This window comes from Diabrotica virgifera, chromosome 7, assembly GCF_917563875.1.
Source record: "Diabrotica virgifera virgifera chromosome 7, PGI_DIABVI_V3a".
Classification (NCBI taxonomy): Eukaryota; Metazoa; Arthropoda; class Insecta; order Coleoptera; family Chrysomelidae; genus Diabrotica; species Diabrotica virgifera.
Window position 1 is genome coordinate 14,068,711 of NC_065449.1, and position 72,089 is coordinate 14,140,799.

Consider the following 72,089-nt stretch of genomic DNA (forward strand, 5'->3'; position numbering starts at 1 on the left):
GGCTCATGTAGGATATTCTGAGCATTTTACGGTAGCACCAAAGTTCGAATGCATGGATTATTTCTTGTGTGGTTCTGTCATTGTCCAGGCTTCTACACTTGGAACTTTTTGCATTTTGTTAAACACTATATTTGCTATTGCACCCACCTGATAGGCCAGATATGGCTCCCAGCGACCACTACCTTTTTTTCGATCTAAAAAAATGCTCCGTGCGAAGAGATATCACTGCAATGAGGAAGTAATTGCCGAAACTGAAGTCTATTTTGGAGCCAAAGTCAAATCGTTTTACAGGGGTGGTATAAATAAAATTAGAAAATTGTTGGAATAATTGAATCGCCGCTAGAGATTATTTTGACGAATAAAGAATAATTTTTGCAAAAAAATGTTGTTTAACCTGTTAATACCAGAACTTATTGACAGACGTAAAATATGTGAGTCTTTGTCCAGTGTTACTGGGCCCTTTTCCGATTGTTTGAGAATCCCTGACTGAAAGCAATCACTGTTATATCGCAGCTACTTGATCTCCGTATGCCTACACTCTTCCCAGATATGCTGATATAACGTAGCCCTTATTTTTACGTATCGTTGCTTCAACAATGGGGTGGATACCTTACCCAAAATGATCTTTGTAATGGTAGGACTCCACGGCTAATTTTCATATCTTAGAGCAACTTATTGTTGTAAGATAGTTGTGTTGTTAAATTTTTTATTATATTATTTGATATGTTCATTGATTAAAAACATAGCAAATAAAATTATAACTTAAATATCTTTTGTAGGTCTAACATTACCTAGGAGTAAAGATTACTAGTGACAGGAATATAAGAACAGAGACCGCAACAAAAGCAGCAAGAGTAAGTGGTTGCTTTCGAGAAACCATATGGAGAAACAAATATCTGACCAAGAAAAGCAAAATAAAAGTATTCAAGACAACAGTAAGACTAACATATGCAGCGGAGACAAGGACCGATACAAGAAAGACGAAACAACAAATCAACAATATCGAAATGAAATATAGTGAAATATATGAATAGCGGGCATATAGCCAAAGTAACAAGAAGTATACGAGAACGATGCAAAATTCAAAATATTAACAGGTGGATAAAAACAAGAAAGGAAAACTGGAACGAACATGTAAACCGAATGGAACCAGACAGATTAGCGAACATCTGTAAAAACAACAAGCCGTATAGCAAAAGACCCGTTGGAAGGCCGCCGAAAAGGTGAAAATAATGTAAAGTCAACAACAACTGAAACAGAATAAGAAGCAGACAAACAGGAGTAATCTTAGTCGCACGAAAAAAAAAAAAGAAGAAGAAGAAGACATTAACCTGGTATTAGTTATCAAGCTTTGCAGGGCTATATCTGGAGGGCCAGACGGATAAATCGCATTCACTTCACTGTAAATGATCTAGTGGTCGATGGTTCAGACCCTGGTCAGAAAATAGAAAGCCTAATGCAGTGGTTTAAAAATCTAACTGTAGTTATCTGCTACTTACGTCTTCGACGTCAACCAAACCCCCGTAGAAAGAGTGAACCACTACAACTACCTCGGCACCATAATAAATGATGAATGGACCAACAACCAAGAGATAAGAGCGCGCATCTAAAAAGCTAGATCAACCTTCAATCGTATGGGAGCCCTCTTCAAACTACACAACTCCTCTCTTCGTATAAAAGTAAGAATGCTGCGATGCTATGTATTCTCTGTCTTTTTTTATGATATTGACATAGACGCAGAAAATTGGAAGAATTTGAGATGTGGCTATATCGGAGAATATTTAAAATCCCGTAGCCTGACTGAGTCATGAATGAGGAGATCCTCAGAACTAAGGTCCTAAGAACCGAGAGGTACTGACCACCATCAAATCTCGAAAGTTACAATACTTCTGACACATTATGAGAAATGAATCCAGATCTCTCTCTCTCTCTCTCTCTCTCTCTCTCTCTCTCTCTCTCTCTCTCTCTCTCTCTCTCTCTTGTCGTTTCCCCATTACTGAGGATCTTGATTTCTTCCAATATTCTTAACAATGTTTCTCCATTGGTCTCTATCTTCAGCTGGTCTATGAGCTTCGCAGAATGAGTTTCCAGCTGAATTCTTTATGTGGTCGGACCATCTAGTTGGTGATCGTCCTCTTGATTTTCTCCCCGGAACGTTTCCAGAAACAATTAATCTCTCCAAACTGTCGTCACCTCTGCGAACCACGTGACCAAAGAATTGTAGTATTCGTTGCAGACATATTGTGGACAGCACTTTTTTAATCTCGAGTTGGTTTAGAATGGAAACGTTTGTCCCATGAGCTGTCCAAGGTATGCGCAGCATTCTTCTCCAGCACCACACCTCAAAGGCATCAATTTTTTGGCGCTAGCATGCGCGAATAGCAAGTCTCTGCTCCGTATAGAAATATTGAGAATACAAGAGCACTCTCCAGTCTCATCTTGATATTTTGAGAGATAGATCTGTCTTTCCAAACTTTAGTAACTAAAGTTAAACTAAAAGTAACTAAAGTCGCCTAACTGTTAGGCGACTCATTGCATTTTTTGCCACACCAATACGTCTCCGAACTTCTGCTTCACAGTTACCATCGTTAGTTATACTAGACCCGAGATAGACAATTATTGATTTTCAGACCAACTTTATTGCTTTCGTACTTAACTCTTCGCAGGAGATCAAACATTTCTTGCTCATTTGTTGCGATAAGTGTAGTGTCATCAGCAAATCTTAAATTGGAGATTTTCCTACCGGCCCATCCTTCTAAAACCATCCTCATGACATGTTCACCATAAATGTTAAATAAGTCAGGTGACAACACGCATCCTTGTCTAACACCTCTCTCGGTCTTAAATTGGTTTGAAAACTTATGATCTAGTCGTACTGTCGCTATATTGGATTGGTACAGATTTTTAATAAGTGTCACCAGGTGCATTGGTGCTCCCATTTCTATTAAAATTGACCAAAGATTTATCCAGCTTACACAATCAAATGTCTTTTGGTAGTCAACGAAGCATATAATCATAGGTACGTGAAATTCTCTAGACTTTTCAATGAGTTGTCTCAGGTTCAGGATTTGTTCCCTTGTACCTTTAAAATTTATAAATATGGGTTGTTGCTGAGGTATTTGGTAATGTAGATAAGTTTTTAATCTGTTTTTGATGATGTGTAACAAGATTTTACTAGCATGTATTATTAGTGACACTGGGCGGTAGTTTTCACATCTGGTAGTAGTTCCTTTTTTGTGTGGTGGGCTATAAATTGAGGTACACCAACAGATGGCCATTTTCCTGAATTCCAAACAGCGACACAGATAGAATGGATAATATGTAATCCTTTGTCACCTAGTAACTGTAGTATTTCACATGGTATTGAGTCAATGCCTGGGTATTTATTTCTCTTTAGTGATTTAAATGCCTCTTTGACTTCAGCGAGTAAGACAGTAGGTTCTCTAGGGTAGCCAGAGGGTCACTGATTTTCTGCTGATACCTGGTTATAATGAATCCGGATATGCCCTCCTAAAACCCATGCTGCAAGGAAAAATGTTTGGAAAGCGGGATCCTAGAAGAAGAAGAACATCCTGGTTAAAGAACCTCAGAACCTGGTTTAACACTACATCTGTACTGCTCTTCCGGGCTGCTCTCTCTCTCGGACCATCACTCCTAGTGGAGTATTGTACCCATCTGCGTTTCTTGGCCGATGGTGTAAGACGGCTGGTGGCAAGCTCAGCGCATCTTCTGGTGTATATTCTCTGGTTAATCTGCGAACCAGTTTCTTCCATTCTCCTCTGTTTCTTGCTTTGTTTTTCACTTACCCCCACCTTAAGCCGATTCTGTTGTGTTCTCCACTGTTATCTTCCAGGTATTATCTGGTCGTCACCTCTTCCTTGATATTCGAGTGCTTGTCTTGCGATGTTACTGAGATATTTCCTTAACGTATGGCCGATCCATTTCCATTTCTTCTGTCAAATTGTTGTTATTATACTGGCTTGTTTCGTTCGTTTCCATAGTTCTTCATTCGCTATTTTATTAGGCCAGTATTAGGATCTTTCTTAAGGGCCTGTTTACAAAAGTCTGTAGCATTTTTGTTGTACTTTCCGGTCTGCTACAGGTAAGATAAAGATTGCCATGATGATCGCCAACATTCATCACGGATAGGCACATCAAGAAGAAGAATCTGCTACTTAGACTAGAATACGCTGGTGTGTCCGATCAACCTTTAGATGAGCAGTGGGCACGATATGGAGGCTTGCGTCTCGGTGATACTCACACCATAGTTCCTTATCGAACGAGCGTCTTTTTAACTGATAAATAAACTAGCACTGTACAAGACATTATGTCCTTATGTTTATTTTATTTTTTTCTTTTTCATCTAAAAAGTACAAACAATTATAAAAGTACAGTCATATATTGCTAAATATAAATAAATCCACTAATATCCCTTGTATGGTCCTCTTTGCTTATTTCCTCCGTATGATCCACCTTGGGCATAGTTGGCAGGACCAGCATATGTAATGGATGCACTGTCTCCGCTCGCACATTGAGTTCCTGCTACTGCCTTGCTTATGGTGTTAGACCAGATTCTAAAGTTAATTTGGTCATAGTTCAGAGCTCCGTACAAAAACTCTGGCATGGCGTTAGTCAAGACATAGACTTTGTCGTTGCTTACTTTTACATCACAAGGATAGATCATCTTGGCGTCATCTTTTTGTACTACAGAAATCGTACTCAAGGGTTTTTTGGTGTTCCAACAACCTAGGGCGTTTTGGTTGACTAGACCTAGGAACATAATACCGCTGGGTTTATGGATGTCTGCGGAAGAGGTCTGAGATCCAGCTCCACGATCTCCAAGATTCTAAAAATAAAATGCTGTTAGTTTATATAAATACTTAAATATACAGGGTGTTTCATTGGAAAACGGAAATACTTTAATGGTGAATAGAGGTCACCGAGTCGGTTGTAGATATACTATATTTTTTTGTCCTACCGACTTTTATATCCAAGTTACAAGGTGTTTTATCGATTTTGCTCATTTCTTTCCAAAGCCATAACTTTAGAACCTTATTCAAAACCCAAACGACCGACATACTAATCACAAGAAAAATCCAGGTTCGGATTAACAAAAAATTATTAAGTAATTTTGACCTTAAAACAACACCCTGTATATTGAAATTTTGAAAATCTCTTTGCATATTTGAAAAGAGCCCAAAAAACTAAGTCTAATGGTTCGCTTCGATTTTTCGGCCAGATAATTTTTTGAGTTTAATTTTGAAGTTATATTGAATCTTAAGAAATCAACATTAAAAAGCAGCTTTTATTAACTTATAATTATAAATTATTAAAGTTATTGACTAAATACTTATTTTAGAAGGAATTTATTTATCAATGAACTTATTTACCACATTGAAAAGACCCAATTATTAATCACAAGAAAAATCCAGGTCCGGATTAACAAAAAAACATAAAGTAATTGTGACCTTGAAACAACACCCTGTATATTGACGTTTTTAAAATTTGTTTGCACATTTGAAAAGACCACAAAAATCTGAGTTTATCGGTTCACTTTGATTTTTTGTGCAAAAATTTATTAAGTTTAATTTTGAAATTAAATATATTCAAATTTTTAAGAACCCTGAAATTAATAAGCAGGTTTTTAAAGCACTTTTAATAATAAATCATTCAAGTTAATGAATAAATACTGATTTTAAAAATAAACAGTTATTATTTACTGCGTTAGAACGACTCACTTACTAATCACAAGAAAAATCCAGGTCCGTATTAACAACAAAATACAAAGTAATTTTGACCTTAAAAAAACACCCTGTATATTGAAATTTTTAAAATACGTTTACACACCTGGAGAGAGCACTAAAAACTAAGTTTAATGTCCCGCTCTAATTTTTTGTGTAGACAATTTAATGCCATTACTTTTGAAATTATATCGAAATTTTTATTATGAGTTCCCAGAGTTCTTAAAAATTTCGACATAGTTTCAAAATTAAATTCATTAAATTGTCTGGCCAAAAAATTGAAGCGAACGATTAAACTTAGTTTTTTGTGCTCTTTTCATACCTATGTGCAAACGGATTTTGAAAATTTCAATATACAGGGTGTTCTTTCAAGGTTACAATTATTTTATATTGTTTTGTTAATCCGGACCTGGATTTTCGTTGTGATTTGTAAGGGGGTCATTCTAATGTCGTAAATAAGTATTGATATTATTTTTAAAATGGGTATTTATTTAATAACTTTCATAATTTATTGTTAAAAGTGCTTTAAAAATCTGCTTTTTAATTGCAGTGTTCTTAAAAGTATCAATATATTTAATTTCAAAATTTAAGTCATTAAATTTCCTTCACAAAAAATTCAAGCAAACCGATAAACTCAGATTTTTGTGGTCTTTTTAAATGTGCAAACAAAGGGTACCCCCCGTTAAGATAGGCAAAATGCCCTCACTCTCAGAATTCAATTTTTTAAATTTTTTTACGTTCTGTGCAATCAAAAAATGAGATAACGCGGATTTTTCGCTCGCCACCCCCCCTTACCCCTCCCCCCACAGCTAAAAACGTAGATTTTTAGATATAATTTTTTTTAGTTGGGTTGCAATTGATTTAAAAATTTCAAAAAATTCACACGTGTAGCTGAGGCTTTGCAAAACATGTCTATTTTTTATAGATCCTTAGGTCGAGTGTACATAACCTCAAATTTTTTTTTAAACTTTTTAAAACCTATAACTTTTTTTTGGAGGGGGCTGCGGGTCCAATTTTTTTGCATTTTGTGTATTTTATCAAAAGCTATCTCTCTGATTTTTTTCAGATTTTTCCGTCAGGTGCGCCATCTTGAAAAATTCGGAAAACTGTTTTTAGGGGGTTTTGGGGATTTTCTCCATTTTATAGACTGCAACATAGATCAACTCAAGGTTTTGTTAATAGATTATGTATAATTTGAAATAAATGAGTATTTTAGGATTATCAAAAATTGGGCAAAATACCTTTAAACCCCCCAAAAACCATGCTTTTTTAAATTATGTAAGGGTTTTTGCGGGCTTAATGATATTATTTTTTGAGATCGATACAGCCTGAATATTTTTTTTCATTTTTTTACGTTATATGTGAATAAAAAATAAGACTAATCGCATTTTTAGCACACCACCCCCCCTGCCCCCACAAAACGTCAATTTTTCTATTTTTTTTTGTTTAAAGTTGCAATTAATTTAAAAATTTTATGAGGCGTCTACAAAACATATCTATTATTTATAGACCCGTGTAGTTCGAGTGTACAATACATATAACCTCAAAATTCCTTTTTTATTTTTTTTTAAACGTATTTTTGACTTCCAATCGAAATTTTTTTTAAAACGTCCAATGAATATTGTACATCTCTCTCTCTCTCTCTCTCTCTCTCTCTCTCTCTCTCTCTCTCTCTCTCTCTCTCTCTCGCGGACGGCCGCTTCAATACATGCTTAGCGCTCATTTTTAATTATTAAAAATAATAGTTAGTAATAAAATAATGACAAAAATTTCTTTAGGCTATTGCAGGGGGCTTTAAACTTTGAGTTGGTCACTTTATGACTTTCATAATAATAATTTTTAATCGAGTTATTAAGCCTTGAAAATGGCCATTTTCGCGTTTTTCAAATTTGAAATTGCATGTAACTCGACAACAGTCAATTTTATAGAAAAATCATAAGATACCTTTTTTACTCAGCTTGATCTAGAGAATCTAAAACAAATTTGTCCGAAGTGAAAAAATTGATTTTTTGAATTTGTTTAAAAAAATGTTTTAACAATTTTCCGACCGCGGTACTGCCTGGCATTGGCACCTTGTGGATTTGTTATAAGGACCTGTTTTGTAAGTTTGTGCAAAAAAATTAATCGGAATAATTTACCTAACGGGACAAGCATACAGCGTGGACTATTTGCATTAGGAGCCAAACGTAGATGGTTTGTAAAATACACAAGAGACAAAAAAAAAATTAGCAGCCATCGCCAAAAAAAGTTATACATACCTATTAAAAAACAAAAAAATTAGGTTATAATATGTACACTCGACCTTAGGGTCCTTAAAAATAGACGTTCTGTAAAAGCCTCAGCTCTGCGTGTGAATTTTTTGTAATTTATAATTTAATAATTAGGTACTAACTATTCTAAATGCGACATAAGCTACAATTTAACTAAAAAATGATTTTATTAACGTTTCGACGTCAACCACGGACGTCGTTGTCAAAACACAAAATATTAATAAATTAAACAAAAATGTTGCTTGGTAAAAAAATCTTCTAATAATTTAATTTAATGTGACTTATTTATATAGATCGTCCCAAACCATTTTTTCAGTGCGTCACAGATTATCGAATTCTCTCTATCGCATTACAGATGGAAAATAAAATCATTTTTTAGTTAAATTGTGGCTTATTTCCCATTTAGAATAATTAATTACAAAAATGCCACAAAGAAATAGCTTCAGAACAACATTTATAATCTAATTGCAAACCAACTTAAAAAAAAAATAAAATCGAAAAATTAACATTTTTGGCTGTGGGGGAGGGGGAATAGGGGAAGTGGGCTAAAATTGCGGTGAGTCCTAATTTTTTAAAATCATATAGAACGTAAAAAATAAAAAAAATATTCAGGCTGTATCGACCTCAAAAAATATAATTGGACCCGCAAAAATCCTTACAAAATTTTAAACAAACATGGTTTTTGGGGGGTTTAAAAGTGTTTCGCCCAATTTTTGAATATCCTAATATACTCAGTTATTTCAAATTATACATAATCTATTAACAGAACCTTGAGTTGATCTATGTTACAGTCTATAAAATGGAGAAAATCCCCAAAACCCCCTAAAAAAACAGTTTTCCGAATTTTTCAAGATGGCGCACCTGACGTAAAAATCTGAAAAAAATCAGAGAGATAGCTTTTGATAAAATACACAAAATGAAAAAAAAATTGGACCTACAGCCCCCTCCAAAAAAAAGTTATAGGATTTAAAAAAGTTAAAAAAAAATTTGAGGTTATGTACACTCGACCTAAGGGTCCATAAAAAATAGGCATGTTTTGCAAAAGCCTCAGCTACACGTGTAAATTTTTTGAAATTTTTAAATTAGTTGCAACCCAACTAAAAAAAATTAAATCTAAAAATCTACGTTTTTGGCTGTGGGGGGAGGGGTAAGGGGGTGGCGAGCTAAAAATCCGCGTTATCTCATTTTTTAATTGCACAGAACGCAAAAAAAATAAAAAGATTGAATTCTAAGAGTGAGGACATTTTGCCTATCTTAACGGGGGGTTTCCTTTTGAAAATTTCAATATACAGGTACAGGATGTTGTTTTAAGATCACAATTACTTTATGTTTTTTTGTTAATCCGGACCTGGATTTCTCTTGTGATTAATAATTGGGTCGTTCCAAAAAGTCGTGAGTTCTTAAAAAATTCAATATAATTTCCCCTGAGAAGGGACTACAAGAAGAAGAATGAAGAACTATAGCAGTATTTGAATCTGTTCAGGAACTTGAAAAAATCATCAAAGAAGAATTTTTAAATTTACCTGGAAATCCTCTCCATGGTATGACCTCGTAGCTAAAGTGTGGTTCTTTACAATGTTCGTAGGCACTCGATACATATGCGTTCCTGCCATGGAATGGAAATACAAGTCTCTATTTCCATCTGGTTTAACATTAGTTAGTTCAACACTGAATATACCGTCGTTCCATTGAAAACGGTGACCGGAGATATCGAACTCTCCAGCTAGAGGTTCCAAGTAGAAATAGTTGTGAGTTATTCTCCAGGATCTGTCTTCCCTTAGGCTGTACACTATAAGTCCATATCCGCCTAAAATTAAGTTAAAAGAACTATAAAGTAGATATCAAAATATAGGGTCAGGCAGATAAAGGGCCTATTAGAAATATCTCAAGAACTAAAGACAACTGAATTATGAAAATTGGAATAAGGGGGTTTTGAAGACTGATCTATTTAATGAAAATATTTTCATCTATTTGGTACTTCCGGTTATACCGGAAGTTGCTTATAACTTCGTTTTTTTAAATGGGACACCCTGTATATTTTTACATTTTTGGATTCTCCTCGATTTCTTCTTTCTTAAAATATAAGGTTTTGTAAGATTATACAGGGTCAGTTAAAAGATAATTACGTTTTCTTATTAACTTCGTAGCAATATTCACACCCTGTAGGATTGTAGTAGTTTGATATAATAAACTCTATTTATGTTCAAATGATTTTTTATATAGTTTACTATTGTTAACAATTATTAGTTTAGCTAAATTTTTAATTTTAGTATACAGGGTGGGTCGAAACTCAGAATGAGTATTTTCTGAGTTTTCTTAAATAGAACACCCTATATTTTAGTATTGTCATGAAATGATATTTCATGGTACTTTTTACTTTCTTAAGCATTCCCTATACCTAACTGCCTTAGTTTGTGCTTAATTGTTAATCGCACCAACAATCTTAACTTCGATGGTATTTTGAAACCTGAACCACTATTGGCAATTTTAAGTATCAGTATAGATTAATATGTATTTATTTCCAAAAAATTATTTGTGACTGAATATTTTCACGGCCAACCTAATACAATTCCACCTATTTTTGTTGCAATTAATGTTTGGCTTGAATCACCAATAACTCACAAATTAAAGAAGTTAGGTATAGGGAATGCTTAAGAAATTAAAAAGTACCATAAAATAGTATCTCATTACAATACTAAAATACAGGGTGTTCCATTTAAGAAAACTCAGAAAATACTCATTCCGAGTATCGACCAACCCTGTATACTAAAATGAAAAATTTAACTATACCAATAACTCTTAACAATAGTGGACTATATTAAAAATCATTTGAACATTAATAGAGTTTATTATGCCAATCTAATACAATCCTACAGGGTGTTAATATTGCTACGAAATTAATAAGAAAACGTAATTATCTTTTAACCTACCCTGTATAATATTACAAAACCTTATATTTTAAGAAAGAAGAAATCGAGGAGAATCCAAAAATGTAAAAATATACAGGTTGTCCCATTTAAAAAAACGAAGTTACAATCAACTTCCGGTATAACCGGAAGTAGCAAAGAGAAGAAAATATTTTCATTGAATAGTTCATACCTCAAAACCCCTGTATTCCAATTTACAAGATTCTCTTAGCTTTAGTTCTCAAGATATTTCTAATACGCCCTTTATCTGCCTCACCCTGTATATAAGAGAAATACATATATCATAGGTTTAAGAAAAGACAAGTCTACAAAGAATGGAGAATGGATATTATTTTTATTATAAAATAAGAGAATTTAAACTATATTTATATATTATAATGTAGACAATATGTTTATATTATATGTTATTTATATATACAATATGTCCCTGTAAGTTGTATCGATATGGAAAACTTTTTTATTAATAATTTTACGAAAAAAAGTTATTCTTCATAAAAAGCTCTGCACGGTCCAAAACCTAAGATTCAACCATCAAATATCCAATTTTATGAATATTATACGAGGTATGCCAAAAAGTTTGAATTTCACTCAAGAGTAAAACAGCTTTATTTTTCACAATATTGAAAATTGCTATTATGAAAAGTTGTTTGGAATTAAAAACTATATTGTAATATACAATTACATCCTTCTAATTGAATTTTTTTTTTGAAAAATTATGGATAACTAACATTTTTTCAGTTATTTCCATTCTGATAACTGTTTTATATTAATTTTACGATAAAAAGTTATTCTTAATAAAACTTTCTTCATGGTCTAAATCCTAAAATACAACCATCTTATGTCAAATTTTCTCAATTTTATACGAGGTATGTCAAAAAATATAAATTTCGCTCATGAGTAAAATACCTTTATTTTTCACAATATCGAAAATTGTTATTATGAAAAGTATTTAGAGTTAAAAACTATGTTTCAGTATGTAATTACATTCTTCTAATTGAAATATTCTGAACTATAAAGGTACTTTACTATTGATCTAAATTTATCTTTTTTGACATACCTCGTATAAAATTGATAAAATTTGATATAATATGGTTGTATTTTAGGTTTTAGACAATGCAGAACATTTTATTAAGAATCACTTTTTTTCGTAAAATTAATAATAAAAGAGTTATCAGAATTGAAATAACAGAAATTAATGTTATGTTATCCATAATTTTTCAAAAAAAATTTTTCAATTACAAGGACGTTATTGCATATTAGAATATAGTTTTTAATTCCAAACAACTTTTCATAATAGCAATTTTCAATATTGTGAAAAATAAAGCTACTTTACTCTTGAGTGACATTCAAACTTTTTGACATATCTCGTATAATATTCATAAAATTTAATATCTGATGATTGAATCTTAGGTTTTACACCATGCAGAGCTTTTTAAGAAGAATAACTTTTTTTCCTGGAATTAACAATAAAAAAGTTTTCCATATGGATACAACTTACAGTACAGGGACATACTGTATATGTTTATGTTATTTATATATTATAATGTAGACTAACAAAGAAACGAAAAGCGGTAGGACCAGATGATATTCATGGAGAAGTATGGAGAGCATTGGGAGAGACAGGAACAAGGTGGCTAGCAGGTCTATTTAATAGAATTATGGAAGTTGGACAAATGCCAGACGAAAGGAGAAGCAGTATACTGGTACCTGTTTACAAAAACAAGGGAGATATACAACAATGTACAAACTACAGGGCAATAAAACTGCTTAGCCACACCATGAAAATATGGGAAAGAGTAATTGATAGACGGATACGTGAAGAGACCGAAATATCCGAGAATCAATTTGGCTTTATTCAGGGCAGATCAACAACAGATGCAATTTTCATTATAAGGCAGTTGATGGAAACATACAGGAGTAAAGAAACAAACGCTAATATGGTATTCATTGATCTTGAGAAAGCATATGATAGAGTTCATCGAGAGATTCTGTGGTGGGCCTTCAATAAGAAAGGAGTCTCTGGTGAATATGTAAAGATTGTGAGGGATATGTATGAGGGAGTAACGAATAGTGTTAGGTGTTAGGACAGGTGTGGGAGAGACTGATAAATTTCAGTGAAAGTAGGATTGCACCAAGGCTCTGTGCTTAGTCCGTATTTATTCTCATTAGTTTTGGACTAGATAACAGCGAAACTACAGGGTAACATTCCATGGTGCTTAATGTATGCTGATGATGTCGTGTTAGTAGGAAATAGTGAAAGAGACTTAGAACAAAAACTGAAACAGTGGAGGCAAGCTCTGGAGGAAAAAGGTTTGTGGAGTGACAAAGAAGGATAAAATTAGAAATGAGTATATTAGGGGAAGTCTAGGTGTGGCATCAATTGATGCCAAAATAAGAGAGCATAGGTTAAGATGGTTTGGTCATATTCAACGTCGAGACGTTAATCATCCAATACGAAGAATAGCTAAAGTGCAGATTCCTGGAAGGAGTAGGAGAGGAAGACTAAAGAAGTCCTGGGGGGAGACGATAAGGCAGGACATGTTGGTAAAAGGGATTAACATTGATATGACCCAAGATAGAATTGTGTGGAGAAATGTAATTAGGGAAGCCGACCCCGCATAAGGATAAGGCAAAGAGAATGATAAATGTAGACAATATGTTATTATATCAACCAAATCATTGAGGATCCTTTCTTTCCGCAGAGTAACATATATAGTATCTACCAACTTCAAAATATAATCTCTTTTGAAAATAAAAATCAACGAATATTTCTGTCTACAGACAAGATGCAATGATTCCTGTATAAACAGACCAGTCGCATCACAGATAATTGCACAAACGCAACTTAATCCCTAAATTATAATGCTGAAAACACTAGTATACTCTCTTCATCTACTACTCTGTCAGCCTCCTCTTTATTTATTCTTAAAATTTCTTCTCCATTTCGAGTCTTTTCAGATCTGTAGCTATCCAGGTCTTCACTCTGAAGACTGTTCCTACATCTGAAGTGCAGTAGCGTACTGATAGATCCGCGGGCCCTGGTTCCAGTTGGGATGCGGGGCCCCCGCCCAATTAAACACATTGTGTATTAAAAGTTTTTAATAAACATTAAATATAACAAGCTAACTTAAAACAGTAAGTTAATATTAATCCTATCGTTTTTCATACTGACATAGTTGATCACTTTACTCCAGGCGTTTTTAAATAATGAAAATCACAAAGGGCCTAGCCGGGTAAGATGGTGAAAACTGCCCCAACTCGATTTAAATTCCATATATGCCACTTTTTAGCACATATAGAGGAACTCACTTTCTGAAATTTTTAGCCCCCTAGGTGGTCACGTGACCCCCTAGAGCCTAATTAGGCTTTTTATGTTTTTATTTTTTATCTCAGCCGTATCAAGAGTTAGCCAAAAACTTTATTTAAAAAAGTTGTAAGTTTTAAAAAGATCTATATGAGAAATTTTTTTTAAAATTTTTTGGCGAGAAATTCGAATTTTTAGAACAATTTTAAACTTTTAAATAACTCTGAAAAAAAAACTAAGGCACTCATTTTTACGAAAATCAATTATATAGTCGGTTCGCAAATGGTAAACTCAGACGCAAATGGCTAAAGATTTTAGTGCGTAACTTTTTTGTTTTTTGCCAATTTTGACAAAATTTGCAAAATTACTACATATTTATTAATTATTAACTATTTAGTAATTATTTTTTTGGCAATTTTATCAAATTGGCAAAATTACTAGCTTAAATCACTAGCCAGTTGAGTCTGAGTTTAGCGAACGGACTATAACGTGCATTTTTGCACAACCTTTCACCCTGAATTTTTTCACATGTTTAAAATTGGTGAAACGTACCTTTAAAAATTAAAAACCGCATTTTTTCGGTTTTTTTTTTTCGTTTTTTGATACAATTTTATACATATTTTTCAAAAAAGTTAACACCGTCACTAGAATAGGTAAAAAACTGAAAAATAATTGGAGTTTGTTTTATAAAATTTTTTTGTAACGCCATCCATTTTCAAGATACAGGGCGTTGAAGAAAACAAAATTTTACACATTTTTTACGATTTTGCTGAAACTACTGGCAACATTGTAATAAAACTTGGCGAGTTTTAAGAGGTAGTTATTCTGCATGTTTTGACATACAATTAAGGATTTGATATTCATCATTGGCGCGCATAGGGGTAATGGTCTGAACTTTTTAAAGAATAAAGATAGTACGCCACTGACATATTTTAAATTAACAATCGTTTTTGAATTCCTCGTTCAATTTGTGACAAAAAATCTATCTTCTTATTTTTTCATACGACGCGCCATTTTTATTCAAAAAATAAAAGATCTTAACCCTTACAAAGCGTTCGAACTTCTAGTGTGGTTATTGTTCTCTGCTTCTAGTATATAGTTTCTACATCTACAAACATAAACTCGTACATCCATTATAAAAATTAATTCGAATACTTTGGAAGCGTTAAGATATTTTATTTTTTGCAACAAAACGGCGCGTGGTATGAAAAAATGGGAGGATAAATTTTTTGTCACAAATAGAACGAGGAATTCAAAAATGATTGTTAATTTGAAATATGTCAGTGGCGTACCATCTTTTTTTCTTTAAAAAGTTCAGACCATTACCCGTATGCGCGCCAATGATGAATATAAAATTCTTAATTGTATGTCAAAAAATGCATAATAACCACCTCTTAAAACCTACCAAATTTTATTGCAATGTTGCCAGTAGTTTCGGCAAAATCGTAAAAAATGTGTAAAGTTTTGTTTTCTTCAACGCCCTGTATCTTGAAAATGGATGCCGTTACAAAAAAATTTTATTAAACAAACCCCAATTATTTTGCATTTTTTTACCTATTCTACTGACGGTGTTACCTTTTTTGAAAAATATGTATAAAATTGTATCAAAAAACGAAAAAAAAAACCGAAAAAATGCGGTTATTTATTTTTAAAGATACGTTTCACCAATTTTAGAAATCTGAAAAAATTCAGGGCGAAAGATTGTGTACAAATACACATTATAATTGATTTTCGTAAAAACGAGTGTCTTATTTTTTTTTCAGAGTTATTTAAAAGTTTAAAATTGTTCTAAAAATTCGAATTTCCCGCCAAAAAATTTAAAAAAAAATTGTTTCATATAGATCTTTTTGAAACTTACAACTATTTTAAGTAAAGTTTTTGGCTAGCTCTTGACGCGGCTGAGATAAAAAATAAAAACCTAAAAAGCCTAATTAGGCTCTAGGGGGTCACGTGACCACCTAGGGGGCTAAAAATTTCAGAAAGTGAGTTCCTCTATATGTGCTAAAAAGTGACCTATGTGGAATTTCAATTCAGTTGGGGGCACTTTTCACCATCTTACCCGGCCAGGCCCTTTTCTACATCTACATCTCCAGTCATAATAATTCAAAATTTGTTTAAAGGTGGTTCAACCGTGCCACTAAGCCACAAAGGGTTAATATCGAAAAACTAAAACAGCTTTTAAAAAATGAATATTATGCATTAGAATGCAAATTACATCAACAAAATATATTCTCAAATTGCAAATATTTATATTGCATGTATTTACAAATAAGTTAAATAATTACATACAAACTTCTAGGGCGGGAGATAAAACGCTTAGAGAGATAAAAAAAATAGCAAAAATAATACCTTGGATAACTGTGAGGTTGATATATTTAATCAAACGACGAGATTTTCTGATATGTACCTGTTAGTTCAGTTGTCCTCACTTTTGTTTATATTTAGAATTTAATTTCAGTTATCATTGTTATCAAGAATTGCTTGAAAGTAAAAGCTAAAGAATGATGATGCTATACATACGAACAAAAGAAGCATCTTTCGTTGAGTTTATTGTCTTGGAATAATTTTTATAACACTCCGTATAAAACTTGCAATGACTGTGTCAATTTCCAAATTTTTACAACTTTCTAGTTTACAACTAATCCATGAAACGTGCTGATATAAATATAAGCTTTTGAGTTAGAAGGTACAGGCGGTAATTATTTACATATGTTGAAACCAGGGCTTTCGTTTTAGCAGGTAAAACAAGTACAGAACCTTATTAAAGTTTTCCCTGTGTCTATTAATAAATTCAAAGTTCTGTGTCAATTCTGTGTCTATTCAAATTTTTTGATAAATTCAAAGGTATTCTTCGTTTTTATTTATAAGTACCTGCACAAAAATAAAAATTTATTAAGATGTTACATTTTCTATTTTGTACTTGTCTAGTGCAAAATGTCCCCATCAAATTAGAAAAAAAAAGCAAAGAGCGCGTAAGAGCGCGGGGCCCGGACCCTGGTTCCGCGGAACCAGTGGAATCATGCTCAGTACGCCACTGATGAAGTGTACTTGCACTAGTAGGTGGTCTGAGTCTCAGCATGCTCCTCGTCTCCTTTCTACGTTCAAAATGCTTATTGCTGATCGCTTTTCTATCAACACGTGGTCTATTTGGTTCACAGCATCTCCTTGAGGGGATGTCCAGGTGCATTTGTGGATTTTTATCGGGAAATAGGCTAGAACTGATGACTATGTGCATTTTTTGCGGGGAAATAGGCTAGAACTGATAACTATGTGTATTTTTGTCGGAAAATAGGCTAGAACTGATGACCATGTAAGAAGCTACTTTCTTGTTCTTATCTTGTTTGTAGATTCTGAGGCATTTATATTAGGAAGTAAGAAGTAATCATAGAAAATAAAAATGAATATTTCAACATATTTATAAAATAGATGGTCTAAATTATAGGATCCAATAAATTTAAAAAGAAAACTGGTTTCCACACCTTAGAGAAGTGTTAACCAAGAAGATGACACAACATTTCTGGAAACACAAAATATAATACACTAAAAGCCGGAAATAAAATAGAAGGAAACATTGAACACATAAAAAAATATATTACAAACCATCTGCATCTGCTTAACAATCACTTTATTACAGTGGCGGATCCAAGGGGGGGCGATGGGGGCGATCGGCCCCCCTCTCAAACCAAGTGATTTAACTTTTTTTTTTCCAAACAGATAATTAGACATTTTTTATAATAGATTTTATAATATTGACTAAGATATATGTATTAATTACATATATCTATATAAATATATACCTATAAATATAAATTTTATATTATATGAATTATAAATAAATTTTATTAGTACAGGACAAAACGTTCACTTTATTCGAAAGCCGGAGTGGAGGATGGACAGCAATGTTCACCTCAAACATCGGCCCAAACAAAGACTGGACACGAATCACCTCAGAGAAATCGACCAAAACGCCTCAGACCCTGTGGTGCCGAGGTAAAAAAAGGAGGAAGGCCAGGAAGATACCTACGAGCCTACGGGAGCCACCCATACCTCTCCAGCCCCTCCCAAAACAAAGGTGAAGGTGCTCGCATCAGAGTCTCTGACAATAGTTCCACCTCCAAAAGTGGACAGGAACCGACAGGCGACAGGCGCCGATGTGAAGCGCCTTCACCCAAGCACTTCCACGGAAGGCAGGCTGCAGAGGCACAAGAAAGAACGCAGAAGCGGAAACGCCACTGCCCCTTCCCAAAGCTTCGCAGAAGTCGCCGTGACACACCTTAAGGTCGCTATCATAGATTAGGTAAACCCGTAAGGCAAGGTCACTCGGTCACTGCTGACCGGGAAGACATTATCAAACGCAGTCTGATGGAGGAATTGGACAGAGCAATCTTGTCCAACTCCAACAGTCAAGCAAAAGCCACACGTTTAAATCGTGGACCTATTCTGGTGAGATCATCAGAGTAGTATGTGGTGACGACTGAGTGGCTGGAAAAGGTTATAGATGACTTCAAACCGTGGGAGGAAGCGTCACTAGCTGTTATAAGTCAGGATAAGCTCCGGAAGCTTACCAAAGCCTCTCTATGGATCTCGGGGGATGTTACTACCACCTCCGATTTCCCAGAAAGAGTGCTGCAGAGGCTAAGGGCGTAAAGTCCAGACATGTCAGTTACGAGACAGTGCACCTTCCACTACGAGGTAAAGACTGATCCAAACGGACACCTGTTCGTCTTTGGAATCGGAGACGAGGGCATGGCTGTCGTTAAGAAAAGCCCAATGAGGCTGAGCTACGCGTCCAAGGGAACCTACTCAGCAGCCGGAGACGGTCACTGAGACTGAGACACCCATGGTCCACAGCAGGACGACGACCCTCAGATGGTGGTCGACGAACCCTGCAGAGGAAGCGCAAAGTGACTAAGGTTGCCGCCTCCTCAATCGAGGAGGAAATGAACGCCTAAAAGAATTAGTACGACACCTTCACCATGGCCAAGGACATCGGGAAAAAAGTACAATATTTTAATTAGAAGGATGTAATTGAATATTAAAACAAATTTTTTAATTCCAAACAATCGATATTCCACCTGTTTCGAGACACCTGTTCGTCTTTGGAATCGTAGACGAGGACATGGCTGTCGTTAAGAAAAGACCAATGAGGCTGAGCTACGCGTCCAAGGGAACCTACTCGGCAGCCGGAGACGGTCACTGAGACTGAGACACCCATGGTCCACAGCAGGACGACGACCCTCAGATGGTGGTCGACGAACCCTGCAGAGGAAGCGCAAAGTGACTAAGGTTGTCGCCTCCTCAATCGAGGAGGAAATGAACGCCTAAAAGAATTAGTACGACACCTTCGCCATGGCCAAGGACATCGGGAAAAAAGTAATTATTATTCAATGCAATCTCCAACACAAAAAGGTGGCAACGACGACAATCTGCCGTGACCTGGATGTAACGGAGAATGCAATAGCATTAATCCGAGAACCTTGGATAACTAAGACCAAAATAACTGGTTTTATCAGTCTAAATGGTCAAATCTTCAGCTTAAAAAACAACCAACAACCGAGAACAGCAATATATGTTCCCAGAAAAATCAAAGCCTCCCCCTCGTGAAGCTTTGCACCTCAGACATAACTGCGGTTAAAGTAAAATTGCCATGGTCAAAAGGCAAAAATAGAGTTAATACTAGCATCGGTTTACCTACCCTCAGTTGCAGTCACCGTACCACCAACAAAGGAGATGGAAGATCTGGTAGACCATTGTCTCAGCCAGAAGGTAGAACTTATGACCAGGAAAAACCTACGCTTGACAGTTGGCTTTTTAACTGGCCATTGTCAAGTAAGAAAACACCTTCACACACTGGGGCTAGGAGACACACCTCTATGCAGGAGGTGTGAACGAGATGACGAAACTGTCGAGCATGTTCTATATTCTATATGAATGGCTGGAGTTTTCGTCAATACGAGAGTATGCGTTCGGCGACCTTTGTCCTACACGTGCCGACATAGGGGAGATTTTCCCTGGTTATTTGTCCACCTTCCTGGAAATGGTAGGATGAACAATGAGCTAAGGACGACAGCCCCCTGGGAGGATGCACAATGGGTCAATTGTGGCCTAAGTGCTGTGGGACTTGACTCACCCTTCGTACTCTAAAGATACAGAGATAGTACGGGACTTTTCCGGTGGGTCGGTAGGCTAAAAAAGGCCGGCGTAGTAGAAAACTATCTAAAGATTTAGCCGATCGGCCCCCCCTCTTAACACTTCTGGATCCGCCGCTGCTTTATTATATAAGAAACAACAACTTTGACCACCCTGTAAACATGTGGTAAAAGAAAGAACAATTAGTCAAACATTGGTATGCTACCAATTTGCGTAAGATAAAAAAACCAGTTTGCCATCTACTCATCAAGGTTGGCTGCATCTGCTTTAAGCTTCCAGTTTTTTAAATTCAAGATTTTAAAAACAATGTATAGTCCGCAACCTTCACCTCCGCGAAAAATGTTTGTTTATTTCATTGTGGTAATTATATGGTTGTCACATGAAATGGTTTTCTCACTGTAGGTACCGGAATTTTTTATACCAAAGTCAAATTTGGCATAATTGGTGTTAAATTATCTTACAAATGCTTACGTAAACATTTGAAGGATATTTTATGTTGTTTTATAAATATAGGAATGTAATTCACACCAACAGAAAATAGATTTGGATCTATAAGTATATTGACGGGTATTTTTTTCAATCCTATTCATTTGAGAAATATTGTTTTTTATTTTTGAATGTTTAATCATCACCAAACCTCCAGCCAAAGCTGGCGAGCTATTTTTCGAGAGTATCCCAATGAGGAAAGTACCTGATTCTGAGGAAGTGATCCATATTTTGTGTTTGTTTTCAATCAAAGGTTGATAAGGAATCCTGGAGTGGAAACCAAGAGAAACAAATAAAAACAGATGGAGATCGCAAAAGTGATTACCGAACATAAGAGCAGTGGCGGACAAACAGCAGAAGAAATTGCCGCAAGGCAGAAAAAGATTGCAATGACTAATGACCTTTATATTCTGATTTGTTTTTAAATGTATACCTATATATGTATATGTAGTTGAAGAAGTAAGCTGCAAAGAAAATCATCTAAAATTCACTAACATAGCAGTAGGAGGTGCTGGAACTCAGTGGCGGCTCGTGGCTTTAGGGACAGGGTCGGCAAGGTTTTGTCTCCTCAGATAGGTATGCCATCTAATTAAAAGGCTTTAATTTCATAGAAGATTGTTGGTTTTTGTTTTTTTTATTTTTTTTTATTTTTTTTTTGTTTTTTTTTTGTTTTTTTTTTGTAAACCTGTTTATAAATTAACTCTAGTCTATGTTGCTTCGATGTAGCAAAATGGGTTATAACGTAATTGTATTTGTTATTGTTTTGGAGAGGTTTTAAAAGTTTTTTTCTATTGACATTTGAGACAAGTTTGACATTCTCTCTTGTTTCATTGTGTTTCGACAATACGTTTTGACTTTTTTGAGACAAGAGAAATCCCGTTCATTTGAGACAGAATTTGCCCACATTTGAGCACAATAATTTATTAAATTCGGGAACAGTTTGTTGTACCTAATGAATTGCAGTATATGAAATTAAACATATTTTGTAACTTATCCCACCTTCCGAAAATATTTAGATCAGCATATAAAACTGTTAATCCATTTTCTTATTTTATTTGAATAAAGAATGATGGATAATTTTTAATGAACTTGTCTAATAGATATTTTGAAAATTCCTTGTAAATAATAATTGAGTTATCCTTCCGCTCAAAAAGGTCCGGAACATTGTTTAAATAATCAAAATGTCAAGAAATTAAGAAAAATTTCAATTTTTTTCTTCGTTTTTTTATTTTAACTTTCAAAGTATTCACTTCTGAGAAAAGTTACACTGACATAAAAGTTGGGTAACTAAATTTCCTACAGCATAGGATTGGTTAAAAGTTTTAAAAAGTGTCATCCTTGTTGCAATACAGCAATAATTGCGAAAAAAACATAAAAAAATATGTATTCGCATTTTACGTTTTTCAACCATTTATGCTAACACTTACGACCTTCATATTTAACCAGAAAACCTTTATGATATAATAAAACAATACTGTAAATTTCATTAAGATCGATTCAATAGATTTTGCAAAATAAATTTTGCAATCCAGCTTTTGCAAAAAAAATTAATTTTTTCAAAATGTTACAGTACTGACAATAAAGCAGATAGCAAGTTGAATATTTTTTACATATAGAAGAAAGGTGTATTTTTCTATACGTAAAAATAAATTCAACTTGCTGTCTGCTTTATTTTCAGTTCTGCAACATTTTGAAAAAATTAATTTTTTTGCGAAAGCTGGATTGCAAAATTTATCTTGCAAAATATATTGAACCGATCTTAATGAAATTCACAGTATTTTTTTATTATATGATATGGTTTTTCTGGGTAGAATTATGAAGGTCTTAAGTGTAGCATAAATGGTTAAAAAACGTAAAATGCGAATACTTGTTTTTTATGATTTTTTCGCATTTGTTGCTATTTTGCAACAAGGGTGACAATTTTTAAAATTTTTAGTTAATCCTTTATTGTAGAAAATTTAATTATGCAACTTTTAGGTCAGTGCAACTTTTCTCGAAAATGAATACTTTTAAAGTTATAAGCAAAAAATGAAGAAAAAAATCGAATTCTTCCTTTATTTTTTGACATTTTGATTATTTAACCAATGTTCCGGACCTTTTTGAGTGGGAGGATAACTCAAATATTATTATATGAGTTATTTTCAAGCAATTTCTGTAAACAAATATGAGTCACCTCTCAACGTCCAAATTAAATCTCAACGTCCAAGTTTTAAAAAGTTTTACGTGTCTTGCCGTTTGCAGATCACCGCTGTGCTCGGCAGATTGTTTTTCTGCCGTACTTCCCCGTACGTTTTTCAAATAAATACGGGGAATGTATAATTGGTTGCCTATCGGCTAATATTCCATAGCGTATTATTACAAGCAAATGATCAACTGGGTACGGCTAGCCGAAGCGGGCCATGAATTCACACAATCGCAGTCGGGTGTATGGCTGGCTAGGATCCCTAATTTGAACAGTCTCTTACGCACAGCGCACAGGGATCACTTAACGTATCAGATCGTTCGAATTATTTTAAAAACAATGAATAAAATTTAGTCTGTATTATCTCACAGATATTTTTTTTATTTCACAGAAACGAATATCATCAACTCTGATTAACTTATATATTTAAAAAAATCTATAATGTGTCCATAAATGTGTGGGTCGGCACTGCCGACCCTGCCGACCCTGACCAGCCGCCACTGCTGGAACTATTTAAATATCTTCCCCTCTATCTAATATCTACAACTGGTAAATGCAAGTTGGAGATACACAGCTTAAAAGAGACCAGCAACTAGCGTATCAAGATAAGATATAGGAATAAGTAACATAAGAATCTTAAGAAGACTAACAGTAAATACACCGAAGGACCCATAATAAAATAATATGAGGAATACGTGTAGGATAGACAACCTACATGAATGTATACAATTTCGAAAGAAAGAACGGAAATATTCACAAGAATATACTGATCATCACTATAATTAACCGTTTTGAGTCCACAGCTGAACATACGCCTCCTCTAAATAATTCGATGGATTCATTTACTAATACATATAATAAACACTATTATCCTACAGTTTTTTTCTTTGAAAAAAGTTTATACGTACCTAAATCAGGTATATACGCATAGGCATCATCACAGGTGTCTTTAGTTACATCTACGGTTACACTAGCTAAACCACTGGTCGGCCGGATTTGGTCTGCAGGGATTTGGAATGATCGAATGATTTTATCAGTAGTCAAATCCATCATTACTAAAGTGGTAGGCCGCACACGACTGACATTTCCTAAAAAAAAAAACATAAAAAACGTTTTGTAAATAGCATAAGCGTAAGGCATAAAAATAGCGTGAACAAAATGTACAATGGTGACAATGACAAGCGTAAAATATTTAGCATTTACAGGCTTCTACATTTTTATTTATTAGGGTGGTTACCAACAGTCTAGGAAATAAGTTGGATTTCTATCGTGATATGATATTTATATCATAATAAGGGATTACTGTGAGATGTATGTTTTGTAATTTTAATAACTATTGAAAATCTTGAGTTTGATTGAGATACAACCTTGAGATTAAACATGAGTATTCGTAGAAAAAGGTTGTAAGTCGCCTAACAACCATTTTACACTCTCTGTGTTAATTATTTTTCCCGTTTAACTATTAAAAGGTTGTATGTTTTGGGTTATTTGCAGTATAGCTAGGAGAAAATGAGTTTTTAAGGGATATTTAAAGAAAATATCAACTAACAGTTTTCACAATTTTAATTGGAAATTATAAATTTTACAATAACAATAATATTCTATCACTATGAAAAAATCACGGTATAAAATATCTCAAATTTTTCGCATTTTTATTGCGTATCTGTAAATTTTTAATTCTAGACCATTTTACTTGATTACTTTAGTCTTTTACTATTAATATCTACTTCAAAATTAACATGTGTGTCCTTAAATAGGTTAAAATTTAGAATTTGGTTCTGATTTAATTCAGTTACGGATTTAGGCTTGCCTGATGCTTTGGCATATCGTATCATGGTTATCCATTATTCTGGAGCAGCATACGTGCAACAAAGTTGTAACTCATTTAACAACCTTGTTAATCGTCAAGTATAAAGAAAGTAAATATTTAACAAAGGGAGTATTCAGTATTACTGCCTTTTTCACGCTAAAATGGCACACTTAAGTTAAAATACAACTTTTTTCAATGGAGTATTAGTCAAACTATTGAGAATTAAACTATGTCGTTTATATTGACGTGTGCGCAATTTTTTGCTGAATTCGCCTGTGTTGAAATCTGAAAATAGATGTAACTTGAGTTACAACCTTGTTCGATGGGGGTCTCGATGTCACGAATGATCATTTACAGGTAATTAAGAACTTAATAAAAAGGGTTGAATATAACAAGCCATTAGTCTTGATATTTGTTAATTATGAAAAAGCTTTTAACACAATAAGTCATCGAAAAATGTTAAAACCCTTGACAGAGTGCCTTATATATCATCGCATATAAACATGATCAAATACATCTATCAAAATTCGAGAGTAAGCGTGAAACTGGCAGATAAAAAGACCAACGCATTTAAAATAAAACGGGGAGAGCGACAGGGAACACAATTTTGCCAAAATTGTTTAAAATATTATTAGAGCATATGTTTAAGAACGCAAATCTGAGTGAAAGAGGAATTAAGGTCAACGGAGAAATACTTCGATATCGCGATATTGTTCTTTTTGCTGACAGCATCGATGAAGCAGTATCTCAACTGGAGAAACTATGCTTAGCCTCCCTACAAGTTGGATTAAAAATCAACCACACAAGAATAAAGTTATGACAAATCTTGTGTTAAGCGAAAAGATTTCAGTAAATGGCATGCATATTGAAGAAACCACCTCTTATAAGTAGTACTTAGGGCATGAAATACGCCTAGGAAGAAATAATCAAACATGCGAATTAAGCCGTCGGATAGGGCTCACTTGGGTGGCATTAGGCAAGCTATGTCCTTAAGTCAGAGCTATGTTCTTAAGTCGGAACTGCCTATATGTCTCAAAAGAAAAGTCTTTGATCAGTGCGTGTTGCCAGTACATACATATGGAAACTTTAACAGTAACCAAGAAAACAAGAAATAAAATTTGTGTTACACAAAGAGCCATGGAACGCTCGATATTTGGCATTTCTCGTAGGGATGGGATTACGAACAAGGAAATAACACGGACAACAGGAGTAACAGATGCCATATTTATAAAGAATTATAACCCTTAAGTGGAACTGGGCGGGGCACATAGCTAGAATATCGGATAACAGATGGACATAGCGAATAATACACTGTAGACCAAGACAAGAAGCAAATATCGGAAGAAAGGTCGTCCGCCAAAAAGATGGTCTGATGACATAAAATGGTTCGACAAAAATTTAATGCAAACAGCACAAAACAGGAGTTCATGGAAAAGACTGAGGGAGACCTATATCCAGCAGTGGATAGATCCGGGTTGAATGATGTTGATGATGATATTTATTTAAGTGTGTAGACTTACCAAGAACTTCTACCAGTCCAGTATCCACAAACCATAACCTATCACAGGGATCCACAGCTACTCTGTATACTGACACAAAATTATCACCGCTGTTTTTGGGATCTGGATATATATTGGTATCCCAATCTGGGTAGGGAATCAGCGGAACGTTGTGTCTTCTTGGACTGTCCAATGGCACATAGTTCAATGTAGATGGCACTCCTAGTCGTCTTCTAGGAACCGTGATGAAGAGCTTGTTCCTCCATACGTTTGCACCCATAGGAATGTTCGTAACTGTAAGCAATATAATCAGATATTATAGATGTTGTTCTGAAGCTATTTCCTTGTGGCATTTTTATGCTCAACTATTTAGATGGGAAATAAGCCACAATTAAATTGAAAATATAATTTTATTAACGCTTCGACGCCCAAATCGGGTGTCGTTGTCAAAATACAAAATACTACTAAATAAACAAAAATGTTGTTGCTAAGTAAAAAAAAAATTCTTCTAATAATTTAATTTATCTGACTCATTTAATTTAATGAGTGATTTCATGCAATCGAATGAACTATCCTCTAGTAAAGTCGTCCCAAGAACGCAACTCATAAATATTGGCGATATCATTTTAAAGTCTTCTACTTTAAAATGTATAATATACGTCTGAATTGCCAATATAGATAAGTCAGATTAAATAAATTATTAGAACAATTTTTTTTTACTTAGCAACAACATTTTTGTTTATTTAGTAGTATTTTATATTTTGACAACGACACCCGATTTGGGCGTCGAAACGTTAATAAAATTATATTTTCAATTTAATTGTGGCTTATTTCCCATCTAAATAGTTAAAGATATTATAGAAATTTATAATGACTTTATTAAAGTCATTATAAATATTTATATTTATATAAATATTTAAAGTTACGTTACTATTTTTACTGGGAATACTCCACAATTTTACTTTAAATTATGTTTATTTTGACATTTCGATTTTCACTTCGGAAATCGTTCACAAAATAAAGATTAAACAACTTTTTTTTACTAATTAATTTTATCTGATTCATTTATATTGAAAAAAAAAATCAGTCGAATTGAAGGAGACAAGGTATACCGGTTTTAAAAATATATTTATCTTCGGAAATCAAAAATATCTTCAGCAGTAATGTTGTTTGGTGATATTATGTAGTCAATGAAATAATACCAGTGGTAGGGGAGCCCAAGCGGGGACTTTTGCAGTTACTCGAGCGCGTCAGATTATTACATGGAGAGAAACCTTGTACCCTGAAAATGTACCTCTAACATATATTGGCTCTTGGGGGGCGCAAAAAAATATATCCTTAGAAAAAATAGAAATCGTCGGGTTAAGATAAGGTAAGTTAAGTACATGTAAAACAGTGTATATTTCAAAAATCTGACGATTTGAGCGGGGCGTAAGGAGATGGGTGAGTCACAAAGTTTCATAAAGCGAATATTCCGCGAAATGAATGACAGATCGAAAAACTAAAAAATACGTACTCACTATTTTTCAAAAATCTATCGAATAATACCAAACACGACTTCCCACGGAGAGGGGTGGGGGGTATATTTAACATTTTAAATACGAATCCCGCGATATTTCGCGAAATGAACATCAAATCGAAAAACTGAAAATACACTTATTCAATATTTTTGAAAAACCTATCGAATGGCACCAAACAGGACACCCCACGGAGGTGGGGTGGGGGGTTACTTTAAAATCTTAAATGGGAGCCCCCATTTTTTATTGCAGATTTGGATTCCTTACGTAAAAATAAGCAACTTTTATTAGAGACATTTTTTCGAATTATGGATAGATGGCGCTATAATCTAAAAAAACGATTGTTGGAAATGGAAAAACTAAATTAAAATTGGAAAGTCCTCACTAAAATGGAAAACTTTACTTAACTTTTTTTAGTTCTAGGACCTACTCTTCACAACCCAATAGGTCCCCAAAGCGCTCGAGTGGCTGCACATTTAGCTTACTTTGCTCCCCTACCACCAGGTAGGTAATCAAATATTTGCAGGCAAGTGATTCCTCTACTCTAGAATCTAGTTGCAGTATGCTGGCAAAAATTGTTTTTGCAGTCGATGAAGTTTTTGGTGAAGCAAGAAAAACTGTAAATCAGCTGTGAGGGTGTAAATTTTATGACTCTTTGACTCTTCATGATGTGTCCCCCCTCCCCCCCGAATACGTACAATTTACTGGTAATATTTTCCGACTATTTTAGGGTATTTCAGTTGTCGGACCCACTGAAGTTTAGAAACCTCTATATTTATGAAAGGCCCCCTCACGAAAATTTTTCGTAGGTATTAGAAACGTCCAACTAAACATGAATAACTAAATAAGCTAAATCTCAGGAGGGAGGTAATCATGGTTTTTGTTAAGTAAGGGCCCAAGTTCTATATATTTTTTAATAAATTATCGAATATTAAATTAATACAAACAATACTTTAGTAAGTTTTGATATAAATAGTTTGTTTACAAATGTTCATTCGATAACACTTTGGAAAATATCAAAACAACATTACTGAATGATACTTACATTGAAAGTTGTATTGAAATTGACATTAATATATTGATATAACCTAACTTCCATTACATAATGAATTCTATATAGTCCGTTCTTTAACGGTAAAATATTGCAAAACCTCTAAATTTTAAAGAACCGCTTGGATTGACATGAAATTTGGCATACACATAGTTAACAAGTCAAAGAAAAAAAGTGATATTGTGCCGATATGTGCTTTTGCTCTGGGGAAAATATTCGTCCAAAGAAAGTCAGGAAATGAATAAACTGGCTAATTTTAAGTAACTTTTGTTCTATGGAGTTCTTTCACTAAGTCAATACTTTTCGAGTTATTTGGCAGTGAATATGTTCATTTTTTCAACAAAATAACCACGCTTTTAGACGGTTTTTCGCAAATAACTCAAATAGAAAGAATTTTGTCGAAAAAACATTCTTAGCAAAAATATAGCCTGTAAAAAATTTAAAAAAATGGTGTATATAGCACGTCTCTACACCTAGTAGAAGCAGAGTTATAGCTAATGAAAATAGGTTAATTCGTCAAAATTCCAAATGGAATATTTTAACGTGAAATAACCAAAAATGAAGCACATTTCAAGGAAAACTCATTACAACTTATTTAAAGTGTTTAAAAAAAGCTTCATTTTTGTTTTATAAAAAAAATTTCTAGCATCAAAATTAAACAAGTTGCGCTCAAAATAAAGTTAGTCCCTTTTGGTTTTGGTAAAAGAATCGAGAAAATCACCCCCTAATTAGTATCTTAAATGAACTTAATCGTTACGACTTCACAAGATTATTGACTCGTGTATATATTGTTTATATTATGATCTGTAAGTTTCATCGGTTCAAAGTCCTTATTATTGAAAGGGCTGTAGTTAAAAGGGTTGAACGAGTCACTGATCACGAATGTATGCAAATTTAGAAACACCAAATATTAGTCAATTTTTGTCTAACAGAAAAACAAAAAAATACATGATATTCACAAAAGCAAATCTGACTTTTTTTGTTTTTCGAGATTTTTGATGTCTCTAACAATATTTAAGTTATTTTGAAAAAAAGCATATTTTTCAAAATTTATATTTATATTATATTTTTCAAATTTTTTCAAAAATAAGCACTTTTAATCGATAAAACTTACAGATCATATAAACACAACATAAATAAAATAATTTGTGGAGCGGTAACGATTAATTTCATTTAAGTTGCTCATTAGGGGGTGGTCTTCCCGATTTTTTTTTGCAAAAACAAAAGGGACCAACTTTATTTTGAGCGTAACTTGCTTAAATTTAATGCTAGAAACTTTTTGTAAAAACAGAAATAAAGCTTTTTTTAAACACTTTAAAAAACTTAAAATGGGTTTTCCCCAAAAAGTGCTTAATTTTGTGGATATTTCACGTCGAAATATTCTATTTGAAATTTGGTGAATATGAATCTATTTTTCATTGGCTATAACTCTGGTTCTACGAGATCCAGAGACCTAACGCGTACACCATTTTTTTTTTACTTTTTTATAGGCTATGTTTTTGCTAGGAACGTTTTTTTCGACAAAATACTTACTTTTTGAGTTATTTGCAAAAAACCGTCTAAAAATGTGGTTATTTTGTTGAAAAATGAACATATTCACTCGCAAATAACTCGAAAAGTGTTGACTTCGAGAAAAAGCTCTATAGAACGAAAGTTACTTAAAATTAGTCAGTTTACCCATTTCCGGACTTATTTTGGACATATATTTTTTCACCCCCAAGAGGGGGTGAAAATTTAGAGCGAAAACCGTGAAAGAATGGACTAATAAACAAAATTTTGATCTAGCAATAGACTCTACTTTATCTCCATTATAAGAAAATATATTTATGGCAGATTTCGAAACAGGTACTATAATATCTAAACAAAATTTCAAATCCACAGTATGATGTAAATAATATCTATATCTAACATCTACATAATGAAATCTACACCTACATATAGGTGATGTGTATAGATGCTTATGAATTAGACGATAAAGAAGAGACCATATAATTTACCACGGAAAAGGAATATAATAACACATTATCTTATCTCAATGTTTTAATCTCAAAGAAAAATACTGAATATGAGACACAAGTGCATAGAAAACCAATACACAACAACATATTTATATCTAAAATCCAGAAATAGAACAAAAAAGAAGCGAAAGTGGCAGTAGCAAATCAAAGAATGGGTACTCAAAGTACCCCCAAACCCCCCCTGATTACGCCACTGTTGAATTGTGAAATAATTGTGAAAAATAATAGTTTTAGGTAAGGATCAATATTACAAAGTAATAGGGAAATATATACAGATAAATACAGTCGAATTAGGGTTGAATGAATGAAATGGAAGAAAGCATGTGAAAAGTGTACTGTGTAACACAAAAATTTATTTATAATGTACAGATTAGAGGAGTGACAAAAAACGATATCATTATATTTTATAATACTGTTAAGATCATTATAAAGTAAAAAACAAACTAAAATAGTTTGTTCACATTTTATTTGGCGATAAAGGGAAAAACAACTTTTGGGACTCTATTATCATGCTCTTCATAGTTTATATTAGCCTTGATACAAATAAACCAATCCTTTGATACACTTTATAACCTTTTGGACTAATAAAATAGTTTGTCATTGCAATAATAAAAATATTTTACATTATTGATTAAAGTCAAGTTACAGCAAAATAACTTATGTAATAAAAATTTAAGTGTTCGCAAAGTAATCTCAAAGGTCTGTGTGGGTGTCAATTTTCAGTAAAATTTTCAGTGGGTTGACAGTTTAAAATTTGAAATAAAAATACACACACCCAAACTTATATGGAATCACCATGTATTTCAAAGCAATATTTATTTCTTTTGAAAAAACTTGTTACTGTTGCGAATAATAAAGGATTTTATTGAAAATAAACAAATCGATAAGACAATCAGATAGTACAGCTCGGTACGGTATAGGTTATTTGCTTGAGTTGCAAATTGAACGAAAATAAATAGACTAACTTTTGCGTCCAAAAACGAAAATATGCCTCATGTGGGGTTATAGAACTTACAACGGGAAAATATATTGGTCTTGTGGAGAAAGTAATGTTTTCAGAGGGACATAGTAGTGGAGTCTAGAGATGCATCAAGTCAAACTAGTTTGATTTTATTCAACAAACTTGGCTTGACTTGAAAATCAAACTTTTTTTGTAAAAAAGTTTGACTTGACTTGATTTCGATATCTTTAGGTTTGACTTGAAATCAAACTTCTTCAAACAGTTTGAAGTTTGAATGTCATATACACGTTGAATGGCAACGTGTTAATTTCCAATTCTAATCGAGAGCGTACGGAATTTGTTGTGACTTATTTGCTTAGAGCATGGAAAATTTTATACTCCCCCGTATAAAATTTTCCATGCTCTAAGCTTATTTGGATAGGTCTGAATCGGTATTCTGCTACTCCGCAAATTAGTTTGTAGTTCATATTTAGACGTCCATGTTTGGCTTGTTTATTACGTTCGTTTTGAAGTGTGTGGCTTTGGGAGATAATGTCTGAATGTGGATATTTTTCGGTTCAGAATAAGTACCAGAACAAATTGAGTCTGATATTAAAGGTATTCCCACTGCAAAAATTAAGAGAAACAATCTGTAGTCGAAGCAGTATTAATTAAGAAAAATAAATATACTGATTTATTTGATGTTGCGGCAGGTGATTTTAAAACAATGAAAATTGCAAAGTGCATACATACTTCTATTATGTAAAAATAAAGAACAACGTTATAAAATCACAAACAGTGAACTAATTCTTTAAAAGGACAGCGTTATGCATAACTCGACCAAGCGCCATTTCTTTAAAATCGAGATAACAGCGGATTCTGGTGACACATAGCTAAAACTATCTTGGAAAAATCCCTGTTATTGTCACGTTAACGGTTACTAAGAAAAACAAAAATAAACCAAGCGACATTCTGTCTATTAAGGGTTTTTAGTTTTGCATAACAAGACTATATTCATAACTGCCATTCTTAACTGCCATTCATAACTACCATTCATAACTGCCATATATCCATAACTGACATTCATAACAGTTTCGCAATTGTAGACTAAGCGCCGACTTTGGTCTGTTTATGCTAAATTAATAGGTCTGGATCCCGCGTATGAAAAAAAAGTTGATTAATAGCAAGCTGAAAATTTGTTATTAGCTTAAGGGTGTTTAGTCGGACAAACTTTGATATATTAGAACACTGGAACAGGGGAAGTTTTAATTGTGGAACAGGTTAAAAATTTGGAACGGTCAGACCACGAAAACGGCCCATGTATTTTGTCCGACAGAACAGACTTAAACTCTCCGAACAGAGATTAAACTCTCATGCAAAAATCAGACTGCTATTTATCACCAAATGGGCGTTTTAATGAGTGGAACATGTAGAATATGTCAAATGACAGGAATTATGACAGGTGATAAATAGCAGTCTGATTTTTGCATGAGAGTTTAATCTCTGTTCGGAGAGTTTAAGTCTGTTCTGTCGGACATAATAAATGTGCCGTTTTCGCGGTCTGACCGTTCCAAATTTTTAACCTGTTCCACAATTAAAACTGCCCCTGTTCCAGTGTTCCCATATATCAAAGTTTATCCGACTAGACACCCTTAAGCTATTAACAAATTTTCAGCTTGCTATTAATCAACTTTTTTTTCATACGCGGGATCCAGACCTATAAGCGTTTGGCCAGAACAGTTTTGTCCTCATTAATGTACACATTAATTTTGAAGTTTCCGTCAAAAAATGATGGAATTTTTTTAAAGTGAAAATGTTGTGTTTATATATGTACTTAAATTAAAAAATACAAATAATCTTTATAAAATTTTTTATTATGTCTAACGTGCTATGTACTTAGACTATAGTATAAGTCATAAAATGGACCTTTCGGGATTCTTCTATATTTTGAATTTTGAATGTCTATTAATCATTTCTGTACTAAGAGTAAATCAATAGCCTGTTTTTCATGTATAAATATTGATTTTATTCCAACAGTACAACTTTTAATTTCAATGTTGTTCTGAAGCTATTTCCTTGTGGCATTTTTATAATTACGTATTTTTTATGGGAAATAAGCCACAATTTTACTAAAAAATGAATTTATTAACGTTTCGAAGCCCAAATCGGGTTTCGTTGTCAAAATATTTTCAATAGTATTTTGTATTTTGACAACGAAACCCGATTTGGGCTTCGAAACGTTAATAAATTCATTTTTTAGTAAAATTGTGGCTTATTTCCCATAAAAAATACGTAATTTTAATTTCAAAAGTCTGCTTTGTAAGGTACAGGTCAACTTCTACTGTTAGTACCTTCTGCTTTCACTTACGCAGCTTGATTTATTATACTTTTAGTACACACCACATGTTATGAGATTCTGGGGCGTTTGTATTGAAAAAATGTAGATAATCCAAATTTGACCATAAAATTTCAATCCTTAAAAAGGGGTTGGTACGAAAACAGATTTTTGAGGTTCTTTGTTTTCTTCCTTTTTAACTTTCGTAAACCTTTTTTTATGACTTTCGTTCTGTCGTTGAAGACGGTGCCGGTGTTTATTGTTATCGGTTATAAAAGCAGAAAATTATAAAAATAGCTAGATCCCATTTAAACAAACCAAAAACTGTTCATTTGGTATTTTTTTATTTAATTTTGTTGTGCGTGCTAAAAAATAGTTTAATGTTAAAGTGTCAGTGTTCTATTGTACATGATTTTTAAAAATGAGTAGAGGGAAACAAATACTAAAATTATTGGAACTAAAGGATGATTTATATGGCACTCACTCAATGTATTATTAAATTTCTTATCTTAATTGGCAACAGACATGTCTATCTCAACAAAAAAGTATATAAAAAAATTTAAAAAAATAAAATACAGGATCCTTTGTAAAAGGTATATTTAAAAAGACCCTAATAATGCTTACATCACAAAACAAAACGTTTTCGGATTAACAAGTAATACATCATCAGTGTTAAGCCAATAACATGCATGCGTGAGCCACCAAAAAGTTATGGGTAAAAACCCTTTAAAAGATATAGTTGACACTCAATTTTCAATATGTAAGGTTCATTCCTTTCATATCACATCCACGTGAGTTAGAGTCCTGTGTTTCCCTGGGTAATGTCCAGGAATATTTGCAACATCTAACTATTTTAAACATAATATGTAGTATAATATAAGAACTTATACCTTTTAAAGGGTTTTTACCCATAACTTTTTGTTGGCTCACGCATGCATGTTATTAGCTTAACACTGATGATGGATTACTTGTTAATCCGAAAACGTTTTGTTTTGTGATACAAGCCTTATTAGGGTCTTTTAAATATACCTTTTACGAAGGATCCTGTATTTTTTGTGATTTATGGTATACAGCCAGCTACAGGAATTTTATTTTCCTCGTGGATTGTTAAAAAAGTATATCTACGAAATAAATTATTTTTCAAACTCTTTCAAACTAGTTTGACAAAGAGTTTGAATTTTCAAATCTGTACGATTGACCAGTTTGACTTGACTTGAATTATTTGTCAGAAGGATTGACTTGAGTTTGACTTGAAATTAAGTCAAACTCAAGTCAAATTCAAACATTCAAGTCAAACTTGTGCAACTCTAGTGGAGTCACTGAAGGTGGATATGAGCTATAACCTTCGTTTTCGTTCAACGTCCATGGATTTGCATGAAAATTGGTGAGTGGTTAGAGGATATCTCAAGAATCAAAGGTGACATGGTGTCAACTTGCGCTTTTACCCTGGGGTTGGATGCCGCCCCTTCTCGGGGTGAAAATTATTTTATTAAAAATAACCCCATAATTAGATAGGGGGACAAATTCTAAGCAACATTTGTTATATAAAGTTATTAAAATAAATAAAAACTTTTTAAGTTATTAAAGATCAAAAATTTTAATTTTTCGTAAAAAAAATGCATGTTTTTAACAGATTTTTCATAGATAACTCAAAAACTATAAGTTTTTACAAAAAAGTTATTATTTCTAAAATTGAAGCTAATAAAAAATTAAATAAACTTCTGAATAAAAAACCTTTTAATATTGACTGAAAGTGAGTTACGTTTATATCTCGGTTATTTTTCACCCTACAGAAATGGTAAAAAAGGTATGACATTTGATATAGAAAAAAATAAAATTTGGTTATTTACCATGTTTTTGTATATTGAGTATTTTTATAGTTATTATCAAAAGAAAATGAAAATGACGATAACTTTAAAAATTCTGATTTTTATAAATTATATCTTTTTTTCAAAAATATGCATTCTAAACTGGTGAAAATTGTTAAAATCATCACTTATGCTAATATAAAGAAATTTTTGTTAGCATTACTATAAATTTTAATTTCTGTGGAAATGGCGTATGTTTTATTTTTCACTTTTTCCTAAAATTTCGAAAGGGTTCTCTTAGTTTTATCATAACTTGCTTAATTTTGATGCTATTAACTTCTTCTGGAGCTCATTTGTTAGGTATTCTGAAATACTTTGATAGTATTTAACAGGTATATTTTATAAAATGCATCATTATTTGAGCTTCAATACTTAGATTTGAGTACTCATCGAAAAAAATATACATTCAATTACCTATAACTCACTTTGAATTAACATTAGTTTAGTACTTTTAGTAAATAGTGTATTCAATTTTTTATTGTCTTCAATTTTCGTAAGAATAACTTTTTTGTAAAAGCTAATAGTTTTTGAGTTATACCTTAAAAACAGCTTTAAAACATGCATTTTTTACGAAAAAATAAAATTTTTGATCTTTAATAACTCAAAAAGTATTGATTTATGTTAATAATTTAATATTAAAAATTTTCCTTAGAATTTGTCCCTTGCCTAGAATTTATGGTATTATTTTTAATAAAATAATTTTCACCCAGAAAAGGGGTGGCATCCACCCCCAGGGTAAAAGCGAAAGTTGGCATCATGTCAACTTTGTTCCTTGAGGTATGCTCTAACTGCTCAGCAATTTTCATTAAAATCGATGGAGGTTCAACGAAATCGGAGGTGAAAACCTTCAGTGACTGCACTATAGCTGTAGAGCTATGCGTAACACAGGCCGTTCTGTCCATAACCTAAGCTAGGTAACAGGAACTAGGAAAGCTTAAAAATAAAGCAAGGGAAAGTCGCCAACAAGTAATAACGGCTCGCCACGATCGTTTAGTTGTCCAATCAGCTGGAAAACACTTAACCATTTCTACCTGCAGTTCAAAAGGCAGCTTTTGGAAGCTACACGTGTAACTTTTTCAGTTGAAACGATAAGAAAAAGAGTTCGTGCCAAGAAGTATACAGCAGGAGACAGTTACGAGTTCCCGCGTTATCCAGGCAGCATAAGATTGGTCTCCTAAATTGGTGTCTTCACCACCAAAATTGGAACATTGGGAAATGAAAAAATGTGCTATTTTCAGAAAAAGTCAGGATTTTTGTAAAATCAGATGACCGACTCAATCGTGTACTTAGAGGTCGAAGAAGACAAGCAAGGACAAAAACTGTCAGATCTGTTTAGAAATATACAAGAGGAAGTATAATGTTCTGGAGAGGAATTGTGATCCGTAAAATGACTCCTTTAATTTTCATCTAATCAACTTTAACTGCTCACTGGTATGTTGATAACCTGTAGTTAGGCTGTGGAGAGATGCAACAGGAGATAATTTAATTTTCCTGCATGATAATGGACCTCCACATACCATCAGAGTGACTAGAGACATCATTGAAGCAGAAGGTATCCCTTGTTTTGACTCGCTTCGCTCATTCTGCAAACTTTCACATGCGTGCCTTAAAATCGTTCTTTTAACACTTATAACTATTATCATAAATAACTATTATCTACTCTATGTCATATTATGTATAAGTTTTTAGTTTGTGAAAACTGTCATTATAGATAGCAGTGCGTGAAGGGTTTAAAGTGTGCGTGAAGTAACAATGTATTTTTCCACCTACCTCTACCGACAGTATACCTTTCCGGACCTGATTGTAGGGAGCAAAGTTGTACTTTTCCTCCCTAGGGAGGAAAATATTTTTCCTCCCTTGGGAGGAAAAGTAAAAGTGACGTCATGGTCTTTCATTCATGAAATATAACTTATTGACGCCCTGTACAATATCTATTTTCTATTACGTAAGTATCTATACATTTTAACGTTTATCTATAAAACACTCTGTATTTTGCAGAATGGTAAAAAACAGTAAATTGTTATTCTGATTTAACAATGTTTACATTAATAATTTGACTTATATTTGACAGTTGACAGTTATATTGTACCTACTTGTTAGTTTTAGTTCTAATAAATTTTGTTGGTTAGTTACATAAATAAATTAAGTAAAAATGAAAAAATGACTTGTTATTTCAGGAAGGTGGAAAAACCATATGTATAACATGGGAGTAAAGTGCCTTTTCCTCCCTTGAATGATTACTGCTCTTCGCTACGCGTCGGGCAGTAAACTTCATTCTCGGGAGGAAAATTAGCACTTTCCTCCCTTGTTATACAAATAGCTATTAAATGGGGTTTACTTTCTCGCACTTTTTTTTGGCTCACTTTCATACAATCAAATATCCTTAACTTTCGCGTTGTCATGGTGATGACATATGAGCAATAAATTACAACAAAAGTTTTGACAGTTTTGTGGTTTGAAAGAAGTTAGAATTTTTAAACGCCAAAGTTCTAAAAATTGTAAAATAGAAATGAATTTCAGTGACGAAAGTTACAGTTTTTTTATTTGTTTAACCTATATAAAATATTGTATGAAACTGTGCGTGAAGTACTTTTTGCGAACTTACGCGATATATAGAACTCGCTCCGCTGTCGCTCGTGCTCTAAACATCGCGTGCGTTTGCAAAAAGCATACTTCACGAACTGTTTCATAATAGTATATTATGCAACGAGCATTTATTGATGGTCATTATGAAGCGAGTATGAGGGTTACGAAACAAGCCGTATGCGGCGAGTTTCGTATAGAGTACGAGCTTCATAATGATAATTAAATGCAAGTTGTATACACTATTTTTTCTATGATCATTCACAACAAAAAAAAATTCAAATTTATTAATTTTGTAACACAAATAAATTCAGTAGTTTGTCAGTTTGACGGTTTGTTTACATATTGAGAACTGTCAAAGCGTATGTATTTGACTCGCCATTGGTCACTGCGCGTGTACCACCTTTATCGCGAATGCATATCGCGATTCTATTGGTTAAAAACCTGTTTTTAATGAAAATCTGTATCATAATGAAGTTCATTATGATATGTACAGGTAGTGACATCATAATTGATATATTATACGCTGTGAGCTCGTACGTAGAGGGGATATTTACAAATTCGCGAACGCCAGTAGTGACAAGTTTGTAAACGTTTACCGGAAATTTGACATAAATGTCAAAGTGATTAATTTAAAATTAAAATTAAAAACATTAATTATAAACAATATTAGTTGGTCAAAGCTGTGGTATATATTTTTACCTTAAATATACTTACGTTTTAAATACTGAATTTAAGTTTTTTTAATGTTCCGTAATATCTAATTATAAATAATCTATTATAATCTTAGCGCCATCTACACGATTATTGTCAAAGTATCCGAAGTAAGAAATTGATATTTTATCAATAGAACGTCAAAATGATTAGAAAAATCTTTAACAAATCGATTACAATTTAATTACTTTTTTATAGCTCAGAAGCTCAGAGCGTATACGCTCTGAGCTTCGCTGGTGTCGCTCCTAGCGGTTACTAATTCAACTTTTACCGGTAATTTTTAAAGTTATTATTTAATTGTTATCGCTTAATATTTACAACGCTAAAAATTAATTAAATTGTAATAGATTTTTTTAAGATTTTGCTAATCATTTTGACGTTCTATTGATGAAATATTAATTTCTTACTTCGGGATATTTTCACAATTATCATGTAGATGGCGCCAAGATTAATTTATAATTACATATTACAGAACATTAAAAAATGCAAATTCAGTATTTAAAATGTAAGTATATTCCCTAATAACACAAAACATTCCATGAATGTTCCTAGAATGTACTCACAGGACATTCCAAACATTCCTGGAATGTCCCCAAATGCACACGAATGTCCCTGGAAAGTCCCTGGAATGTGCTGTGTCAGCATTTTAAATATTCTTAGAATGTTCTGTTGGAACATTCCATGAATGTCTACGAATGTTCTTTGGACATTCACAGTATATGTTTTAGACTGAATGTCTTGTTGGAACATTCCATGAATGTTCTTTGGACATTCACAGTATATTTTTTAGACTGAATGTCTTGTTGGGACATTCCATGAATGTTGGAACATTCCATGAATGTTCTTTGGACATTCACAGTATATTTTTTAGACTAAATGTCTTGTTGGAACATTCCATGAATGTCTACGAACGTTCTTTGAACATTCACAGTATATTTTTTAGACATTCTCTGAAATATATCGTCAGTGCTGTGACAATACTTCCTATATCTTTTTTCATGAGGTTTGCAGGAGACGAAAAATATTTTTTAAGGTCACCTCCTGTTTGCATACGTAAGTTCTGGCTTGTTTTGTAGTAAATAGATAGTTAAATTTACTGCAAAACAAGTCAAAAAATATATGAAAACAGGAGGTGGCCCAAACAAGTTTTTAGTCTATCTTACAAATCTCATGAAAAAACAGATAGGAGGTATTGTCACATCACTGACGATATGTGGCCATACCAAATAATGCATGCTTGATAAATATAAACATTTTTATTGCAAAAAATCTTTTCATACATTTTTTTAATGTAATTTACTGATATTCCTATAAAAAAATGTGTCACATTTGCTTTGTAAACCTTTCTTTTGCCTTTCATAGCCACATATTCCATTTCCTTCCTGGTTTTTTGTAGACCACTTCTCTCAGCTGATTCTAAAAGAAAATAAAATAAATGGTAATTTTTCTATCCTTTACAATTAACAATCAGAAGAAATATTTACAGGTAATAATATGCATATAATAATAATAATAAAATAAATAATAAATTAAATAATATTTAAATAAATAATAAATAATATTTAATAAAGAAAATAATAAAACATTTTGTATTTTGACAACGACGTCCGATGTGGAAGTAGAAACCATAATAAAGTTATTTTTTCAAGTAAATTCTGGCTTATTTCCCCATTAAAATAGTTACAATAATTACAAAAATGCCACAAAGAAATAGCTTTTTCACAAACTAATAAGTATTTTGTTTTATTATATTTATTGTTTTTATTATTTACTTTAACTTAAGATTATAACTTAATTCTTGTTTTCTATTTCTGATGTTTTTATTTATTTGCATTCAACATTAATCTGTTTTCTTGTATAATCTACTTCGCAATAATTATGTGATATATTGGACTTAAAATGAATTCAAAAATTTTTTGTAATTGGGCAACAATGTCAACTTAGATCTCTGATGTAGATAATGAAGAACAACGGTATCTACAGTTGGAAAAATGAAAGAATAGGGCTTTTCATCAATTGTCATTTGTTTCGAGCTTCTGTCATGTGTCACATAATATTAATATATCTATGTCATATGTCTTTGGTTTGTATCTATTATTGTATATACCAATAACGTATGTCGTAGATATATTAATATTATGTGACACATGACAAAAGCTCGAAACAAATGACTGTGAATGAAAAGCCCTATACCCATGAACGATCACATCAATCACTTATGTTGTATTTGCTATCTTTTTCTATTTTAGAACAAATAGAAAATGATATAAAAACATTAAAAATAAAAAACTGGAGAAAAAAAGCATGAAACAGATCAGAGTGGAGAAGAATCCTGGAACAAGCCAAGACCCAGAAAGGGCTGTCGAGCCAATGATGATGATGATCTTTTTCTATAGGTAACAAACGTTTGTGATTTATAGAAAAAGACAGCAAATAGGGCTTTTCATCAACTGTCATTTGTTTCGAGCTTCTGTCATGTGTCACATAATATTAATATATCTACGTCATACGTCTTTGGTTTGTATCATTGGTATATGCCAATAACTTATGACGTAGATATAGTAATATTGTGTGACACATGACAGAAGCTCGAAACAAATGACAATGAACAAAGCCCTATATTGCTTTTCATCGATTGTCATTTGTTTCGAGCTTCTGTCATATGTTATATAATCTGTGTATAATATTAATACAACACGGATTATACGACATATGACAGTAGCTCGAAACAAATGACTGTAAATGAAAAGCCCTATTCTTTAATTTTTCCAACTGTATATTGTAATTGTATTATTAATTGGGTTAAGCATATTACCTGTGTGATATAAGCTATTGGAACAGCACAGTCTCTCAAACGGTTGAAAGTGAAGTTCTGTCAATATCTTTTTCTAAAAAATGTTTTGAACATACTGCTCTATTAACAAATCTGATCAATACTTCATGCCTTCTTCGCAGGATCTTCTGGAAAGCTAAAAATACAAAATATATGCATTACTGAGCATTATTAACAAATTTTAGTTTTAAATAAAAAATATGATTAATGAACTCACAAAATATTATAAAAAGCAGCTTAGAAATTGTTTATTAGTATAGTCGTTTCCCTAGCCACAACTGGCTAGTGATTTTAGTAGGTAATTTTTTTGTTTTTGGCCATTTTTGCCAAAATTACTAACTATTTAGTTATTTTTTTGCCAATTTTACCAAATTGTCAAAATTATTTACTAAAATCACTAGCCAGTTGTGTCTGAGACTAAGTTTAGCGAACCGACTGTACTATTCATACTGTGTATTCATTAGTTGGTACTATTATAGTGTGTGGTCTACCATCCTGTTTATAAACGCATACATTAGCAAAAACGCAAAAAAAAATTTAATTTTACAAATAATCCGTTTGTTATTATCTCTATTTACTATTTTAATTAGGAATAAGCAAGTTTGTGGCTTATTCGCAATTATTAAAATAATAAATGGATATTTTCTGAAATAGGGGCATGCCTTTGTTTACATATTTGCATAATATACTAACCTTTGAAACATTATTCCTGCAGATTTTTTTATCTACATTGCTTCTGCTACTCCAACTGATTTTATGCACTATATTAATAATACTATTAAAGTTATTATAAAAGTATCCGAATTAAAAAATATTCTTAAAAAGCACAAATAAAAACAAACAACGATCACGCACGGCAAGGTGGCCAAGGCAAGATGCATGTCAAGATGGCCGAACCGAAGTCTGAAGTGAGGTCATTGGTCGTTTTTAGTCACGTGATGCCCTCTCTAAGCACCATGCACAAATACATGCGCCGTGAATTTGAAAATGAACAGGAACATTGGTAGTATGTTCACAGAATGTCTTATGGTAACATTCCACGAATAATTTAATCAGATGTTCACCGAATGTTCCCTAAATGTCCAGGACATTCAAATATTGATAGAACTTTGGTAGTACATTCCTGGAATGTTGTGTGTTGTTAGGGTTTAAGGTAAAAATATATACCACAGCTTTGATCAACTAATATTTTTTATAATTAATGTTTTTAATTTTAATTTTAAATTAATCACATTGACATTTATGTTAAATTTCCAGTAAACGTTTACAAACTTGTCACTACTGGCGTTCGCGAATTTGTAAATATCCCCTCTACGTACGAGCTCACAGCGTATAGTATGAGAATAGAAAACTAACTATTTTCACATTCATTGCGACTCTTATTTACATTTAATGTTTTTTTAAATCTATCTTTTGTTTCTTACATAATGTTTCTTTTAAATCTACAAGTGGCATCTGCAAAAATATGTCTTCTTCTTTATAAAATAGAAGTTGATATAATAATTTTTAGCACCTGTGTGTATTTATAAAGACCGCTGTAATCTTTTGTGATAAAAACTCTGCTGTCGTGCATTTCCACATCGAGTATAGATAAGTTTAAAGGTATTTTCAAGAGAAACCTATTCCACCGGAACGAAGAACTTTTGCTTGATCTATGCATTAACATTTTCTTCTCGTATCATAGTAATACTTTTAATTATTGTTATATAAATAGAATATTTAACCTAATTTTTCAAGGTTGGTTTACCAATGTTTTTTTTTAATATATTATTATTTGTTTCCGAGAACGACATTTTCTAAATTAACCTTGCATGTGATAATTTTCCTCCGGCGTGATACGTTCCAAAGGAAGTACCTATTAGCAAGGTCAGTTTGACACAATATTGAAAATCTTATCTTATTTCTTGATATGTAAGAAAAAATTTAAACAAATTTCGATATTGACGAATATAAGTAGGTATGCCAGATTTTTTGTTGATGATTTTTTTTTTAAATAGTCTTAGACAAAACAATAACTAATACATAAATATCTTCAGTTTGCTAATATGCTCAAAATTATTCTGTAATCGCTAATAAGCAAATGAACGATTTACATAGCGTCCAATTGCTACTCTGATCTGTATTCTGTAGACTCCTTTCCACATGACCATATATCGTCACAATTATTTATCCAATACCTCATTTCTATTGCTTTTTAAATGCTATTTTATCAGCTTCTTTTATCTTCTTTGTTCAGATCAGCTTCACGAATTCTTTTTTTAGGCTCTTACAAACTATAGTCAGAGAAACCTGTGGTTACTTTATTTTCTATTCTAGTTTTGAATATTGTATTTTTACAATTTTTCCACTTTTCAGAAAGAAAAATACTGTTCAACCTTCGGTATCTTCTATCTATCTTCTATGACTATCTAACTAAACAGTCATACTAGCGTTTTTTAGGTCGTCCGAAGCTTCTTCGAAGCTATTTGTCTCGAGATACTCTTATAATATTATATTATTGTTTTGTAGCCATGTGTTATCTACAATTGATAACACAAAAAGTCAGGATGCAATGAAGGAACTTAAAAGACACTATTTACTAATTACAAATAATAAGTAGAGACAAACTCAATAAGAAGTGTCAGAAAATGAAAAAAGACTGGATTAAAAGGATCATTCAAACTGTAGACAAAACCACCAGATCCTTCAAATCAGACCCGAGGCACTACATAATTTTCGGGCCCCTAAATATAATTTAATAATAATATTAACTAAGTTAATCAGTTAATATTGATATCAAATTTTTTAATTGTTCTAAGACCTTCTTCTTCTTCTTAACGTGCCCCATCAAGTCCTCTTGACGTTGGCGATTAACATAGCGAAACTGTCTCTGTCTCGAGCTATTCTAAATAGTTGTTCTGCTTTCTTTATTCCTGTCCACTCCCCGATATTCTTCAACCAAGAGGCCTGCTTTCTACCAATTCCTCTGTGTCCTTCGATTTTACCCATCATAATAACTTGAAGAATATTATACCGGTCGCCCCTTACTACGTGTCCAAAATAGGCCATCTTTCTATATTTGATGTTATCAAGCAGCTCGCGGGCAGCATTTGCTCTCTTAAGGACTGCCACACTTGTCAGAGTAGCCGTCCATGGTATTTTCAGTGTACGTCTGTGCAGCCCACATTTCCAAGGCCTCCAAACGATTAATGGTCGATATTTTTAATGTCCATGCTTCGACACCATACAAGAGGACTGACCAAATGTAACATTTAATCATGCGCTTTATCTCTTTATCTGGGTCTAGTTGTTCAGTAATATGGTAACCAAGATATTTAAAACTGGGTACCTTTTGAATTATATGACCATCAACATATAACTGTGAAACTTGATGGGCCAAACGGCTAAATACCATATATTTTGTTTTTGAACATTTTATGTTTAGGCCAAACTCTCTTCCCATTGTGTCAATGGCATTTAAAAGGTGTTGTAATCTATTCATATCATCACTTAAAATAGCTGTATCGTCTGCATATCTGATTGTATTTATCAGAATTCCATTAACTTTCACATCCCATTTCAAAATATGGAGCGCTTCCTTAAATATTATATCTGAATATAAATTGAATAATAGTGGGGACAGTATACAACCCTGTATGACACCTCTTTGTATTTTGCATATTTCTGTTGATTTTCTTTTTATGCAAGCTGTCGCTGTTTGACGCCAGTATAATTTTTCTATGATTCGTACATCTTGACTATCAACTCCTTAATCCTTTAATATTTTAATTAATTTGTGATATTGTACTCGATCAAAGGCCTTCTCATAGTCAATAAATATAGCAAATACGTCTTTCCTTTGATCTCGGCATTTCTGCAATAATACATTTAGTGCAAAGAGTGCGACCCGGGTTCCCAGTCTATTTCTGAAGCCAAATTGTGTTTCATCCTGGTCTTCTTCACATTTATCTCTATTCTACCGTGGATGATACATAGAAAGATACGTACTAAGACCACAGTTGACAAATTTGAAAATTTATCTTGTTTTATTGCAATAAAAATTTTTTTATGATCTTTCCGGGCCCCTTTAAAATGCGGGCCCGAGGCAGGTGCCTCACTGGCCTAGTGGTAAAATAGGCCCTGAAAACAACAGTAAAAATACATACAGAGAAATATAAAAGAAAATAAAGGAAGCAAAAGAAAATTTTTTGAATGAGAAAAGCAATAAGGAATGCTGTGAAAAAGATAATCTAAAAGAATTACACGACTCGTACAACATACACAAAAAGACTAGAGAATTCAACGAATGGTACAGATGCAGGCATGGAAATAAACTATTTACAGCGACAAGCAGATAGCAGCAGACAACGAAAAAACGAACGAAACAAATAAATATAGAAATAATATAATAAAAGGCTTCTTTCATGATGAAAGACTTGATCCAATAATAATAAGAAATGCTGTCCAAATGTATTTAGAAGTCGTGTTTTTCGGTGGAATTGTAGTGAAAGTTTTAAGAGAAGCTCTTTTACCGATTATGGAGTAACGTTTAACAACAGCGGAAGTTTTTTGTCTTCCAACAGGATGGCGCAGGTTGCCATACCTTAAAAAGGAATTTAAACTGGATTAATGGCCATGGTGTACATCTTCTGGAATGCGTTTCTAACAGTCCTGACTTGTCCCCGATAGAAACTTTGTAGCGCGAAATAAAACAAGCATTGAGAAAATATCCTCCATCCTTCCCTGCTAGGTTCATTTAAAGGAATTGATGTAAAAAGTTCAAGAAATATGGGATTCATTTACACCCAAATTTTGGCAAAGCTTTGTAAAAACTACACCTCGAAGAATTTTGGATGATTAAAAATAGAGGGGAACACTAAGTGGTAAACTTCACATTTTTTGATTACTATTATATATTCTATGCGTTTTTTAAACATTTATTGTTATTCTGTTTAGTTAATCGTTTTTATATTAATTTAAAAAATATTTCCTATAAAATTATGGAAATTGATGCAAAAATGTTCGACAAATTAAAACTTTTAAAGGTTTAGTCTAAGTAATGAAGCTTAAAATAGGACAAGACCTCTCAATTTTTACAGAATGGATCGATTTGCTTGAAAATTTGAGAATAAGTAGTGAATAGTCCAAGGATCAAAATCTATATGATGCCGAAAGACGCTTTTACCATGGGGGTGGTTGCCACCCCATCTCGGGGGTGGAAATTTTTTATTATATTTTGACCACAAAAGTTGGTAAAAACATTAATTCTAAACCAAAAACGTTCTATGCATTTTTTTGATAAAATGAATAGTTTTCGATTTATTCGCTATTGAAGTGTTAGTTTTATATCGAAAAAATCAATGTTTTTAATAAGTTTTCTGCTAATAACTCCAAAAGTTTTCGTTTTATCACAACAACTTTACTTAACAAAAACGTATCTTTTGAAAAAATAAACAAAACTGTTTCTTTTAATTTTCTTTGACCAATAGTGATCGAGCCATACTTTATTATATGTTAGCTCTTCTTCGTCAAATGCTAAATATTCTAGTTTCAAAATCAAAAGACGGGAAAACTATGCATTTTTCAAGGATAACTTGTTTAAACTAATTTAAAGTATTTAAAAATATCTATCTCCAGAAAAAAAGTCTCTAGCTCAAAAATTAAGTGACCTATAATGAAAACAATGTCAATCCCTATTTTTTTCAGCGAAAAATCGGAAGCAACCTCCCAATCACCACCCTAATTAAAATTAGTAACTGACCTTATTTAGTCTTATTTATTTATGTATTATTAATATAGAAGTTTGACCGGCTTAGAATGATTAATTTAAAAAAAAATGGAGTTAAAAGCGAAAAAATAATTTTTGTAATTTGGAAAAAATGGCATTTTCTTCAGAATAGAAAGATTAGCATCAGAGATACGAAAAAATGTTTAAATATGAAATTGTAGCCTATTTAATTACCAAGAATGTGATTTGCAAAAATTTCTTCTACAGCAAAACTTGAGCGAGCTATTGACAATTAAATCTTGTAATAACATGCAAAATCCACCTTTACCAACCCTTTCAAAGTCACCTCTTTTTGCGACTGAGGATTTTAAAAATATTTAATATCGATTGACTTATAGATCTGGTAAAAACCTACAAAATTTTTGTTTACCAAACTTATTGAGATAAAAAATAAAAAAGTTACGGTTAAAAAATCAGTATATTTTTTTGAAAAAAAAAAAGGAGAAATCCAATTGGAAGCATATTAATGTAAGTTAGCGGAGTTTTTAGTCGTTGGCCTTATTCATTCTTCTTTATTTATGTATTATTAATAGATTCTAGAAATTTTACTGGCTTAGAATGATTAATTTAAAAAAAAAATGGAGTTAAAAGCGAATATCGAATTTTTGTAGTTCGGTAAAAAATGCCATTTTCTTCAGAACAGAAAGATTAGCATCAGAGATACAAAAAAATGCTTAAAAAAATGTTAAAAATTTTTTTTCTAAGGCAAAAGTTGAGTGAATCGTAAATGAGTATATCGGAAAACATCGACTTTTTCGATATAAAACTAACACTTCGATAGCGAATAAATCGAAAACTATTCATTTTATCAAAAAAATGCATAGAACGTTTTGGTTTAGAATGAATGTTTTTACAAACATTTGCGGTCAAAATATAATAAAACATTTCCACCCCCCGAGATGGGGTGGCAACCACCCCCATGGTAAAAGCACCTTTCAGTATCATATAGATTTTGATCCTTGGACTATCCACTACTTATTCTCAAATTTTCAAGCAAATCGATCCATTCTGTAAAAATTGCGAGGTGAAAAGCTTCGGTTCCTGGACTATTTATCCTGGACATATTTTTGTTCTCTAAAATTTACTTTTTTTTTTCAATGTACGTTGGGCCAACTGATATGGGAAGGAGCTCGTAGATATTTTGTTGTTTTTTTGCGGTCTGAAAATATAAAACAGAAGCAACAGGTACAACCAACCAAGCAACTGTATATTATCTAGTGGAATTACCGACTGATAACCCGATAAATTTGAACTTTACTTCAATAAAATGGTTAAGGGGAATCTTTTTTATCTAATGAAAATCTTTTACTAAATGAAATCAAACCCGCACAAAATTCAGAAAACAAACAACGTACAAGAAGATAAAAGAATAGAACCTCGAATGCATAGAAAAAATGTCAGACGGATAATAGAATAGACGGGAAATAGATAACACAATAGAAGAACCACAATAAGAAAATGCATAATGGAATATTAGATAAACAACTTAAACAACCCAAAAATAAGAAAAATAAATGGGTAATGATGAAAAGCAAATGAGAAAGATACAAAAATACAGACAAACTAAAGATGAGAAGGGAGTACAAAAATTAAGGGAGTCAATTAAACAAAATTAAGCACCTACCATGATTATAATCGATCCCTTCTGAAGGATTCCATCCACTGTTGGGCAAATTGGGATCCTCGTAGATTATAGGACTGCTACTACCCCCAGCCCCAGCGTACTGAGCGTACCTTTGCACCCTGTTACGAGGTCCATTGCCTTGACCTCTAGGCCAAGCGTAGGTGATTCTGTGCCAAGTGAATTCTTCTTTCAAGCCTGTACCAGACACAAAAATTGCCAATAACGAAAGAATACACACCGTGAGAGTTCGCATTGTGAGCACGTATGAATGTTAAGAATCTGTGTATGTCATTGGACTGATCAAGTCTGCGGATTGCGTTGTTGATATAAATAAGTAATACCGGAACAGTGGCGGGGAAATGGTTCTTGGGAATTACGGGAATTTGGAAGTTAATTTCGGGAAATGACATAATACAGATGATTTAGAGAATAATAACTATGATAGACTTTGAAAATATGCAAATAATATGCATTGTCAATTTTAATTTAGTAAGTCTTAAATGAAATATTTTTCTTCAAACTTTGCAGAAAAAAATGATAAAAATCTTTATACAAACATGAATTATCGCAGCAATTAAAAAAGTAAATTTTGTGCCAAAATGACCCATTTTTCATTAATTAAACAATGATCCTCTTAAAAAAATATCTCTTGTTTTCACCTAAATTTTAATATAAAGTTTGTTCCAAGCTGTAAAATAGAACCTTGAAATAATATTAACAATGATAATTAGACTGCAATAATGCAAATAAAATGGTGTATACACCTTAACATGCACTAATTTCTCGGAGTTATGCATAAAATGACAGAAGAAAACATAAATCTTTTAAAATAGCAACAAATTTCTTGAAAACAATACATATATACATACAACGAAACTTATTAGGTCTGGATACCACGTATGAAAAAAAAGTTGATTAATAGCAAGCTGAAATTTTTTTAATAGCTTAAGGGTGTCTAGTCGGACAAACTTTGATGTATGGGAACACTGGAACAGGGGAAGTTTTAATTGTAGAAAGAACAGGTTAAAAATTTGAAACGTCAGACTACGAAAACGTCCCATGTATTTTGTCGGACAGAACTTCCAATTAATTTGATACTCTTTTATTAAACTGTCCTGCAAAAATCAGACTGCTATTTATCACCAACTGGACATTTTAATGAGTGGAACACGTAGAACATGCCAAATGACAGGAATCATGACAAGTGACAAATAGCAGTCTGATTTTTGCATGAAAGTTTGATTAAAGGGTAACAAATCAATTGGAAGTTGTCAGACAAAATACATGGGACGTTTCCGTGGTCTGACGTTCCAAATTTTTAACCTGTTCCACAATTAAAACTTCCCCTGTTCGAGTGTTCCCATACATCAAAGTTTGTCCGACTAGACACCCTTAAGCCATTAACAAATTTTCAGCTTGCTATTAATCAATTTTTCTTCATACGCGGGAACCAGACCTATATTATATGGAATCATGTGATTTATTATTTCAAGCGAATTAAAAAAACCAACATACTAAGTCAAACGATATTTTTATGCTGAAGCAATTTAATAACCAGTAGGTACATAAATATTAAAAACAACAATAAAGTCTGGAAATTACAAATTAAAACTATTTGTTTTAAAGTCAATAGCGTAAATAATTTCAATGTAAAACGAATAATGTTTAAATTTTTTATTTGTTAATTTTTAGTTCTCAGTGCTACCACACCTGAGCAAGGTTTTTCCATTCTCCAAGACCTCTAATTTATCTTATAATCATATTCCACAAATGCTCTCTAGGATTAAGGACGGGTGAGCAAGCAGGCCACTCAGGAACAGTGATATTCGGCTTTAAGGAAGTCTGTAGTTACTCTGCTGGTATGTAGGGTTGCATTGGGAAGCATGAAAATTAAACTTTTTCCCATTGCGCCTCTCCAGGCCCAACTATAGGTTCTAGAACAAAATCAATATATTAGATGACAATTAAAGGAGTTTTCTTACTACTAGTCGTAATCGTAATCCACAAAACATCACAATTCCTCCTCTGTCTGTGAACTGATCTGGCACAGGAACAATCATGGGTTGGTCTGAAAGTAGTAAATTTTGATAATTTCCAATGTTCCAGTTTTCACCGATTTAGTTTCAGCAGGTGTTTACTTTTTACAAGCGTAATTGTTTCAACTGAAATAGTAGAATATAAATAGTAGAAGTTGTAAGAACGAGTGATAGAATGATGTCAGTGAAATTTGTAATTGATAAAGAGGTATTGAATGTTGTGTGTGTGTATACTCCTCAAACAGGTCTGGGTGAGAATGAAAGAAGAGCTTTCTATGATCAATTGGGAGACATACTGAGTGATATTCCAGCGGAGGAGAAAGTTATAATAGGAGGTGATTTCAATGCACATGTGGGCCAAGCCAAGACAGGATATGAAACAATACATGGGGGATTAGGCTTTGGAACTAGAAATGAAGCTCGAGATGACATGCTAGAATTAGCAACAGCATTGGATATGGCGATTGTTAAAACATTCTTTAAAAAGAGAGAAACTCAACTTATTACCTACAAAAGTGGACAACATCAATCCCAAATAGACTACTTCATGATAAGGAAAGAAGACATACGTGAATGCAAGGACTGCAAGGTAATAGTTAGTGAGACAGTAAGCCAACAACATAAGCTGCTTGTTCTGGACATCGAAGTAAAAAGCGAAACTAAACAAAAATATCGGAGAGGACCACAAAAAATCAAGTGGTGGATGCTAAAAGATGAGAAGGAAGGTCTATTCAGGGAAAGAATAGTAGAAAAAATATGTTGGAACATGAAAGGAAGCCCTAACACAATTTGGAGAAAAATGGCCAATATTATTAGAGAGACGGCTATTGAAATACTTGGGAAAACGTCAGGAAAGAAGTTTGAAGATAAAGAGACTTGGTGGTGGTCAAATGAAGTACAAGGAAAAATAAAAGAGAAGAGAAAATTATATAAAAAGTGGCAAGAAACCAGATCGGACATAGATCTTCAAAACTATATGGTCGCCAAAAAGGAAGCGAAAGTAGCAGTAGCAAAAGCTAAAGCAGAAGCGTATTCAAACCTATACGATCAACTTGATACCAGGGAAGGCGAAACGAAGATATATAAAATAGCCAAACTGAGAGCAAAGAAAGCAAAAGATTTTAATCAGATTAGATGTATCCGAGATGAAAATAATAAAATACTAGTTCACGAAAGGGATGTCAAAAAGAGATGGAGAAAGTACTTTGACAACTTATTAAATGAAGAATTTGACAGACAGCCTGTAGAGTCAACGGAGACAGTAGCAGCAATGGTCACCAAAATAACCAACGAGGAAGTGGCTCAAGCGCTTCAAAAAATAAAGAAAGGAAAAGCGGTAGGACCAGATGATATTCCTGGGGAAGTATGGAGAGCATTGGGAGAGACAGGAACAAGGTGGCTAGCAGGTCTATTTAATAGAATTATGGAAGTTGGACAAATGCCAGACGAATGGAGAAGCAGTATACTGGTACCTGTTTACAAAAACAAGGGAGATATACAACAATGTACAAACTACAGGGCTATAAAACTGCTTAGCCACACCATGAAAATATGGGAAAGAGTAATTGATAGACGGATACGTGAAGAGACCGAAATATCCGAGAATCAATTTGGCTTTATGCAGGGTAGATCAACAACAGATGCAATTTTCATTGTAAGACAGTTGATGGAAAAATACAGGAGTAAAGAAACAAACGCTCATATGGTATTCATTGATCTTGAGAAAGCATATGATAGAGTTCCTCGAGAGATTCTTCGGTGGGCACTCAATAAGAAAGGAGTCCCTGGTGAATATGTAAATATTGTGAGGGATATGTATGAGGGAGTAACGACTAGTGTTAGGACAGGTGTGGGAGAGACTGATAAATTTCATGTGAAAGTAGGATTGCATCAAGGTTCTGTGCTTAGTCCGTATTTATTCTCATTAGTTTTGGACCAAATAACAGCGAAAATACAGGGTAACATTCCATGGTGCTTAATGTATGCTGATGATGTCGTGTTAGTAGGAAATAGTGAAAGAGACTTAGAACAAAAACTGGAACAGTGGAGACAAGCTCTGGAGGAAAAAGGTTTAAAACTTAGTAGGACAAAAACAGAGTATTTGGAATGTTCATTTAAAGATGGAGCTACTACAAATAAAATGGTATCTTTGGATGGTGAAATGATTGTAAAAAGCAATAGTTTTAAGTACCTAGGATCGGTATTACAGAGTAATGGAGAAATACATGGAGATGTATGCAGTAGAATTAGGGCTGGATGGATGAAGTGGAAAGAAGCGAGTGGTGTGTTGTGTGACAGAAAAATTCCAATGAAGCTGAAGGGAAAATTCTATAAAACAGCCATAAGACCAGCTACGATGTACGGAACTGAATGTTGGGCAGTGAAAAAGAAAGAGGAACAGCGAATGCATGTGGCGGAAATGAGAATGCTTAGATGGATGAGTGGAGTGACAAAGAAGGATAAAATTAGAAATGAGTATATTAGGGGAAGTCTAGGTGTGGCACCAATTGATGCCAAAATGAGAGAGCATAGGTTAAGATGGTTTGGTCATGTTCAACGTCGAGACGTTAACCACCCAATACGAAGAATAGCTGAAGTGCAGATTCCTGGAAGGAGTAGGAGAGGAAGACCAAAGAAGACCTGGGGGGAGACGATAAGGCAGGACATGCTGGTAAAGGGGATTAACATTGATATGGCCCAAGATAGAATTGTGTGGAGAAATGCAATTAGGGAAGCCGACCCCGCATAGGGATAAGGCAAAGAGAATGATGATGAATTGTTTCAACTGAAATACTTGCACCGGCAGCTTCCAAAAGCTACCTTTAGCTGCTGGTGAGAAATGTTTGGGTCTATTCTAGCGGCTTGGACAATGAAACGATCGTGGTGCGTCATTGTTACATTGTAGGGATTGTTAGGGGTTGTTTTGCTCTCTTTTTAAGCTGTTCTAATTTCTGATACCTAGCATAGGTTTTTGACACACACAACGCCCTGTGTTACGCCTACCACTGCAGGTATGTCCGAGGTCCGGTTGAGACATTCCTTGCTCCACAAGACCAATAATGTTTCCCCTTTACATGTCGCTTCCACATAAGGCATATTTTCGTTGTTAAACGCAAAAGTTGGTTTAATTATTTTCGAACAATTTACAATTTACGAGTTTCCCAAAAAGTAGGGTTGGAAATAAACTTTAGGAAATCTAAAATGATGTCCAATTTAGGACCTAGCGGACTATTGAAACTAGAAAACTGGCATATCGAAACAGTCTACATACATCTATCTAGGCCACGAAATACAAATAGGTTGTAACGTTACAAACGTCACATCTTTGCTATTTTATTTTTAAATAATTATTTTATTCTATTTTCTTTAATATTTCATTAATCATTATCTTCTGTATTCGTTTTAACACGTTTTCCGTTAAAAACTTGTTTGGCGCCCGTTCTATAGGCAACTTTCTTTTCATCTAAGTCATACTGAACGTACTTCATATATCCTTACTCTGTAGATATCTGTCTTAATACGGAACATGCCTGCCACCTCCTACGTTGCACTGTCATGACAGTGACACCTCGTCTCTCAATTCTCAAAGTGGTGGTGGAAAATTAATTTCGGTATAAAAGCCAAAGAAGCTTCAAAAATAGCTATTCATTTACAGACTTTGATATTCTCTTGGAGTGAGTTTTTATTCTAGGCCTGTACTAATTTTTTATAGTCATTTTTTCCTATACCTAACCTTCCATGTCGAAAAGCACATGTTTCATATTTCATTTCATCTATTGACATGCTTTTAATAATCAGATAGTTTAACTATTAATAATTCCATTTAATTTATTCTTGTCATCTGCTACTCTTTCGATTATTTCTTAAAAGAATTTCAGACTTGGCACACTTTGGATTCCCTACTTCTTGATGTTTGATATGTGTCTTATATTCTAGTTTTTGGATAGAAATCACTTTTCTCCCTTCGGGAGCCACCTGTCTTCATCACCGGTGATGCACACTTAAAGGCCAAGACAACAAGATTCATCGAACAGACAGTAGCACCCGACATCTCTAGTTGCAGCGACCTAGGGCCACAACACCTGCCCAGGTCTACAAGTCTACAGTTGTACCATCCGACATCAAGAAGATCTACCATCGAACCAGTACCACAAGCCATGCATAAGTATAATCCAAGAATTGTTAGTTTTTGGCAAGAATTTGAATATATTTGTTAATGCATTTAATCTATCTTGGTTGATTGAAGTATTGTTTTCGAATGGTTTTTCAATTAGCTGGGTAGTCTATCGCCTTTCTTTGTTTCAAGGTTGAGACAACCAAACATGCGAATTATCAAGAAAAAAAGCTTTAGGATGAGCAGTGTATGGCAAACTAAGAGACGTGTTCAAGGAAAACATCCCAATAAAAGCTAAAAAGAGAAACATTTAACCAGTGCGTACTGTGTTTTCTACGTTTTCTCGACTTTGTTTTACGGAATGGAAGCTTGGACCTTGAATGCGGCATCAATGAAAAAACTGGAATCATTCGAGTTGTGGGAGAATAAAAGAATTCTGAAAATATCATGGACAGAACACGTCACAAACAAAGATGTTCTGAGAAAGGTAAATCAAGAAATGGAAGTCTTAGATACAATCAAAACCAGAAAATTGAAATATCTTGGACATATTACACATGGAGAGAGATACAACTTGCTCCAACTTATTATGCAGGGAATATTCAAGGAAAAAGAAGCGTAGGGAAACGCAGAATATCGTGCCTGAGAGAATGGTACGGATTTACAATAAATGAACTTTTCAGAACAGCTGTCTCCAAAGTCCGAATAGCTATAATGATTACCGACCTTCGTCGCTGAGATGACACTTGAAGAAGAAGACTTCCGGTGCTCACTTATGGAGCTGAAACACTGACATTGACTAAAGCATCAATAAGAAGTAGCACAACGAAAAATGGAAAGATCCATGCTTGGCCTAACTTTGAGAGACAGAATACGAAATGATGAGATACGGCGAAGAAGTGAAAGAAGTGGAAGAATTGGAGTGGAAGACATCATAACACGCATTACAAAGTTGAAGGGAAATGGTCAGGACACGTCGCAGTTCAGAGAGACAACAGATAAACAAAGAAGATTTTAGAGTGGCAACCAAGGGCAGACAAGCAAAATCGTGGAAGACCACCTACCAGATGGTCCGACGACATTAAAAGAATAGCGACAAACTGGGTGGAGACATCTTGAGGAGCCCTATGTCCGACAGTGGACAAATTTAGCTATGTGATTATAAATTTACAATTAGAGCCAATAATCTATAACATGTTTAGCTGTGTTGCCTGTCTGTTGAGCTTTTGTCTATTTGCAAAAAAAACTTTATTCTTCCCAACAATATCATGTTTTTTCAAAAGAAATCAATTATTACTGGTTTGAAATACATGGTCATTCCATAAAGTTTGCTTGTGTATACCTATAAGTGAAAACTTACAATATTACAATCTTTTTAAAATACATAAAATAAATAGCATTATACAAGGTGTCCCAAAAGTAGCGGAACGGTCGAATATTTCGCGAACTAAACATCCGATCGAAAAACTGAAAAATATGTTTTCAATCATTTTCAAAAATCTATCCAATGACACCAAACACCAACCCCCACTACACCTTGTGGAGGTGGGGTGGGGGTAACTTTAAAATCTCAAATAAAAACACCCAGTTTTTCTTACAAATTTGGATTCGCTACGTAAAAGTAAGCAACTTTTATTCAAAACATTTTTTCGAACTGTGGATAGATGTCGCTATAATTGGGAAAAACGATTTATCCTGATACCATAGGTAAATTATAGAAACGGTCTAATATCTCAAGAAATACACTTCGAAATGAGAAACCAAAAAACATATTTGGAATATTTTTCAAAAACCTATCGAATAACACCAAACATAACCCTCCAACCCACCCCCTGGAGGTGGGGTGGGGGGTAACTGTAAAATATTAAATAGCAACCTCCACTTTTTATTGTAGATTCGGATTCGTCATGAAAAATTAAGCAACATTTATTTGAAACATTTTTTAAAATTGTTGATAGATGGCGTTTTAATTGGAAAAATACGATTTATTAGCGCCATCTATCGGCAATTTTAAAAAATGTTTCGAATAAATGTTGCTCAATTTTTCATAACGAATCCAAATCTGCAATAAAACTGGGGGTTTCTATTTAAGATTTTAAAGTTACCCCCACTCTACCTCTAGGGGCTGCAGTGGGGGATCGTGTTTAGTGTCATTTAATAAATTTTTGAAAATTATTGAACACAAATTTTTCAGTTTTTCGATCCAATGTTTATTTTGGGAAATATTCGACCGTTCCGCTACTTTTGGGACACCCTATATAATTGTTAATTATTAACGACTAGATTACCTTATATTTATTTATTTTTTATTAATTCCAATTACAATAATTGCAATATCTATATGTAAATAGTACACAATGAAAATTAATTATTTTATTGTTTTTGTGTATATATGTAGGCCGTTTTCTAGTAAAAAAATTCTTAGTTACTTAGAAGCTACTAATATGATTATTTTACTCATAGGAAATTCTGAACAATAGAAAGCTACAGAAATAAAAATTACAGTGATTATTTCATTCATAGGAGATTCTGACCAATAGAAAGCTACATAAATATAAATTAAATCGATTATTTTTTAATGATTTTAACTTCCAATCGTATAGTAAGATATTTGATCACGTGTTTAATTCTGTCCAATCAGATTAAAATTATACTAGATTTACTACTGAGATTTATCTACTGTAGAAAAATTACCGATCGTTTTTTTTTAAGTAGATTGTTTCTGTTTAATTGCAACCAGTTTCCTAGTTTTGACAACTGTCACATTTAAGAAAATTTCCATAATATACGTATTAAAAAATAATCAATCGTACGAATATCACACGACAGTAAGAATAAATAAGAAAATAATGCTTCATTTTTACTCAAATTTGTTGTCATTGGGCAATAGCCACTCGAGCCCTGCGGGCTCTCGTGTCTATTGCCAGACAACAAATTTTCGAAAAACTGTCGCATTATTTTCAATTTAGTCTCACTCTCTTCTGATATTAACTCGATAATTTTTGATAATTTTCCGTCGTCAAGTATATTACGTCAGATGTCCTTCGTTGCTATGAAAAAATACATTCAGCGACATTAATGACAATTAATGTTTTAAAAATTATAAAAGTGATGACTTTCAACCGTCAAATATTTATAACAACTGTGTGTTTAATTGTACTAATTTGTACGTACATAAATAAATTATAATAAAATTTTGGTTTTGAACAGTTTTATTCATGAAATAATCGCAACAAATTGCACTCGATCTCTAAAATTATTATCGAATTTTTGCCCTCGTGACACTTTGACATAATTTCACTGTCAAAGTGTCACTCGGGAAAAATTCGATAATTTTAGAGCTCTTGTGCAATTACTACTGATAATTTTTGATAATATCCCGTCGTCAAGCATTACGTCAGATGCTCTTCGTTACTACGCAAAAATGAACATTCAGTGACATTAATGATAATTAATGTTTTACAACTTGTCTTTGAAGTCTAGGTTTTACACCAAGAAACAGGTTTAGCAAATATTCAGCTGAAGAGTCAATAAAATATTAGTTAAAATGATTTAAAAAAGAACAGATTTATTCAAATAATCTCAGCAAATTGCACTCGATTTCTAAAATTATTATCGAATTATTGCCTTCATGACATTTTGACATAATTTCACTCTCCTTCGGTTCGTGAAATTAAAACTGTCAAAGTGTCACTCGGGAAACAAATCGATAATTTTGGAGCTCTCGTGTTATTACTACTGATAATATAATATTTATAATCAGTACTTACTACATCACTCTAATCCAATACAATCGAAGAAAATATAAATATACAAAGTGCCCAAAGCAATATACAAACACATGGAGGACTTTGTTCTTCTTCTCCTTTTTCTTCTTATTCTTCTTCTTCTTCTCCTTCTCCTTTTTCTTGCTCTATATACGTAATTTTGTTTGGTCATTGGCTGAAAAACATTGTCACTTCTTCATCTCTTATCGTATTACCGTTGATTGATAAATACGGCATATTACTAAGGCATCCTGCAAATCTATTTGCCCTTCGTACTTGATCTTTTCTTTTTCAACGTCTCCCTGATAACTGAACAGTGTAATATGTAGCAACTTAGTTTCCATTAATTGTTCAATAATAACTCCAAATTTCCAGTTTACATCTTATTGGTTCTTTACTGATTAATATTGTTCTAGTTTTCGAGTTGAATTCGTCATGCAAAAATTAGTTGGCTCTTGCATCATTAAATCTATGAACTAGTCTTTGAGGGCTATCTTCATTTTGAGCTATCAATATTGCATATTCTGCGTAGCAGAGAATTTTAGTTTCGGTGTTCCCATTATACATTATCCTCTTCCTTAATTGATGGGCTTTATGACTCCATCCATGATTAGATTCCATCCATGATTAGCACTGCCTCTATGAAGAATTTAACATACCATGGGACATTTACTGTGGATATTAACTCTTTAGTTTGTAAGTCTTGGATACTACCACAGTTGGAGTTGCTAGCAGTGCTCCATAGTTAGATTCCAATCATCTGTAACCTACATTTAATATTATTATATTTCTATTTATCATGCTTTTGGAAATATCTTTTTATTTTTGATTCTAGGATTTATTTTTCATTACTGCTGAAGTGTCAACTTTGAAATCCTCTTTTGATATATTTATGATTATCATTATTTTTCTCTTTTTGTGAGAATTCATATATAATTTTTAAGAAGTAGTTCCCATCAGACACTAAAATATCAGAAATATTTATTAACGCTACTTAATAAACAAAAATAATTTACAGATACCAGAAGAAATATTTATACAAACAAATATAAAGGTCAGTGGCGGCTCGTCACCTCAGTATGCGGGTAGGCGACATGTATCCACAAATTCTATTTTTTTACTTCGTCATTCTATATAACTTATTAGATAAAGAAATATGTCCAGCTAAAGCACTGTCAATAGTTTGATTATTTTTTTCTAACCGTTTTAAACCTAAGAAATTGTTTAAATGTTCTTTCGAAAATTCATGGTTTTTGACACCAGCTGATAAATTTTTCAAATCTGAATATTCCTGACTCATCCAAACATTATTTTGCTTCAAATTTGAGAGCAACAGACAACGCCAACAAAAAAGTGAATTTTTAAAATAACTTCCGCTTAACCATTTATAGTTTTCATAAAATATTGTTTTAAACGATCTCGAAAATGGTCGAGTCTTTCTTCTTATATGTTGATAAACTTTTTAAATTTGGTAAAGGCCGACCCATTGAAATAATTTCTAATCTTTCTTGATTATGGCGCCTTGAAAAAGGCGTCTCAATCAAACTGCATATTGTAGGTCTGGATCCCGCGTATGAAAAAAAAGTTGATTAATGGCAAGCTGAAAATTTGTTAATAGCTTAAGGGTGTCTAGTCGGATAAACTTTGATATATGGGAACACTGGAACTAGGGAAGTTTTAATTGTGGAATAGGTTAAAAATTTGGAACGGTCAGACCACGAAAACGGCACATGTATTTTGTCCGACAGAACAGACTTAAACTCTTCGAACAGAGATTAACCTCTCATGCAAAAATCAGACTGCTATTTATCACTAAATGGGCGTTTTAATTAGTGGAACATGTAGGATATGTCAAATGACAGGAATTATGACAGGTGATAAATAGCAGTCTGATTTTTGCATGAGAGTTTAATCTGTGTTCGGATAGTTTAAGTCTGTTCTGTCGGGCAAAATAAATGTGCCGTTCTCGTGGTGTGACCGTTCCAAATTTTTAACCTGTTCCACAATTAAAACTGCCCCTGTTCCAGTGTTCTCATATATCAAAGTTTATCCGACTAGACACCCTTAAGCTATTAACAAATTTTCAGCTTGCTATTAATCAACTTCATACGCGGGATCCAAACCTATTATATCGTGTAAAATATTCATTTTATTTTAATAATTTGGCGGTTTCGCCAACGACAAATATGTAGTAGTTTATTCGATGAATAAAAATATTCGGCCAATAAAACTATCACACCTACGTTTCACCAACGTCAAATATGACTTTTATTTTATTTGTCTCAAATAAAGAGTAACTCTTCGAATAATTTGACAAGTTAACCTCGCTTTAAATTTTAAATATCTATATAATCAAATGTAACAAAGAACATTCGTCATTTTAACTTTAAATTATCAAAATTGTATTGAAACACAATAAAAATAAAAAATAATCGACTGATAAATTTTATTCCACCAATAACTAAGTATTCATATATTTATTTGTTGTTGGTGAATTATTACCAACATAAATTAAAATACCCTTCAATAGACCAATCTTAAATTTGCCTGTTTATTATTCACTTTTCATAAACAAATTTAAATTGTCCTACCTATTTTTATTGAATACTTAACCTACTAACAGCCCAAATCAAAAAACAATTTAAGGCCATGGGTAGGTACATAATTCGCAAGTATTTTACGGCTATCCCTACTTTTTCTGTCTTTACACGGCAAATTACGTGTAGTAAAATTTACACTGGTATGGATATGTAAACATGATGTCATTCTATACTTGAAAATGTCATCATTAACTTAAAGAGATGGCTTTTGAATGTTCTTGGATAACTGTTATTTATTGTATAATTGCAAATTATTAATTCAGTTAATAAATGTGATAATTTTTTCACTAACTATCTATTCAGTTATTGTAATAATTTATATGTACAACAAAAACTAATACTCAATCGAGAAAAGAGGAAAAGTGTTAAAGTCATTTTTTAATAATATATTGTTACTATGGAACGCTTACAATTTTGAACATCTTTAACAACAAAATACTTGGATCACAGAATATATTATCCTGATGTATTCTTTGCTTGAATCTTCCACAAATAATACACAATAAATAACTTTTTATTAAGTTCACGTCCTAAATCAATCATTTATCAAATACACTATATATCAATATTATTTAATCAACAACTCAAAATATTCCCGATGCTACGTCAAATAATATTTAAAATTGTCACTGATTGTCACGGTCTGACTGACAAAATTCTATTCGACTGAGTGCGTTGTAAGACAAAGATAGATTTGGAAAATATTACCACGGACATAGTGTCAATTTTTTTCTAATCCTGAAAAAACTAATAAATACTTTTGAAAAATTTAAAGGCAGAATGAAAGACTAAATTATTACCGAGGGCCGAAAGTCCCTTAGAATAAATAAAAAGTTTATTTTGAATGAGATATTTGAAATTAAAAATCACACTAAATTTTATCTTAGATTTTCACTTCTGTAACTCATTAAAATAAACATTATAGAAGTTCTCAGGGACTTTCGGCCCTCACTAATAACGTAATCTTTCATTCTGCGTTTAAATTTTTCAAAAATACTTATTAGTTTTCTCAGGATTCGAAAAAAATTAATCCCCATTTGAATACACACAAGAGCATCAACTGAGATGTGAGCGATTTTGTTCTGCTGAAGGCCTGTAGGCTACAAAATCTGGTGCTTAACTTCCTAAAAAAATCGTGGAAATTATGGCCCAGTACCGCCAGAACTTAAGGGCACATCAATGCTGTTGCATCGTTGTTCTATTCTAGGCGACCGACGTTTAAAAGTGCCTTACCAATGAATATAATATGACTTTAATAGTACATACTACTAAAAGGGGCGTACAATGGTTACAATTTCGGAGAGAAATTAAAAAGTATTAAAAATTTTAACAATTTTGAAATAAGTAATTTATATTAATAATTTATATTATTGTACATTTGGAGAGGTTAGGCGGCGCCTACCTTGCCAACCCCGACGGGCCGCCCCTGATAAAAGTTATTACTAGAGCTATTAGTCAATTCAAGAGAAGGCTAACAGTTAGGATTCACCGGTTATTTTTGTCAAATTTCACGTTTGACGCAATTATGAATAAATTAAATAACCAATATGAGTATCAATATATAAGTACAAATTTAGGAAATATTTGTTTAAGAGACAGCTGATAAGTTAATTTGGTATATGACTAAACACGTCACAAACAAAGAGGTTCTGAGAAGGATGAATAGAGAAATGGTTATTGTAAATATAATTAAAACAATAAAATTGGAATATCTCGTTTCATATTACACATGGAAAGATTGGAAAGAGTTACAATTTGCTCCAACTGATTACGCAGTGACAGATCCAAGGAATAGTCTAAGATCTAAGAGCTAGTGAACCCTCCGACTAACGGTCTTCCTGTAAGGCTAGAAATTTGTATAGTGATAATCCATAGCACACCAAGGCTAAAAACCATGACCTGGCAGGCATCAGCCCTGCACGTGTATCTACCAGGTGAATAGAAAAGTGCAAATTTAGGGGGTAAAATTAACTTTCTCCTGTAAAGTTTAAATTTAAGTATGTGTTTGAGTTAGTCATTTAGAAGAAATGTGTACAATGCCAGGCGATTTTAAACAGCATAAGACCTTGCCAGGCGAGGGAAAAGATTAGGGCTTTTTCCTAAAATAATTTTTTTTGCATCGAACAAAGTTTTTTTAGGTTTTTTGAATCATTCCAAAAAGAAAAGTTCTTTAGTGACTTTTCTCTTAGGTTAATAGTTTTTGACATATAAGCGATTAAATAATTTAAAAATTGCGAAATTGGCCATTTTTAACCATGACTCGGACATTTAACTGAAAATTGCAATGTTGCCAAGGTAGGTAGATATTCTTTAAACATCGATTGATAAAATCCCGAAGAGATTTTGGCAATATAATATCGAAAACCCCTTTGATTTTTAATTGCTAATCAAGCGGGCGCGACTCTGTTGTATAAGTGAGGACGTTTGAGTTGGAATAAATTCATTATCTCGAGAACGGGCGAATTCGAAGAGAAATCTTCAGATAGGTCGATTTTTATTTTTAAATTAGGACTTTTTGGCATATATATATATAATACTACTGACGTCAGACGTGATCGATGATTTTTTTAAATGAGCGTAAGGGTTGTGTGATAGCTCATTTGAAAGGTTATTTAATTCTCTATTCAGTAATATAAACATTAACATAATTATATATTTGTACAGTGTGTACAAAAAAATTTTTTTTATTAAATTGATTTACACAAAAGAAAACACTTTCTGCACACCCTGTATAAATAATTATATTTACGTTCATATTACTGAATAGAGAATTAAATAATCTTTTAAATGAGCTATCACACGACCCCTACTCCTATTCAAAAAAATCATCGATTACGTCATCACGCCCAGATGGATGACGTCACTAGTATTATATATATGTCAAAAAGTCCTAATTTAAAAATAGAAATCGACTTGTCTGAGGATATCTCTTCAAATTTGCCCATTTTCTAGATAATTAATTTATGCAAACTCAAACGCCTCCACTTATACTACAGTGTCGCGCCCGCTCGATTAGCAATAAAAAAAAGGGCTTTTCAATATTGTATTGCAAAAAACTCTTCGGGATTTCATCAATCGATGTTTAAAGAATATCTACCTACCCTGGTAACATTGAAATTTTCAGTTAAATGTCCGATTCAGGGTTAAAAATGGCCGATTTCGCAATTTTTAAACCTTTTAATCGCTTATATGTTAAAAACTATGAACCTAAGAGAAAAGTCACTAAAGACCTTTTTTGTTTGGAATGACTCAAAAAACCTAAAAAAACTTTGATGCAAAAAAAATAATTTTAGGAAAAAAACCTTAATTTTTCCCCTCGCCTGGCAAGGTCTTATGCTGTTCAGAATCGCCTGTCATTGTATCTACACATTTCTTCTAAATGACTTACTCAAACATATACTTAAATTTAAAACTTACAGGAGAAAGTTTATTTTTCCCCTAAACTATGCACTTTTCGATTCACCTGGTAGATACGATGCCTGCCAGGTCATGGTTTTTAGCCTTGGTGTGCTAGGAATTATCAGTATACAAATTTCTAGCCTTACAGGAAGGCCGTTAGTCGGAGGGTTCACTACCTCTTAGACTGTAGAAAGAGAAGCATACAGTGACGTAGAATGTCATGGCTGGACAACTGAGTGATTGCCGGTATAAGCAATCCTCCACTAAGTGGCCAATAGCTTCATTAGGACCAACAGTATCTGGAACAGCCTTAGAAATTAGATCATTTTTCAAAACATCTTATAAACAAATTTTTCGAAAAAACTATTCAACCAATTTGGTCAATTATTTCTACAAAATTAAAACACGATAAGATCCTCAAGTTCAGGTACATTTAATTACATTTTAATAATTAATAAAAAAGTTGTTAGCAATATTTAAAAAAGCGATTTTGTTGTTTATTTTTCAATAAATTTCTTGTTTATTATCCGATTTAAATTAAGCATATTATTTTTGTGTATCTTTTTTTTAATTGTTTATTTAAAATATTTCCACTAAAAAATTTATGAATCTCTAGATGAGAGCCTTTCGGTAATATCTCGTACTACAATTTTTAACTGTCAAACCTATCCGTACAATTGAGTCTTATTTTTTATTATTGTTGTGTTTGTTATTTATTATATCTCTTTTTGTTACTCTACAGCTTCTCGTTAGGAATTCTGTCTCTGTTGCTCTTATTTTGTTTGTGGATTTCTTATTTATTTATTATTTATTTATTTCTTATTTATTATTCAACTTCATACTTGAATTCCAATTTCTATTGTACTATTCAAATTAATTCAATTAATTATTAATAACTGTATTAATTCAATTATTATTGTACTCTTTTAGGTATGCACCACTGGGTGAATATTGACTGTGCCACTTTCTTAAAACTCATATGTTTTGTTTATTATTTTGTATAAAATAGATCGCAATAAAATGGATGTCAAAAAAAAAACTTTCATACTCCACATTAAAGTCACATTTGTCACATTAGTCACGAAACTTCTTGTCATGGTGTTAGGTATTGTTATTTTTGTTATACTGATGGCCTTATCCCATATAGACGGAGAGCTAGAGCCCAAAAATCATCGTCATAAGTAATATGGAGTTTTTCCTGTAAAATGTGTCCATTGTATATTGACAATTAGGACCCCTTTCAGGCTGACACCTCAGTGGATACAGAAAGTAGCAATAAGGGATGAAAGGGAAAAGTTAGTGCAGTCATTAAAGGTTTTCATCTCCTATTTTGTTAAACCTTTATCGATTTGCATGAAAATTGGTGACTAGTTAGAGCATACCTCAAGAAACAAAGTGATTTGGTGCCACCTCGCACTTTTACCCTGCTGGTGGATACCACCCCTTCCTGGGATTGAAAACTATTTTATTAAAAATAACCCCAAAAATCGATAGAGGGACGAATTCTAAGTAAAATTTGTTATATCATGTTATTAAAATAAATCAAATACTTTTTGAGTTATTCAAGATCAAATATTTGTCTATTTAAGAGCACATGCGTGAAGATACGGATGATAAAAAGAACATATTAATTAATTGTATGTCAATAAAATATTATTTTTATATTATTTCGATATTTAATTAAATTTTTTCTATCAATATAACCTGAATATGTTCAGAAACTGGGGGTGTCCAATAATGGGTACATTTGATATATTCGAATACACTTTTGGCTAATTTTTTAATATCGAAATAATATAAAAATAATATTTTAGTAACATACAATTAATTAATATGTTCTTTTTATTATCCGTAACTTCACGCATGTGCTCTTAAACAGATAAATCTTTAATATTAAGATATTATTAATATTAAGATAATATTAGGATTTATCTTTAATAACTCAAAAAGTATTGATTTATTTTAATAACATGATATAACAAATTTTACTTAAAATTTGTCTCTCTATCGATTTGTGGTGTTATTTTTAATAAAATAGTTTTCACCCCCGAGAAGGGGTGGTATCCACCCCCAGGGTAAAAGTGCAAGTTGGCACCAAATCATTTTTATTTCTTGAGGTATGCTGTAACTAGTCACAAATTTTCATGCAAATCGATGGAGGTTTAACAAAATAGGAGGTGAAAACCTTTAATGACTACCCTAACTTTCCCCTTTCATCATTCTTCATCATTCTTTCGCACTTTCTTTTCTATGGTTTCAGGGTTTTTTTCCAGGAATATTTTGAACACGGTAGGATATGTAGAGCGGTTCTGTAATAGTCCCTTTGTCGTCTTAAATGGACTCCATATTCTACTGTCCGTTTTGATAGCTACTTTGCTATTCTTGTAGACTGCTTTTACTGCTTTTATTAATATTCGTGGAAATTCGATCACTTCCGTTGCTTGTCATAGCTTGGTTCTCGGTATCGAGTCATATTATGCCTTCTTATGATCTACAAAAGCCAGATGGACGGATCATTTTTGGTCTTCTGGTCTTCTCCGATATTCTTCTTTAAACATATTTCTAATTTTTCCTCTATGGCCTATCCATACCCAGTTATGTAAGTTTTTAAAGAATATGTCACCATCAGAAGAAACAAATGAATATTTTATAGGGATAAATTCGAGATGTACTTGATTATGATATTTCCAGTTTGTAAAATGGTAAACGTTTGAATCCTACATTAGTTTTTACATAAATTTTTAATTAGCTAACAGAGTAAATATTGAAATAAAGCCTTTGCCAACTATGAGTAAACATCCAATCGTGTATTACTACAAAACCATTTATACAAAATCTATATTTAGTACTATTTACGATTTACGTATTAAAATTTCCGGTAAAGTTAATAAATCACATACTCACCAACAACGTTAAGGGGATAGGTGCAAAATTTCGGCTCCAATGTTACTTAAATGCATTCATTTTTTTCGATTCCTGACAAAAATATTAAGTATTTTTGAAAAATTTAAACGCAGAATGAAAGATTATTACCGAGGGTAGAAAGTCCCTGAGAACTTCTATAATGTTTATTTTAATAAGTTACAGGGGTGAAAAAGAAGAAAAAATGTAGTGTTATTTTTAATTTCAAATATTATCTCATTCAAAAGAAACTTTTTGTTTATTCTAAGGGACTTTCTACCCTCGGTAATAATGTAGTTCTTCATTAGGAGTTTAAATTTTTCAAAAATATTTATTAAGTTTTTTCAGGATTCGAAAAAAATGAACACCGTGTCCGTTTCGATATTTTCCAAATCTAACATTCGCTACCTTTGACATACTAGGCACTAGTGATGTTGATTATAGTTACTTTCGAGTATTCGTTACAAATCGTTACTTTTGTATAAAGTAATCATTCACAGGATTCGTTACTTTGATTACTATGACTACTTTTGTTACTTTTGTATTTGAGTACCGGTAATCATCTCGAGAATCGTATTTGTCAGTAGGTAGGTATTTTATATAAAGTAACCATTTTACAGTATTCGTTACTTTGATTACTATGATTACTTTTGTTACTTTTGTATTTGAGTACCGGTAATCATATCGAGAATCGTATTTCTCAGTAGGTATGTATTTTGTATACAGTAATCATTTACAGTATTCGTTACTTTGATTACTATGATTACTTTTGTATTTGAGTAACGGTAATCATATAGAAAATCGTATTTCTCAGTAGGTAGGTATTTTGTATTAGCGAGGGAGGTAGTGTCAAATTTGACCGGAGCATTTTAGCATGGCTCTTTTCTTTTTATTTAGGTAGGTGTTCCAAAGCTTATTAACAAATGATGTGTCAGCTGGCCCAAAACCGGGGATTTTAGACAAGAAAAGGTAAAATATGAAAGTTGATGGACAAACGCTACAACTTAAATGTCAAATATTAATATACGTTACTCAGTACATTTGATAGACTTGCTTACTTGGCTCCTACCTTTCACTCAGGAGATCCGGGTTCAAATCCTGGCGCGGAAAATTCTTTTTGTTTTTTAAATTGACATTTTATTTTGAAAAATAGTTATTTTAATAATACCACGGCATGTCCACTTGGCCAGCTAACATTTTTTGCAACGTACATGATGCAGCTGACGCTTTTTTATTACAATCTAAAATTCAAAAATTATTGATTTATACTTTTTAATCTTTGCCACACTAGTCCAAGAATATTTTTTTATTATTAACTAGCTGACCCGGCAAACTTCGTACCGCCTTAAAACTAAATAATGTTTGGAAGTTTAATACCTAAAAATTACCAGAAAGCCAAACAATACTAAAAAATATTGCGTACCTATACTTTTTTCTACCAAATGCATAGTTTACGATTCTATAAGGGACATATTTATGTCCCTTGACGTGTGTCGGTCTTGACGGTCCAGTTAGCTGGGGCACAGTCGATCGACAAGTTTAGTGGATTTGCGATTTGCGGTCGCTGGTTCGAGCCTCAGCTTGGTCATGAAATTTATAAAAGACCAACGCCGTAGTATAAAACTCAATAGAGTCTACGGCTTGGTCTGGATAAACTGGCGTCGGATCGGCCTATGGAGGAGCGGTACGGCAAGAGATAAGGGCTTGCGGCTTGGTGATACTCCTCCATAGACCCCTACCGAAGGGCGTTGACGCCTAAGAACGGTGTATACATATTTATGTACAGACAAACATTCATTTTTATGTATTATAGAGAATAGGGAAATATTTAGATTGCTATTAAAAAATGGAGGGTTGGTGAGAGAAAAGTGAAAATTTAGGGTTGTGTCTTTCAGTTCTACAACATATAAAATTAAGAAAAAACAGTTTGTCCAAAAAAATAACAAATAATGTCTCCCTTTCCACTTAGATTGTTGGTCTTACCAACTCAGGAACCTTCATAATATTATGACCAAAAATGCATAGTTTGCGATTCTATAAAAGACAAACAGATTTTTTTATATTGTCTCGTATAAATAATAAAAGCGTGGTATTATAATAGTAGATTATACCACGAGTCAATAATGATGGCTATTATTCCCGAGGATATTTACGAACCGAGCCGCGTTAGCGGCCAGGGAGTAACATTCCGAGGGAATGAGAGCCATTATTGCGAGTAGTATACTCTACTTTATCTACGACAAATTAATTAATTTAAGATTTTTAACGAACAACTTTATTTGTTAAAAACATTAAAATTAGTAATAGTACAATTAATAAACTGAATTGGTTGAGAATCATCATTAACTTTAGTAGAGTTTTTAATACAAATATTTACATAAGGTATTAAGGTAGATGCTGTTGCTGTAGCTAGTTCTACAATTTCTATTGGTGTACAATTAAAAGATTCTTCATTTTCGTCCATCTCAACACAAACTGTCAAATATACTATTCGTTTGACAGTGACACTTTTTGAGGTTGATTATTTTGTTTCCGTGGTGAATTTTGTGACTGTTGTGCCAGAGGGATTAATAGCTATTAATCCCGCATTATTAATCCCTAAGGGATTATTATATGGCATTATATTGCAAACACCACAAGTATAATACATATATTATGTATCAGTCGTAGATAAAAATAATTATTTTTCAAAATAAAATGTCAATTTAAAAAACAAAAAGGATTTTCCGCGCCAGGATTTGAACCTGGATCTCCTGAGTGAAAGGTAGGAGCCAAGTAAGCAAGGCTATCAAATGTTCTGAATAACGTGTATAAATATTTGATATTTAAGTTGTAGCGTTTGTCCATCAACTTTCATATTTTACCTTTTCTTGTCTAAAATCCCCGGTTTTGGGCCAGCTGACACATCATTTGTTAATAAGCTTTGGAACACCTACCTAAATAAAACGAAACCAGCCATGCTAAAATGCTCCGGTCAAATTTGACACTACCTCCCGGGCTATATAGGTATTTCGATATAACAACGACCTTCACCGATCTGTTTAAGGGATAAAAATGAGTTGATTACTATGATTACTTTTGTTACTTTTGTGTTTTGTAACGAAGTAACAGAGTAATCAAAGTAGATACAATAGTCGTTACTCGCTCTAATACGATTGGTACGAAGTAACGAAGTAATCAGAGTAATCAAGGTAACGATTTGCCTCTCTGTATAGTAATCGTTACTTTTGGTATTCGTAAGTAACGAGTACTTTGTAACGAATAGTTACTTTTTTAACATCACTAAGGCACTCAGTCGAAGAGAATGTGGTGATAAGACAGTGACAAAGAAGGCTTCTAAATATTTGATATGGCTTCAGGAATATTTTGAGTTGTTGAATAAATAATATTGATAGTGTATTTGATAAATAATTGATTTAAGACATGAAATTAATAAAAAGTAATTTATTGTTTATTATAGATGGAAGATCCAAGTAGATAATACACCAGGATATATTCTTTGATCCAAATATTTTGTTGTTAGGAATGTTCTCAAAATTTATTTAAGAGTTCAGTAGTAACAATACCTATATTATTAAAAATCATTTTTTATATTTTCTCGAGTATCAGTTTTTATGGTATAAATACTTATATAAATTATTGTAATCACTGAA

The 72,089-nt window shown here is 32.8% G+C and overlaps 1 protein-coding gene and 1 long non-coding RNA gene across 3 annotated transcripts; both read right to left on the reverse strand.

Moving 5' to 3' along the window:
- Nucleotides 1-4,316: 4,316 nt before the first annotated feature.
- On the reverse strand, nt 4,317-49,932 carry LOC126888798 (L-dopachrome tautomerase yellow-f2-like). The gene is made up of 5 exons (XM_050657175.1): nt 49,620-49,932; nt 26,391-26,663; nt 23,969-24,148; nt 9,535-9,818; nt 4,317-4,846 (listed from the first exon to the last, which is right to left on the reverse strand). Exons 1-5 carry the CDS (start codon nt 49,870-49,872, stop codon nt 4,424-4,426), a joined length of 1,413 nt encoding a protein of 470 aa, XP_050513132.1. The 5' UTR covers nt 49,873-49,932; the 3' UTR covers nt 4,317-4,423.
- Nucleotides 40,471-43,384, reverse strand: LOC126888799 (uncharacterized). Of its 2 annotated transcripts, none has more exons than XR_007699651.1 (3): nt 42,446-42,903; nt 42,211-42,364; nt 40,471-40,811 (listed from the first exon to the last, which is right to left on the reverse strand). It is a non-coding gene; the product is annotated as an uncharacterized LOC126888799 (long non-coding RNA). The 2 variants fall into 2 exon arrangements; XR_007699650.1 differs by lacking the exon at nt 42,446-42,903 and adding an exon at nt 42,922-43,384 and having other exon boundaries at nt 40,472-40,811.
- Nucleotides 49,933-72,089: the final 22,157 nt, after the last annotated feature.

Coding starts and splice junctions, on each gene's coding strand:
- LOC126888798 (XM_050657175.1), bottom strand. CDS start 49,872: ATGCGAACTCTCACGGTGTGTATTCTTTCGTTATTGGCAATTTTTGTG. Junction 26,664..49,619: donor AGGGATCGATTATAATCATG/GTAGGTGCTTAA, acceptor TATTGCTTACAG/TTACGAACATTCCTATGGGT. Junction 9,819..23,968: donor TGCGTATATACCTGATTTAG/GTACGTATAAAC, acceptor ACTTAATTTTAG/GCGGATATGGACTTATAGTG.